Consider the following 60948-nt stretch of genomic DNA (forward strand, 5'->3'; position numbering starts at 1 on the left):
TTCTTCTTAGAGAGGTAACTAAAGGACTGATGAAACTGTATTTGAAATATTCCATAAGGCAACAAGAAAACATCATCATGGCACAGGACACATGGCCATTTTCCCTTGCATTGCTTAGGCAGAGGCTGCATGACCAGTTATCCTTGACATTAAAGATGGCTTCCAAGGTCCCTTCCCACCCTAGAATTTGGGATTCTGCTCAGAATAAAAGAAAGGAGAAAGATTAATGTGAAGAAAATAGCAACTTGCATGCCAGCATTTTCTGCTGAAGATAAGGAAGTAGAGAAAATTTTGGAAGAACTGGACAATAGTATCATGCAAGACATTTCAAGAAGGACACAGATAAATCTAAAAAATTAGAATATAATACATATAGAATTAAAAAGCATTATCCTATAACACGAGAGAAAAAGAAAATGATAAATAGCTGAAAGGGATGTGGAAAAATAGGGACACTAATGTACTGTTGGTCTTGTGAACTGGTCCAACCATTCTGGAAAATACTTTGGAACTATGCCCAAAGGGCTATAGAACTGTGCTATATCACCACCAAGTCTGTATCCCAAAGAGAAAGGAAAAGGACCTATATGTACAGAATATTTACAGCAGCTCTTTTTGTGGCGGCAAAGAATTGGAAATTGAGATGATGCCTATCAATTGCAGATTGGCTGAACAAGTTGTGATATATGATTGTGATAGAATACTATTGTGCTATAAGAAATGACAAGCAAGATGTTTTCAGAAAAAACCTGGGAAGACTAATATGAAATAATGCAAAATGAAATGAGCAGAACCAAGAGAACAGTGTACACAGTAAGAGCAATACTGTAATGATGATCAACTGTGAAAGACCCGGTCACTCTGATCAATATAATGATCTATGGAAATTCCAAGAGATCCATGATGAAAAATGCTATCCACCTATAGAGAGAGAAGTGAGTGCAATCTGAGTGCATATTGAAGCATACTTTTTCCATTTTCTTTATTTTTCTTTTTTTATTTTGCAATATGGCTAATATGGAAATATGTTTTGCATGACTTCACATGTATAATCAATATATTGCTTGCCTTCTCAATGGGTGAGGAAGGGGCAAGAGAGAGGAAGAGAATTTAGAACTTAAATTTAAAAAAAAGAATGTTAAGAATAAATTTTAATAAGTTTAAAAAGAAGTATGAGCCTAATGTCAGATCCAGACAAGCAGTGATGTAATGTGTAAGATAGAAGGTTCTGTTAAATTTGAATAATAGAAATAATAAAAATAAAGAAGTGTGTATTCTGTTCCTATAGCATAACTAATCTAACATTGTAATGCTAACTACAAATGGAGTGAATTCAGAATCAAACTGAACACGTCCAAAACTGAACTCATTATCATTTCCCCCCAAACCCACTCCTCTATAAGACTTCCTTATTTTTGTTGAAGGTATCATCATCCTTCTGGTCTTCCAGGTTCTCAACCTTCAGTGCTATCTTCACTTCCTCACTTTCCCTCACCCCTGTGTATCTAGTCAGTTGCTAAGTCTTGCTGTTTACAACTCAGAGTTGCTGCTACTGTTAAATTGTTTTCAGCCCTGTTTGAGTCACTGTGACCCCACTGGGGATTTTCTTGGCAAATACACTGGAGTGGTTTGCCATTTCCTTCTCCGGTTCATTTTACACATGAGGAAACTCAGGCCAACAGGGTTAAGTGACTTGCCCAGGGTCCCACAACTAGTGAGTGTCTGAGGCCAGATTTGAACTCACAAAGAGTAATCTTTCTGATTCCAGGCCCAGCCCTCTCTTCACTGCCCCTTTACAATTTACAACATCTCTCATTTCTGACTCCTCTCTATTCACACAGTTACCACGCTCATTTACCTGTCGCCTGAACTACAGAGATGACCTTTCTATCAGCTCCTTGCCTCAGGCCTCTCCTTATTCCAGTCCACACTCCATTCAGCTGCCAAAGTGATTTTCCTTATGCTCAAATCTGACCATGTCACTCCCCTACTTAGTGAGCTCCAAAGGTTCCATATAGCCTGTAGGGTAAAATATAAACACCTCTGTTTGACTTTTAAAGACCTTCACAACCTGGTTCCAACCTACCTTTTCAGTCTCATGTAGGACTCCCCTTCGTGTACTCCAGGATTCAGTCAAATTGCCCTTCTTCCTATTCCTCACACAGAGTACCCTATGGCTCCTGTCTATGTCTCTCGGAATCTTAGCCCTTTCAGGACTCAGCTCAAGCGCCACGTTCAACATGAAGTGTTTCCCGATACTCCTAGCTTCTAAAGCCCTCCCTCCTTCTCAAAACAACCTTGTATTTCTTTTTGTACTTATGCACCATCTTCTTACATGGGTACATGTTATCTCCTCTGATAGAATGTGTACTCTTTGAGGACAGGGATTCTTTGATTTTTGTCTTTGTATCCTGGCACAAAGTAGATACTTAATAAATATTTGTTGATTGAATATACTGCTAATAGGAAACACCAGAAAGAACAAAACATCAGAATGAAAATCCAGAACTCTATAAAAAGATTCCAAATGCACTCTTTTAAAATATATCATGTTGTGGCCAGATCTTAAATATGCATATATCTAATAGTTCAGTAGCAAAATTTATAAAGGAAAAGCTCACAGACTTACAAGAAACATATGTTTTTTAGAAAAAGGTAACATTAGATGATTTTAGTAGTCCATTATCAGTATGTTATAAATCCCCCCCAAAATAAAGAACCAATTATAGAAGATAAGCAGTGTAGTAAACTAACTAGACCCAACATGTGCATAGTGAAAACTTAATGATAAGAAGAAAAAAATTTAAGCATTTTGAGCATGCTTAGAACATACACAAAAACTGATCATCAGCAAATATAAAAAACATAAAAAGCAAAGATTCTAGACATTGCATTTACAAAGCGTAATTCAACATTATTTACAGAAAATGATATAATAAACAAAAATAAACTCTAAAAAATGAAAAATAAAAAAACCCCTTAAATAATGACTGAGCCAAGAGCAAGGCATGCCAAATTAACTGTACTCACTAAACTTAGAGATGACGGCAAGGTTACTCAGAGTTGCCTGGCAAAGCTTCTAATAAAATATCATACGCTATTTTTGTGGAGAAGATAGAGAGATATGGACTACACGATAATATAATTAGAACTGATTGGATGACCAGACTCAAAGTGTAGTCATTAAGGATTTCATGTCGGTGTGGCAGAAGGTCTCCAACAGAGGTACCCAGGGATCTCCTTGGCTGTCTGTTGTTTAATGCTTTTATCAGTAACTTGGTAATCAGTAACTTGCTGTGATTACCATGTTTCTTTGATTTTTGGTTCTTATAAAAGCTCATTTCTGTACTTAAGAGATTTGGAAGCAGAATTTTCTTTCTTTGTTTTGATTAATTAATTTATTTTTAGTTTTCAACAATCACTTCCATAAGCTTTTGAGTTTTAAGTTTTCTCTGCCTCCCTCCCCAAGACAGAGTGAAATCTGACATAGGCTATAAATATACATTCCTATTAAACACATTTTCACATTAGTCATGTTGTAAAGAAGAATTACAACCAATAGGAGGAACCATAAGAAAGAAGAAACAAAACTGGGCAGCTAGGTGGTGCAGTGGATAGAACACCAGCCCTGAAGTCAGGAGGACCTGAGTTCAAATCCGGCCTCAGACCAAACACTTGAAATTTACTAACTGTGTGACCCCGGACAAGTCACTTAACCCCAATTGCCAAAAAAACAACAACACAAAAACAAACAAAAAAACCCCACAAAAAATACAAAATTAAAAAAAAAAGAAACAAAACAAAACAGAAGGAAAAAAGAGTAAATAGTATGCTTTGATCTGCATTCAAACTTCATAGTTCTTTCTCTGGATGTGGATAGCATTTTCTTTTTCTTTTTCTTTTTAATTATTTTTTAATATAAATTTATTTATTTGTAGTTTTCAACATTCATTTCCACAAGTTTTTGAGTTCCAAATTTTCACCCCATCTCACCCTCCCCCACCCCAAGATGGCATGCATTCTGAATATCCCTTCCCCTAGTCTGTCCTCTTTTCTTCTCTCCCCCTTCTCTTATCCCCTTCCCCTTCTATTTTCCTGTAGGGCAGGATAGACTTCTGTACCCCATTTCCTGTATTTCTTATTTCCCATAGCATGCGAAAATTTTTTTTAAACATATGTTTTTAAAACTTTAGGTTTCAAATTTTCTCTCTTCCTCCCTCCCCACCCACCCTCATTGAAAAGGCAAGCAACTCAATATAGGTTGTACATGTGCAGTTATGCAAAACACTTCCATAGTAGACATGTTGTGAAAAACTAACTCTATTTCCCTTAATCCTATTCTGCCCTCCCATTTATTCTATTCTTTCTTTTGACCCTGTCCCTCCTCAGAAGTATTTACTTCTGATTACACCCTTTTCCAATCTGCCCTCCTCTCTATCATCCCCCTGCTCTCTTGTCCCCTTCTCCCCCTATTTTCTTGTAGGGTAAGACAACTTCCATACCCAATTGAATGTGTATGTTATTCCCTCCTTAAGCCAAATCCTATGAGAATAAGATTCACTCATTCCCTCTCACCTTCCCCTGCTTCCCCTCCACTGTAAGAGACTTTTCTGTTTTTTTTTGTGAGATAATTTACCCCATTCTACCTCTCCCTTTCTTCTTCTCCTAGTATAATACTCCCTCATCCCTTAATTTTATTCTCCAGATATGACCCCTTAATCTTCAACTCACCCTGTGCCTTCTATCTATCTATCTATCTATCTATCTATCTATCTATCTATCTATCTACATACATATAATTTTTTTCCTCCAACTACCCTAATACTGACAAAGGTCTCATGAGTTATAAATATCATCTTTCCATGCAGGAATGTAAACAGTTCAATCTTAATAAGTCTCTTATGATTTCTCTTTCCTGTTTACCTCTTCATGTTCCACTGGAGTCCTGTATTTGAAAGTCAAATTTTCTATTCAGCTCTGGTCTTTTCATCAGGAATGCTTGAAAGTCCTCTATTTCACTGAATGACCATTTTTTCCCCCGGAAGGATTATACTCAGTTTTGCTGGGTAGGTGATTCTTGGTTGTAATCCTATCTCCTTTTCCCTCTGGAATATTATATTCCATGCCCTGTGGTCCTTTAATGTAGAAGCTGCTAAATCTTGTGTTATCCTGATTGTGTTTCCACAGTACTTGAATTGTTTCTTTCTGGCAGCTTGTAATAATTTCTCCTTGACCTGGGAACTCTGGAATTTGTCTATTATATTCCTAGGAGTTTGCCATTGGGGATCTCTTTCAGGAGGAGATCTGTGGATTCTTTCCATTTCTATTTTTGCCCTCTGGTTCTAATATATCAGGGCAATTTTCCTTGATAATTTCTTGAAAGATGACGTCTAGGCTCTTTTTTTGATCATGGCTTTCAGATAGTCCAATAATTTTTAAACTCTCTCTCCTGGATCTACTTTCCAGGTCAGTTGTTTTTCCAATGAGATAGTTCACATTGTTTTCTAATTTTCTATTCTTTTGGATTTGTTCTACTGTGTCGTGATTTCTCATAAAGTCACTAGCTTCCAATTGCTCTATTCTAATTTTTAAGGAAGTATTTTCTTCAGTAGTCTTTTGGACTTCCTTTTCTATTTGGCCAATTTTTCTTTTTAGGGCATTTTTCTCCTCATTGTCTTTTTGGACCTCTTTTGCCATTTGGGTTAGGCTATTTTTTAAGGTGTTATTTTCTTCAGCATTTTTTTTGGTCTCCTTTAGCAAGCTGTTGACTTGTTTTTCATGATTTTCTTGCATCACTCTCATTTCTCTTTCCAGTTTTTCCTCTGCTTCCCTTACTTGCTTCTCAAAATCCCTTTTGAGCTCTTCCAAGGCCTGGGACTGATTCATATTTTTCTTGGAGGCTTTGGATGTAGGAGCTTTGACTTTGTCGTCTTCTTCTGGTTGTATATTTTGATCTTCTTTTCACCAAAGTAAGATAATATAGTCTGACTCTTTTTGCTGCTTGCTCATGATCCGGCCAATTACTTGAGTTTTAAACTCTTTGTTAAGGTAAGAGTCTGCTTCCAATGTGGAGAATGTACTGTCCCAAGCTTCAGGGGTTTGTACAGCTGTTTTCAGAGATACTTGTAGGGACCTGTAAATTTTCAGTTCTTCCAAGGTGGTATGATAAGGGGTGAGGTGTTTACTCCTTTCCTGGCCTGTGACCACAAGTATTCCTTTCTGTCCTGTAACTGTGAGGAGGGGTTTCTCTCCACAGCCACTACAAGCTCCACCATGCCAGTGTTCCTCCTCACCCCAGCACCGCCACCCAGAACTGTGACCCAGATCCAAACACAGGCAAAGCAAGAGATTCCTGCCTCAGCACTGGCAAAGAGATCCCTGCAATCCCTCTCTGATCAGCCACTGGATTCCCCCTCAGTCTGTGGGCCGGAAGCTCAGGAAGCAGCTCCCCCCCCCCTGCTCCCCAGGCCACGTTCTTGGGGAATGAAGGTGAGACCCCACCTTCCTTTCTCAGCACGGACAGAAACAGACTTTTCCCACTGACCTTCTAAGTTGTCTTTGGCATTAGTGGGTAGAGGAGTCTGGAAACCTCCACAGCTGCCCGAGATCCAGTCCTCTGAGGCCTGCTCCAGGTTTGCTGCGGCCTGCGCTCCCATGCTGCTCTGTGCTGCGCTCCCAGCCTGGCGTGATATACCTTTCTGATCAATCATCCAGGTTGTCTTGGGCTGGAAATTTGTTTCACTCTGTCTTTTTGTGGGTTCTGCTGCTTCAGAATTTGTTTAGAGCCATTTTTTATGAGTATTTGGAGGGGTTTGGGGGAGAGCTTAAGCAAGTCACTACTTTCACTCTGCCATCTTGGTTCCGCCCCAATAGCATTTTCCATCATGAGACTTTTGGAGATGTCTTAGATCCTCACATTGCTGAGAAGAGCTAAGTCTATCAAAGTTAGTCATCACACAAGTTGGCTGTTACTGTGTACAATGTTCTGGTTTTGCTCACTTCATTCAGCATCAGTCCATACAAATCTTTCCAAGTTTGTCTGAAGTCTGCCTGCTCATCATTTCTTATAGCACAGTAGCATTCCATTACATCAATATGTCACAACTTGTTTATCCATTTCCCAGTTGATGGGCAGCCCTCCAATTTCAATTTTTTGCCACCACAGAAAGGGCTGCTATAAATATTTTTGTACATGTGGGTCCTTTCCCCATTTTTTTTAGGCAATTGGAGTTAAGTGACTTGCTCAGGGTCACACAGCTAGCAAGTGTCAAGTGTTTTATCTGAGACTGGATTTGAACTCAGGTCCTCCTGACTTCCGGGCCAGTGCTCTATCCACTGCGTCACCTAACTGCCCCCTCCTTTTCTCATTTTTATGATCTCTTTGGGATACAGCCCTAGAAGTGTTATTGCTGAGTCAAAGGGTATTGCACATTTTTATAACCCTTTGAGCATAGTTCTAAATTGCTCTCCAGAATGGTTGAATCATTTCACAACTCCCCCAACAGTGCATTAGTGTTCCAATTTTCCCACATCTTCTCCAGCATTTATCATTTTCTTGTTTTGTTGTGTTGGTCAATTTCATAGGTGTGATGTGGTACCTTAGAGTTGTTTCAATTTGCGTTTCTCTAATCAATAATGATTCACAACATTTTTTCATGTGACTATAGATAGCTTTAATTTCTTCATCTGAAAACTGCTTGTTCATATCCTTTGACCCTTTATCAGTTGGGGAATGACATGTATTCTTAGTTCTCTATATATTTTAGACATGAGGCCCTTATCAGAGACACTGGTTGTAAAAATTCTTTCTGGAAGCAGAATTTTGCAACCAGCTTAAGAATCTTCTAAATTAAAAGTTTCATTTGATTTTGAACCCATATGTAAATAGGAAAAAATGCAATATCTCTTGATTATTTTGCACGCACAATGATTAAATCAGGGAAGATTGAAGATCACTAGGAAACAAAAAAACTATACATAAGTGGTGAATGGGATTAAAAAAGAATTATCCTAATTTAGCAAGCACAGCCAAAGATATGCTTCTTCTATATGGAGCTACTTATCTCTGTGAGGTATCATTTGTGGCTGTGATAGCCAGTAAAACCAAGTATAAGCATAAACTTGAACTTAGAACTAGACTTTGGAATCCCTGTATCACAAAGTATCAAACCACGATTCTAAAAATAATGAAGCATATTAAATAACTTTACTCCAACTAAATCTTGTTAGTATGATTAATCTTATCATTATTAATGAAACCATTTACAGAGAACAAAAAAGGTTTTATACAGTTAATAAATAAAATTATTTTATTTTATCTTTATCTCATCCTTTTTAATTACATGTATGCACATTTTATAATGTATGTAATAAATTGGTATTTTGCAAGTAAACATACACATATGGAATGTATGCGCAATAGCTTTTTACTGATAAAGTGGTGATCAAAAAAGTCTAGAGACCAGTAAAATAGCACACTGAGCTGAATCTAATAAGATGCAGGTTCAGTAAGTTGAAATGGAAAGTCTTACACTTGGGTACCAAGAAATCAACTTTACCAGCACAAGATGAGCAAAGCATAGCCAGAGAGCAGTTGATTTGAAAATGATCTGGGAGTTTTAGAGGACTGTTTACTCAATAAGTGAGTCAGGAATATGGTAGGGATGAAAAAAAAAGATAATGCAATCTGGGGCTGTGTGGAGGGGGCCACAACATCCAGGAATAGGGAGGTTATAGTCCCACTGTCCTCTGCCCTCATTAGATGTCATCTGGAGAATGGTGGTCAAATTTGGGTGCTACAGTTTAAGAAGGATATGATAATGTGGAGAGTGTCTGGAGGAGGGCAATCAGAATAGTAAAAGGCCATCCATGCCATTTGGGACCAATTAAAGGAATCGGGTATGTTTAGTCTGTCAAAAAGAGGACTCAGCAGGGACATGAAAGTAGGCTTCAACTATTGGAAGGGCTTTCATGTGGATGAGGGTTTAGACTTGTTCTCTTTGGCACCAGGGGGGAGAATCAGGAGCACTGGGGGGAGAAATTTCAGAGACAAAATTTAGACTTGGTGTAAAGAAAAAAAACAAACTTCTGAACAATCAGAGCTCTTCCAAAGTGTGATGGACTGCCTTTTGAGATAGTGAGTTCCATCTCCTTGGAGGCCTTCAAGCAGTAACTTGATGAAGACTTATTGGATGTTTTACAGCAGAGATTCCTTTTGCATATAGGTTTAGTCTAGAGTGCCACTTAAGTCCTTTTCAAGTCCCAAAGTCTGTGCTTATATGAGGAAAGTATAAAAAACAGTAGCTGATTACATCAAGATAATGACAATGTAGATACTATCTATTGAAACATCTTCTTTGCGGCCAAAGATGTACTTAGAGGCAAATCCATAATCCTGAATATCTATATCAATAAAGAAGAGATGGAAAATTTACAAATTGAGCCTGCACCTAAAAAAAAAAAACCTTACAAAAGAAACAAACAAAGCAACAGAAAATAGAAGAGAAATAACCAAGATTAGAGCAAAGATCAATACAACTGAAAATAAGAAAACAATTGAAATGATACAAAGACTAGCAGAATTGGTCAACAATTAGCAAGTGTAATAAAAAAAGGAAGAGAAGAAATCTAAATCATCAAAATTAGAAAAAGAGAAAGGAGAGATTACAACTAGGGCAAAAGAAGTCAATAAAATTATAAGTCATTACTGTACTTGGTTCCTATGATTATACCTGGAGATCCTAAAAGAAATGGATGATTATATACAAAAATACCAAATACTCAAATAAATGAAAAGAAAATTTCATAGGAGCATAAATTTAGGGCTTAGAGGCCATAGAGTTCAACCACCTCATTTCACAGATAAGGAAACTGACTTGCCCAGCATCACTCAGCCAAGTAGACAATCTCAGAAGGAGAAATCAGACATTCCATTAAAGAGGTGACCCACAAAAAGATGCCAGACACAGATACGTTGACAAGTAAATTCTACAGGACTTTAAAAGAACAAGTAACACAAGCAGTTATGGCTGTTTCAAAACACATAGAGAGATAATAGCTGACCCACCTCCTTCTAAGAGTCAATATAAGTATCAATTCACTGGCTGAATAAAGACAAAGATGGAAACTAAAACTATATTTCACCACCATTAATGAACATTACCAATCGAGGCTCAGCATTCTGATCGATCAGTAATCTCTTGGTTTCCTTGTTCCGTCCAACAATGAAAATCACAACCCATCCACACCTGCCCATCCTGTGTCACTCTTCTCTGTGTCCTCACATAAAAATGGCCACACACTGTCCACCCAATATAGCGGAGGCTTTGCTTTTTTTTTTTTTTAATTAACATGGTGAGGATAGAGTATGGACACAAAAATACTGAATAAAATAGCCACAAATAGAATTCAACAGTCCATCAAAAAATCCATCATCATCATCATCATCATCACCATCATCATCATCATTATGATCGTTTTAGCTAGCATTTCTATAGTACCTACTATGTGACTGGGACTGTGCTGAGTGCTTTATAAATATTATCTCATTTAATCCTCACTATAACCCTGCAAGCCAGGTGCTGTTATTATCATCATTTTACAGGTGAGGAAGCTGGAGCAAATAGAGATTAAGTGGCTTGCCCAAAGTCAGGAAGCTAGGAAGTATCTGAGGGGGGATTTGACCTCAGCTCTTCCTGACTCTAGGCTCTGGCTCTATCCACTGCGGTACCACCCAACTATCCCATCATGCCCCATTATGATCAACGAGGATTTAGAAAAGGGATGCAAGGGTTTTTTTTTATTACCCTCAAAACAATCAATATAGTAATTTTTAACAATGAAAAAATAAAAACTGTGATCATGCCTTTGATACGGTATGGCATTCTACTTGTTTTGGGACCCACAATTCTGCTTGTGATGGCAGGGGCTTTCCTGAGGCTTTTTATGTGCTCCTTACTGCCTTGAATAATCCTGTTTTGTTTAATGCCTTTGGCAGAGTGGATGATTAGAAGGGAGCTAAGAGAGAAATGTACAGAGCCTGATGTTACCTGGGGATTCCCCTTCATGAACTTTGAATTTTGGCCACAGTCAGCTACTTGGTATTATGTTTTCATGACATCCCATCTCGGGTGCCTCCATACCTTGGTACTGGCTGCCGTAGCTCCATGCCAGGGATGCTCTCCCTTCTCATTTCTGATTTCTGAAAACCTAGCTCACTTCTAGACTCACTTTGTGTCATCTCCCACATGAGAACTTTTTCTGATCCCCCCAATTGTTAGTGCTCCCCTGGAAATTATTATTATTATTATTTTTAGGTAATTGGGGTTAAGTGACTTGCCCAGGGTCACACAGCTAGTAAGTGTCAAGTGTTTGGTCTGAGGCCATATTTGAACTCGGGTTCTCCTGACTTCAGGGCTGGTGCTCTATCCACTGTGCCACTTAGCTGCCCCTGGAAATTATTTTCTACTGCATGTACTTCGCATTTATTTATCTGTGTATATGTTGTTTTACCTCAGATAGAATGTAAGTTCCTTGAAGGCAAGAACTGTTCACTTTTGTCATTATATCTCCAGCATAGGACATAGTAGGAACTTTAAAAGTCCCTGTTGAATTGCATTGGGAGAAGGCTGTGAAATAGAAATTATTCTTAGCCATCAAACCTGGTCTGTTGTGTCACTGGGCAGGATCTGACATACCAGTCATATAGAGATGAGGAATCTAATGGCTAGAGAGATTAAATGTCCTCTCCAAGGACCTGTGGTCTGTGCTTGGGCCAAGATCAGACCACAGGTGTCTTTACTCCCACTTCATTGCATTTGTTACTACATTGTACTCCCTACCCCTTGCAGCTCTCCCCTGCCTGCGAAGGCTTCTCTGGAAGGTGTTTCCCAAGTGGTAGTCATAGTTGGACTTTTTAGCAGCAAAGTCAAGAGCGTTGCCCTGAGTTTGGAATATTAGTCGGGGGGGGGGACCATGGCTGTTGTTTGGGAAGCAGGGGTTAGGCTCTAACCGTTAGGGTTAACCGTTAGGTTGCTCAGACATGTGAAGGGGAAGCTTATAGCTGTAGGACGGGAAGTGGATGGGCAGAACTCTACAGACAAATTGTGAAGGGGAAGCGTATAGCTGTAGCACAGGAAGTTGGTGGGCAGAACCTTCAGTCAGACAGGTTGTGAGGGGGAGAACTGTGGCTGGAGGACAGGAAGCAGGTGTTCAGAAATAGCTCTTTCTGCCCAAGGCTCTGCGCAAGGCCCGTCCACGTGAAGGGAAGGAGGGTCAGGTTGGCCGGGGCTCTTTCGGGTCTTGCAGGCGCTTTCCCCACGTTCTCGCCCTCCGCGCTAGGCGGAAGGTGAGGGATGGGCCTGGCAGCCTGGCTGCGCCTGGTCGGCATGCTGTGGCAGGTAGCAGCTGCCGTGGAAGGTAGGCCGGTCCTTGCCTCTGAGGCCGCAGCGCCCCGCGCCGCGCGCCAGGAGCTCTCGGGTCTCCATGGTGCTTTCTCTCTCCCTCTCTCTGTGTGTTTCTTTAGTGACGCCCTGGAGGAGAATCCGCGTCTGCGGCCGCGACGGCGGCCGCCGGCAGGGATTCACCGAGCAAAGGTCGCCTTGGCTTCCGGAGGCCAGAGGAGCCCCGGCCTTCTCCTGGGGGGCCGGCGGGGGACCTCGCCTCCAAGCGGAAGATGGCGTTTGGTTAGGTAAGTACAGCAGCCAAAGAGCCGGGCTTGGATGCCACGTTCGATAAATAGCAGGCACGTCTTCCATGAACCCTCCCCTCCCCCTCTGCAGCCACCCCTGCGGGCCATTTTCTGTTGGAACGGAGATGGGTGAACTGAGAAGTTAACACATCTTGTCAGTCAGAGTGTAGATTTGTTGTCAGGCTGACAGCCCCCCCCCCCCCCCCCAGCAGTGGTTTGGTTTTTTGTTTCTTTTGGGTGGGGGTGGGGGTGGGGGTGACACACCTGTGATGTAATTTATTTTTAACCCTCTCCCTGGGAGGGAACGCCTTCCTCTGATGAGCTCACACACCTGCAGCTTATAACTTTAGACAGTTGCCCAGGGACACTGAGGTGAAGGGGCTGGCGCAGTAGGGTGTTAGAGGTCATGGGACTGAATTCCCCCTTAGAACGGTAGCAGGAATTCGGTGAACACAGGCAGTGTGTGCAAACAGGATGGAGGGAAAGAAAGGCACAAGTTGCATTTATTTTCATAAATATGGATGGATGGACTCTGTGCCCTGAGCTGTGGTAAGCATCTTATAGATGGTAAGTATCTCCTTGGATTCTCACAGCAGTCCTGGCAGGTAGGTGCCATTAGGATCCTCATTTTAAAATGGAGGAAACCAGGGAAGGCAGAAGTTAAATGACTTGCCCAGCTAGTCAGTGTCTGAGACCAAATTGGAACTCAAGCCTTGCTGACTCCACACCCAGCACTTCATCTGCTGTTCCACCTAGCTGATTTTGGGCAAATCACTTTCCTCCTGAGGCCTCCATTTTCTCCTGAATGGGGAGTGAAGAGTTTCCCCAGTGTGCTTCTCTGGTCTCTTCCACTTCTAAATCTAGGAGCCTGTGAGTTAGTTCCCCATTGGTCTAAATGACTTTTAAAGCAACATCCAAAGGTGGCTGCTGACTTCTGTAGAAGTGATTTATGTTGTGGGATACTCAAATATCCAAATGAATCTGTTATCTCTTGCTTTGGGTTATTTCCTCTACTAATCCTGGTGGTGACCCATCCATGCCTACTTAGAGTGTGAGATTCATACCCTGGGATAAGAACTTGAAATCTAAGATCAGATTATGACACAGGATTACTTAGAAATTTACCTTATTCCCCCTTCCTGTTTTATTTCATTTTTCAAAAGATCAGCCAAGTATATTTTAAAAGAGAATTATAAACACTTTCAGAATATTTTTTTTTCAGTTTTGATTGACTGACTCTTATCCTCATGGTTGATGGAAAAAATTCTGTCTATCTTAAAGTGAACCTGAGAGCAAATATGAGGAAGGTGTTAGAGAAGGGAAAAGGCTCAGTTGTAAGAAAGAGCCTTTGGGGGGGTAATATGGCCCCTGAAACCAAGAGTAGCCATTTTCCCAGAGTCCTTTATTCTGGGAGAGCCAGAGATTACTGTTCTTACTCCCTGGTAAAGGCTTCTGAACAAGACTTAGTCACATAATGTACTTAGCAGCTCTTTCCAATTACAGTCTATTAGGGAGTTGCAAATTACAAGTACTCATCTCTCTATGGTTCTTAGAAATCTATAAGGCTTTCTGCTTTGTTTGCTAAGGAGAAAAATGAATAGGATAGAGTTAGCAATATGAGGAATATTTTCTGAAGAAAGAAGAACTTTTTTAAAAGTTGGAGAACAAAATCTTCAATCTAAGTACCACTGATCCTTTTGATCTAAGGTGGAGATTGTTCTTTTATATGTTGGCTCCTATAATTAATTCATACTCACTGCTATGGTTGTGTGAATAGAAAAGCCAGGCTTTAGTTCACTTATTGAACATGTGACAGCTTCATTGTCGTTAGATTTTGGGAGTGGGAGGACATACTTGTGATATTCCAAACCCACTAGCAGAGTACTTAATAATAAAACTTTGCTTTAGAGAACCATCCATATATCATCCTCTCTCTAATTCTACCTCCTTCCCTCCCTGCAAGGGGAAAAAAAAAAAAGGAAAGATTTTTATCATAACCTGTGACTGAGAGCTCTCATCAGTATCTGCCACCCGGGTAGCGCATTATGTCTTCAGACACAATAGAGCACTGAATGGAGAAATCTAACAAATATAGCATGCATGATTCTCCTTAAAGATTCCCTTGGTCTTGTCTACTTTAGCTAAAGCAGTTGCTTTCCTTAAGCAATTAAAGAAAAAGAGCTGTGGTTCAACTTGTATATTCAGTGACATATGAATTACTTGGCATAAGCTCTAATTTTAATATTATTTCATTGGGTGGTAACAGCAGTCATTATGTATGTGCTTCTCTTGCTACTAAGGTGGCCTGGCATTCCAGACCTTGACCAGATGGGCTGTTCTCCTTACTGCTGAATTTTATACCATACACTTGTGTTTCCTTGATTTCTTCTGTCGTGTTTTTAATTTTGTTATTTTTAAGAACAGATATTGGGGCAGTTAGGTGGTGCAGTGAATAGAGCACTGGCCCTGGAGTCAGGAGGACCTGAGTTCAAATCTGGTCTCAGACACTTGACACTAGCAGTGTGACCCTGGACAAGTAACTTAACCTGGACAAGTCATTGCCTAGGGCCCCCTTCCCCCCAAAAAAATAACATGTTACTTCTTGGAAAATTGCTAAAAGTATAGCTCTTAAAGCATGCTTTAGTTACTATTAGAGATGGTGCAGAAGATGTTCATGTAGGGAAGTTAAGTGTGTCAAGGATCCTTAAAGCTGATGATAAAACAGGATCAGTTAAAAAGCCTTCAGAAGTACCTGGAAGCCTGGGGGCTTGTTACTGATTCCTCAGTTGTAGGCTTCTTGAATTTGGAAGAGCAGAAAGAAGACCAGTAAAGAAATAAATATTTGTATTGTGCTGCCTATGACAAGCATTTTAACTTCACAACAGCAATAGGATTGGGGGGAAAAAAGTAACCTTTTTACTGTAGAAACTCACTTTTTCATTCAAAGTATTACCAAAACTGCTAGCAGAAGTCCAAATGAGCCTGTAAGACCTGGCTTACAGATATCTGCATCAGACTATAAAACATTTACACTCCAAAAAACTGGAAGGGAGGGGCTTTTTAATGCTTCTATTGGGCTTCTGAAATCATACTTCCATTGAGGAAATGATGGACTCTAGTAAATATACAATTATGTGAGAAGAAGAATTATTGCAGAAATTCCAAAAAGGAAATAGAAATTGAATACCTTGACGAGACTTTGCATTGTGGCCCACATCACAAGGGGTTAAGACATTAAAGTGATGGAGATAAACATGCTTTAATGGTCTGGACACTGACCTACTTTAAGCCCCATTGAAAACCTATGGATGGTAGTAAAGACTGAAACAGGAAAATGGAACTGCTTGTCAAAGGTCTGCATACTCTCTCCACTGTGATGTGTGATTGCATAATGAACTAAAAATATGTAGCCAAAACTTGTGAACTCAGTGCCAAATGATGCAAGATACGAGGACATATGAGAGATTAAAACCGTTTTGAAGATGTACGAAGTTGTACATTTTATTGTGTAAACCAATACATTTAATTATTTTACTTTGTCTCAGTTAATTGCACCCTGTTGTGTTTACAGGAAGAGGAATGTATACAGTAGCTCCATTTTTTCCTTTTTTAATGGAAATGTCTCCATTTAATTTTATATAGGTCGTTGTACCCTATGGATGTAATGTACTCCTCCTTCACCTCTCTGCCTCTTGGAATCCCTTGCTTTCTTTTAAGACTTGGCCCATGTGCCACCTCCTTTGTTAACTCTTTCCTAATCCCCTTAGTTGTTAGGGCTCTCGTTCTTGCTCAATCCTTTCAGTTGTATCTGACTATTTGTGAACCTCATTTGGGGTTTTCCTGGCAAAGAGACTGGAATGGTTTGCTATTTTCTTCTCTAGCTCATTTTACAGATGAGGACCCCGAGGGTTAAGATAAGACCTTGTACCCATAAGTGTCTGAGGCTGGATTTAAACTCGGGTCTTCCTGACTCCAGGCACTTCACTCTGTCCACTGTGCCACCTTGCTGCCTGTGGGCCTTAACGTTCCTCACCTTATGTTCTTAGGCATTGATATGTTTCATTCCTTCCATGGAAACTAAGCTTCAGCAATGAAACCTTGTGTCCTTAACACCCCGAACAGTCCATTGCATATAGTCGGGCTCTTGATAAATGCCTTTGGGGTTGGATCTGATTGGATTGAATTGGATTTGAAGAGTCAAATTGTTCTCTGATTGATTGTTATTCATTTGCCGTCTGGCTTGGGGGGGGGTGTTTTCAAACTAGTTAACAGGAAAATCTAACCCATGTCTTTTCTGTTTCCATACTAACAACTACTGCGAGGGTTATCTGACACTTTGCTGCTTCAGTAAAAATGAATTACTTACTGTATATTGCACAGTGTTGTTTTCCTTGAATGCCCATGATGCTGTTTGGATGATTTGGGGGGATTGTTGGGTATTTGCATAATATGGACTCTGCAAAAACATCCCCGTGATAATATTTCTTTTGCGTGTGTCAGTGATTTCTGTGGCTGCAGTTTCCCCAAAAGAACTCTTTTCTGGTCTCCTGGGTCGCTTTCCTCTTGCTGTGCTTACTGTGCAGGAGCCTCTACCTTCTTGGGGCCTGTGTGTAAGCTAATTTTGAAGTATGGTACCTTACTTCAAGGCAGTTGGGGGAAAATTGTCATGTAAATTTTTCCCTTTAAAAGGGAGTGGGTTCTTCAGTATTTTAAGAAAAAATAAAAGATTTTAATTATCCCTGAGAAATAATAAGGATTACCTTTTCTTCCATTGAATATTCTTTGCTCTCTGCTACCAGTGATACAGGAGAACCTGCTAGGTTATAGTAGCAGGTTAGAGCATTACAAAGCCAAACCAATGTTGTCTTCCATTAAAAAGTCTTCCCTAAAAATACTATTTTAAGGCAAAAAGGTGGAATTTCCTTGTGTCTCATTTGCAGTGCATGGTTTTTAGAGAGTTGCCTCAGGCTTATAGAGATTAAGTGACTCAGCCATGGCCATAGAGCTAATAAGGTAGAGGTAAGACTTGATCTCAGGTTATTCTTACTCCCACTCCAGTGTTCTGGCCACTGTGCCAAGCTGCCATTTTGGATGCTTTAATAAAGATTCAGAATAAGACTCTTAGCCCTGGTACTCTGTATTGATATTGACAAAAAGGAAGTGAAGTCAGTTGAGAAAGCAAATTAGCACAGTGACTTAATGAGACTATTCTGCTCGCCATTATTTGCAGGAGAAGTCTCATTTTGTGCCAGTTAGACCTGATCTTCAGTGGTCCTTTGAACTGCTACCCAAGAAGTCTCGGGCACACATGAAATAACTAGAAACTTTTTGAGTATGGGGACCTTTTTTGCCAAAGAAAAATTTTGGAATTTCTCCCATTCCCTCCCTCCCCCTTCTTGTGGTTATGTTACGAATGTCTATTGATTGAGAAAATATACTACAAAAAAACCCTAGTATGAATTCAGTAATGTTTTCTAAATGAATTTGAATTATATTAATCATAACAGCATCTACATGTTAGGAAAGAAGTAATATACATGTGTGAGACATTCTTTAGTTTACAGAAGGCATAGCTACTTATTATTTATCATACTGAGTCTCACTGCATATTTTGTTGGAGCTAATAAGAGATCTAAGTGCCAATGTTTGCTGCACGAATGGATTCATGGACCCTTTGCAGTAACACACTGTTCTCTCTACCCCCAAGGTCAGGAACCATTGGGCCCCTCCCTTCCATGGACATCCTGCAAGTGTTGTGAATTCATTTGGCTTTCTGCTCAGGCTGCCTAGAAGAAGAACTGAATCAGGATCCCAAGTAATGTAACTGAGGACTGCTTGGCAAGCATCCCAAGAGGTGAATGTCACACCGGGTTCATGTAACTATAGCTCTTTCATAATTGTCCTATCATTTCAAAGGAGATTAGCACATCCTCCTGGAGCTGATGTCGCATTGTGCTTAGCTCACCAATATGCTGAAAGGACCACATTCTTGTTGGGATTGGGCCACCAGAACAAAAGAATTCTTCACCTCAGTGTACATTCCCACTTGTCTTGCACTTAAGGATTGACGAAGGACTTTACCACAATCAGCCCTCCCAGGTGCTAGTGCTTTCCTCTTCAAGATTATCTTCTATTTACACTTTTTATATTTGTATATCTTGCATGTACCTAATTATTTCCCCATGAGGATATGAGTTCCTTGGGGGCAGGGACTGGAGCATTTACCTTTTTTTGTGTCCCTTGTGCTTAGCATGGTGCATGCCAAGTAGTATATGCTTAATCAGTGCTTCTTGACTTGAGGTAGATGAGGTAAGTGGTATTGTATCTACTGTACAGATGAAGAAACTGAGGCTTAGAAGAGCTAAATAACTTTTTCAATGTCACCCAATTCCAGGACTTCCCCCCCCTCCCCCTGCAGGTAAAGCTGTTTAGGCTGGAATGGTTGAAAGACAAGTTAGCATTTTTGGATTTTAACAAATAAAGCTGTTATCTATAGTCTATTTTAGAGATACTGAAGAGAAATTGCTAGTGAGTTGACTGGTGGTAGAGGGAGGGAGAGAGAAGGGGGTGATGATCTTACTAATGAGTACAGGGACTCCCTCCAGTAGGTACTGACTGTGCAGTGGGGTACGATGGAAAAAAAAATACGAGTCCATAAGCTAGCCAGGTTGATTCAGCAAGCATTGATCAAGCATCCTTCTGCGAGGTGCTGAGGAGAGAAAGGCAAGAGAACTATTCCCTGACTTCACTGAGCTTAGATTCTGGGAGCAACAGGTACACAAATAATTAAATGTAAACAGAGAAGCAGAGGCAGCAAAGGGGCCCCACAATGAGTAAAGCAGAGGGCCTGGGGTCAGGAAGATCTGAGTGTGCCCCAGCCACTTTTACTCTCTGTATGACCTGGACAAGTCACTTAACCTCTACTGCCTTAGTTTCCTCATCTGTAAGATGGTCATAATAGCACCTGCCTCCCAGGGTTGTTGTGAGGATCAAATGAAATAATGTTTGTAAAAGATTTAGCCCCATGCCTTGCACATAGTAAGTGTTATATAAATGCTAGGGATGATGATGATGATGATAATAATGATGATAATATTGTTGCATGGGGTAAGCGGTTTAATTGGATTCCATCCCATAAAACATGGTTGGGGAAAGGAGGGGGAGGATGAATTTTTTTCCTGACCACCTCTAGAGAGACATGGCTCCTATGCAGTGCAGGTTTTCCCCTCTTCCCCTTTGTAAAGTAATTGTTGTAATTGCCAGAACACATACTGCATGCTAGTCCAGCTGTTGCCTAGTTTTATGTTTCATGCAGACGTGCTTTGTATATACAGTGAAATGAAGAGGTCTGCTACTGACAGGCAGATATTATTATTTTTATTTTTGGCATTTTCAAAACTGTTAGGAGGACTTGATTTTAGTCAGGTCAGCTTGCACTGGAGGAGAGATTCCTAAAGACTGCATTGTGAGGTAACCTAGAAAAATGTTAGTTGGGTGCAAACTATTTCAAAGACTGAAAATGAGACATTATATACTGTATATTAAGTTCTTTATGCCATTTCTTGTGGAAATTTTGTAATAAGTACATGTTAAATATCTTTGTGTAAAAATTATGGACAGCGGATCATGGGGAACTACATTTAATTCCAATAATGCCTCAAAATTGCCAGAAATGAAACTTAACAATTCCTTTCATAAGGATGCCATATGCAGCCAGAAATGCTAGGTCAGTACTCTGATAGCCCGAGAATATGCTTTGTATCATTCATCTCAATTAAATAACAGATGAATGGGTCAAAATGGAGGTCTTTTGAATGCAGGCTGCATACACGTGCACGTGCACGCGCACGCACGCTCGCACACACACACTCACGTGCACGTATGTACATTTGTGTGTATGTATATATTATATATATATTCAGTGAAAAGTTATATGGAACTCTATATGCTTGTTATACTTGAAGATAAAAGATACCGTGTAAATAAGGAACATCATCATCCATTCCAGACCTTTGGTAATTTACTTTCATCATACGATCTTCTCTAGGCCTTCATCACATAAACATAGCCTTGCCCACAAAAACTTTAACATAGAAATTCAGTTCATAACTGGTAAAAATTGTACTTCCCTTTTAAGTCCTTTTATTTAAAAAAAATCCAATTGTGAAGAAAGTTAGGAATTACAGTTTCTTCTGGAATGAAGTTGCCTAGTATCTTTGCCATATATGGAAAATTGTAGCTTTGTGATGTTGGAAAGGTACCGTAACCTTTCTGGGTTTCAGTGTCCTCTGTGGTCCCTTCCACGTCTAGACCTAAGAGCCTGTGTGCGACTGTGGACTAGGCACTTCATCTCTCTGGGTCTCAGTTTCCTCCTCTGCAAAATGAGGAGCAGGACTAGATTACTTCTAAATCTCTTCCAACTTTAGATCTAGTATCCTGTGAACTAGGGATTGTGCCTAGGACAAATTAGGCCAAGTGAATCATTGTGGCAGAGCACTGAATAATGCTGGAGCCTGTGCCCTTTAGGATTCAACCACAGAGTGGGGGCCCACCAGCAAGACCCTGAGAGGGATGGAGGATCGTGGGGGTTGTGGCGGTGATGTATCGGCCCTTCCCTCTGCACAGCGGTTGAGAGCTAGGTCCCACTCTACTTATGTCGCTGTTGTTCAGTGATTTCAGTTGTGTTCAACTCTTCATGACCCTATTTGGTGCTTTCTTAGCAGAGATACAGGAGTGCTTTGCCATTTCCTTTTCCAACTCATTTTACAGATGAGGAGACTGAGGCAAACAGGGTGAAGTGACTTGCCCAGCGTCACACAACTAGTGAGTGTCTGAGACCAGATTTGAATTCAGGAAGATGAGTCTTCCTGACTCCAGGCCCAGCACTCTGTGCTCTGCAGCACTTTGTAGCTGCACTTCACTCTAGTTAAATCTAGGATTAGAGACCTGTTAAAAGGGGATATCATGTGACCATATCCGACCTCCCAACCCCATTTCCACCTCTGCAACTCTGTCAAAGAAATTCAGTTTTTTTCCCGACTCTCCTAGTGAAGTGTCACAATTGCAGCACCTTTGTAGCACTGATACCTTTGAAGTTGACACCTGATTGGGACTAATGTCCCATGAGTTAGTTCCTGCTTGTATCTCTGTTTGCCCACCCACAGTTTATTTATGTCCAGAATGGTCAGAGACCAGAAGCAAATTTTTGCTTTTCCCCTCTCCTGGGTATATTCCTCTGCCCTTCCCAGCCCACTCCAGATCCTGTGTTTTACAAAGCCAGGGCAGGCACCCTTCCAAATTAAGAGATTCTGAGAGCTAGACAAGGCAGCAGAGGTCATTCACATCCATATGTTAGGGCTCTCTAGTATTAGCCTTTGGAAATCTTTAGCTCCAATTGTGACTTTTATAGAACTCTGCTTACCTTGTCTCTTTTCAAATTCTTACAGACTTCCTAAAGTAGGTATTGCAAAAATGATTATCTTTATTTTACAAGCGAACATACCGGGCTCAAACAGATTCTGTGACTTTCCTATAGCCACACAACTATTCAATGTTAGACATATTTTAATCCAAGTCTTTCTGACTCTAACACTTCACTACTTCAGAAATGGTTTTTTTTTAATTAAAAGAATGTTTTATGATATATAGATATTTTTAAGGGCAAGAATATCTTCTCTTTAACACTTTGGGTAAACCTACTTTTAGAAAGTGCCTAAGTGATCTGGATGAGAGACAGCAGTAGGGTGTATCAGCAGTGACCTCTTCCCTTCCTCAGCCTAACCCTAAGCCCACATCTTACATCCCTCTGCCCAAAGGCTGACGTGCAAGCAGTGACTCACCTGCCATTTTCCCACTGTCCTTAAAGCTGGGCCTAGCTCTTGCCCCAATGCTTGTTTTTTTGTTTGTTTTTTATTTTTTTCAAACTGGGTGGTCTTTTTTGGGAAAAGGCCGAGGAGGAGCTAGGGACGGGAAATAAATATGTGTGTATGTATCAGTGTGCATCCAAACAGAATGCTGCTGGCATGTATTTTAAAATTACTTTTTTTTGTGCCACAGGGGTACTCTCTTTTGGCTGTGTTATTTTGTGAGGATTATTCTTTAATTCCTTATACCCACTTTATTTTTTTTCTTTTTTTTTAAATTTATTTTTATTTTTCAACATTCACTTCCACAAGATTTTTGAGTTCCAAATTTTCTCCCCATCTCATCCCTTCCCTTACCCAGTGCTTGTTTTTAGTATTACTTTGAAAACTGCTCTCTTGAATTTGATATATGTAAAGAGGCAGTTCGGCATGGTGGAGAGAGTATGTATAACTCCTTCACTTCTGACTCCTGTTTCTTCAGGCCACTGTTTTGAGAAATGTTTGTCTACTGGTAGAAAAGGACATCTGGCTGGTCAAGTGGTAGCTCTAGGACTTGAACTCAGGAGTTATATGCTTAGAGATCATCAGAGCATTTGCTCCGTTTTACAGAGGAGGAAACCAAGGCTCAGAGAGATCGAGTGATTTGCCCAAGGACACACAGTTTGGTTAAGTAGCAGGACTAGGACTTGAACTCAGATCACTACTCTCATCTCCTTCCCCTCTCCCAGCTTACCTGCCTTCTCTTATTTGCTTGGGCTCCACCTTCTCCCACTCACCTATGTAGAATCCTGGGCTTTGGGCCTCATTCTTCTGTGTTTATGTTAGAAATAGTCATTTTCTTTATAATATTAAAAAAGCCTTGGTAAAATGGGGATAATAATGCACACGCTTGCCTGCCTCTGAGGTCTACACGGGAGGATAACTTCTCGGGAGAATTTTCTTTAAAAAAATCTCGGAGGACAAAAGTAGGAAATGAATTCTTAGGAGCTCATATATTATGTCTGTTTTTATATTCATATTTGTCTCTTCTCCCTCTACCTTGTTTTATGTACCATGGGCAAGCAAAGGAACACTGTGTTGCTCACCCTTTTCATTTCTTTTTTGACATGGTATCACCAAGGAGATTTTTCCATATAAACAGCTATTATATTTCTTTCCTGGACCCACTCACTTACCTGGACCTTTGATTATATTACAGCATATGTACAGTATTGTCCTTCATCTCCCTTTCCTTTTGTATTATCTGCTTTACAAAACAAAATACAAAATCCCTTACATACACACACACAAAGATGAAAAGCAGAGAAAAATATATGCACAGCTGTGCTAAACTGACTTGAAAGCGTTTGGAGTTCTGACCATAGATTTTCCCCAGTAGTTTAAGCATGTGTGTGTGTGTATGTGTATATATGTATGTATGTATATAAGGTTTTTAAATGCTTTAAATTGTATTGAGTGGCCTCAGGTATAGCTGAAATGTTAGGTGGTGACGCAAGAATTAAAACATTAGCTGGTTTCTGAACATTGTGAAGATGGTGATAGAAACAAAGGAAGTCTGCCTAATTTCTGTTGCTGTCCCATGCTCCAGATCTAATCAAGGTTTTTTGCATGCTATAAAAATAGTACTTGTAAATCTCTTGCATGTGGAAATAAAGCACTGCTATATGTCTGGTGTTCAAAACGTGAGCTAGAGCTTTTATTTTATTTTTATTCAGAACTTTAAAAAGAGTATTCCCATATATACAGCAAAACTCATAAAGACTGTCTATCAAACTGTGAGCTTTATTTCCTATCATTTGTTTTTTTAGAAAGAAGTACATAATGAAATCCAAACATTACTTTCAAAACTGCCCTTTTTACCTGTGCTTCCTTCTGAACTTCCTTCTGTTCTTGGGTATGTGTGTGTGTATATATTTATATTGTCCCTTTATTTTAAAGAATCTGTTATAGTCTCCCTCTCTCACCTCTGCCTCCTCACCCCCCAAAAAAAGGAAGAGAAAGAAAAAATAAACTATGGTAATAAAGAAGCTTAGACAGATGCCACCCCTAACTGTTTTCGTGTGAGGTAGTTGTCCTGACTTGGTCTCACCCAGGGGCCTCTGGGTTCTCCCAGACTCATTCCTCCTTGGATATTTGAGGGTCAGAGTGCTGGATCTTTAGGGCCGTCTGGGGCATGTCAGGACAGTGTTAGGGAACTCGGGACCCCAGGGCAGCACTGCAATGTCCACCTTGGTCCCTGTTTTTCTCCTGGGCTTCTGAGATTCCCACACTGGGGCCTTCTCAGGTGAGTCTCTCCTCTGGTTGCCTTTGGAGAAAGACACTGAAGGCTGCACATGTCCTTGAATAGGCTGTTTATTTTCACTGTCACTGGCCTGGCACTAGTTTTGCTGCTGGTCTTTTTCCTAAGCTTGTGGGCTTTTGGCTGATTTTATGTGCAATTTGGGGGTGGGGGAGAAATCAATTACTCTAGTTTCTCATTGGATTTCCATCTAGTGAAGATCTCAGCTTTTTGCTGGTAGAAGTGTGTGAGAAATGTCTGTTCTGGCAGCCATCTTGGCTGCACATCCAGGCTAGAGTCTTTTTAAAAGAGTTGGACACAACTGAAATGACTGAACAGCACCAAAAAGACTTCTGGCGTGTTTACGTGGAACACCAGGTACTCGTGATGTGAACAACTGGAAGAAATATTGTAAAGGAGGAGTTGGGGCAGAGGGTATGTCTGGAAACTAGAGAACCAACTTGTTTGATTAAGAAGCATTTACTTTGATAGATCTGTGATGTCATCACTGTGGATAATCCCTTCAGCAATGCAGAGCATGCCTAGCTCTCACCTTTTCATCCACGTTCGTGATCCCCAGTAAATCCTACACAGGCCCCACTCAATGGACTGAGGGCCTTCTTTTAGATCTCATGACATTGTATAAATGCCAGTAGAGCCTGTGGGCTGACCATCCTCCATGACGTTGGCAAACATCCTTGATGACACACATCTCACTATTTCATGCCTTGCCTAATATTAATAGTATAAAATTGTCTGAGTTAACTCTGGGGTTACATTTTTATGGGATCTTGATTGATGTCAACATTTACATGGAATAAACCTGATTGGAGGAGCCTTTGGGGCAGTATTTTACTTCACTGAATCAAAAGGTCTTTCCTAGTCAACGAACAAAAGACAGTGTGATGTTGTATTTTCTGTACTTTTCAATCAACAGTTTGTTGTAAAAATGGAGTCTTCCCATTATGAAAGCTTGCTGCTGCTTCTGTTCTCCAGCATTTATTAAAGAATTTGTGGTGATGGGAAAATTTGTCATGTAATGTTAATGTTAATCCACCCCCCTTTTTGTTTTTTGGTAATGATAAAGTCTGTACTTTTCTCCCAAGCTTCTCGCTTTCCTCTGTCACATATCTTGAGAATTAGTTCTTTGGTACCCTCAACATTGTGTTACCCCTGGTACAGACCTCCTGTGTATATACTTCTGCTAATCCAGTGCAATTGTTTGTCCCATCTTTGTTTTCTTTAGTGCTACTTCCACTTCCTCGTGTAGCAGTCGAGGGACTCCATTATCCTTGAGAGTGAAAGTTTTAAAAGGATAGAAATCTTTGTACTTTCCCATTTTTCATCTGTAAAGTACTCTTCCAGTTTTATCCTTAAATGTCTGGATTTTTGTGAATTTGTTCATCCCTTCACCAGTTCTTTCTGTTTTATGAGATAATGTTACTCACAATCTGCCACCATCCTCTCCTCTGAGATTTTCCAAATGAATATATATTCTCACCTGACGTTTCCATGGTTTTTACATCTCCCCATTTGGTAAGCCAAACAAGTGTTTGTTGACTGACGCAATATTTAGTTTCTTCTGGTCTACTCATTTTGGCAATAGTGTTTACATTGGTTAAATTTTCTTAGGAAATGATGGTAATCTGTGCCAACCTCTATTCTTTTATCCATTTTTGTGTATCAACACTGAAGTAGCCTTAGTTGCATGCCAGATCTTCTGATTTTATTATTTCTTCTGATTGTATTAATTTTAGTCTTCACTATAATGAATTAGTTGTCTGTGCACAGGCAGCTGATATGAAAATTGTTTCCATACCAGTAACCCATTATTTCCTGTCTGTTAAAATATACTCAATTTATTCTTTTGTATAGGTGTGATATATCTACTCTTTGTCATGTTTATTCTTTCCCATTTCTTCCCTTAAATAAAGTGTTCATGATATATAAGTGTGAGACTTCTCTATAATCTACAAACCTTTGTCCTTGAAAAACCACTGGAAATATAACTGGCATTTGGCGGTATGTTAACATTGGAATCTAGCTGCTTCTGCTTGTCATGCATCCGAGATTCACTGATGTCAGATGAAAGGGCAGTGATGGTAGAGGCAGGACAGCATGTGATACTTAACATGGAAGAGTAAAGAGGATACAACCCTATTAACAAAGCCCAGCATCCTCCCTCTCTGGCCACTTGGGCAGGAATACCACACCTAGACAGTTTACACCTTGGGAGGAAAGGGGAGGCTGGGTGGGCCTGGTCCACTTTGGTTGTAAAGAGCAGAGTTTGTGCTGTCTGTCAAGCGCTGACTCCACCCATCATGTGCATCACCCACCACCAGTCTTCTCTTTTTTCTTTCCCTTTGTAGGTGATGGACCACATTCTCATTCTCATCTACTTTTTGGCATGTGGATTATTCAGTCACATTGGCAGCTTGAAGCACTCATGTTATTGAAATTCTCCCCTTTGCTCTCCACTATTCTTTCCTTAGAATTGTATACAGGCCTATTTATATACAGTTCGTGTAATGAGACTATTAGAAATAAATAAAAAATAATCATTAATATACCCAGGAGAAACTTTTCCCATTCCCTGTGAGCCTTCTCAAACTAGACTTCGAACCCTCAGTGGCCAGAAAGTTCTGTCTTCCCAGGGCATACTTGTCTAAGACATTTTGCCCAGAATAGCACTTCAGTGATAAAACAATGTTCACTAGTTGGTTTGCTGGAGGAGCTTGGAGCACTTCGATTAGTCTTCTGGTATTTTGAATGTGGTGATGCTTTCATGTCTAGGAAGGAACCTCTACTGTCCAGTGAATATTTTGAGTACACTTCTATAATTTGTATCTTTGCCTGTCCCTCGGCTCCATGGTAAGTGTGCATGTGGGAGGGGGTTTCCCTTTCACAAGGCATGAACTGCCTGGGTATGGGTAGTCTTACACAGGTGATTGGAGAGAGAGGGGACGACTTACTACTAACGTTGCCCTCTTCGTTTTTCTTCTTCACTTTTGAAGTCCCCATGTTGTCCCACATCATTACCCTTCCATCTTCCAGTCCTTCAAGTGCAATGAATTTTGGAGTGAAAACTGGACAGATGAAGCAACAAGTACAGGTATGTCTATGTGCTACCCACCAGGAGCGTATTTCATTGTTCTTTCTAGCAGCTTAACAGAGAGAGCCTCTCTTCAAGGAGACATTTTGGTTTTGTGGAAACTTGTATTTTGAGGCACAAATATTTTTGAGTTCAGGTGCCCATCACAGTGCAACAAAGACGTGTTAGCCGCTTGGGGCAGCACTTGCTCATGCAGCTTGCAAAGACAAATACGTGCACTTGTAACTCAAACCTAGATGATCTTGAAATTGTTTAAATAAGGAAATTCAACTGAACTTGAAGCATTTATTAAATACTTGCTATATGTCAGTCATTGAAGATACAGATAAAACTTAACATTAAACATGGGGAGATATCTCTGTGTGCGTATCTACATATATAAACTATATTTTTCTGTCTAGTAATGGAAGAGGGACGTTCAGGATAGGCCTCTTGTTGGGTGTGGCACTTGGGCATGACTTTGCAGGAGGAGGATTCTCTGAGGAAAGTGAGGAGGGAGAGCCTTCCAGGCCTAGGGGAACAATGAGAAATACTCAATACTTCTCAGAGATATGATACAGAAGAATGATTGAAGTAAGTTAACTTAGCCCCTTCACTAGCCCCAGCATCGCCTTTCTGTCTGGCGTGAACCCTATGGGAAGCTGTGGCCATTCAGTTGTTCCAGTTGTGTTTGAGTCTCTGTGACTCCATCTAGGGTTTTCTTGGCAAAGATGCTGGATTGGTTTGCCATTTCCTTCTCCAGCTAATTTCACAGATGAGGAAATTGAGGCAAAGAGATTTAAGTGACTTGCCCAGGATCATACAGCTAGTAGTGTCTGAGGGTGGATTTGAAGTCGGAGATGTCTTCCTGCTTCCAAGCTCAGTGCTGTGTCCACTGCCCCACCTTGCTTCCCCGCGATGGGCATAGGCAAATGAAATCAGATTGCATTTCTGCTCTTTCCAGAAAACCAAACAAATGTGTTTATACAATCTTCCATTAGCCGATGTAATTAGTTGCTTAAGTAGCTAAATATATGACAGTATTTTTAAGGCATCTCCATTTATTTAGCACTTATACTATTAAGCTTTCCCCTACAGCTTTTAGCGCAGAGGCCTTTTTACACATTAGTTGTTCAATAAATATTTAACATATCTGAAAGTTTATGGAAATTATTTTCAATTTCATATACCTTGTATTCTCATCAACTCTTACGGCTGATATAAGTTTTGTTGTTCAGTCCTTTCAGTCGTGTTTGACTCTTTGTGACCCCATTTGGGGTTTTCTTGGATGGCAAAGATGCTAGAGTGGTTTGCCATTGCCTTCTCCAGCTCATTGTGCGGATTAAGAAACTGAGCCAAACGGTAAAGTGACTTGCCCAGGGTCACACAGCAAATAAATGTCTGAGGCCAGATTTGACCTCAGGTCTTCCTGCCTCCAGGCTAGGCGCTTTATCCACTGTGCCACCAGCTGCCTCAACTTAAACTTAGAGACTGTCTAGTTTAGCCTGCAGATTTTACAGATAAGGAAACTGAGGCCCAGAGAGCAGATAAGACTTCTGGAAAGTGAAATGGGTGCCTTAGGAGCTAACAAGGTTCTCTTTCACTGCAAGCCTTCGTACACTTCTCAGGGTGGTTTATAGGAGGAGTTCTTGTTCAGGTACAGATTGGACTAGATGGTTTCTAATGTTATTTCCAACTGTGATTCCATGGCTTTCATCTTCTCTTCTCACTGAACAACTATAGGTTAATCCTAATTTGTTTTTGTTCTGTCTGTTCTTCATGCTTACTCTGTTTGGTTATTAGAAATTGGCAAGATTCTCAAATCTGGCATAGAAAACAGATTATTTGTAAAGAAATCATTTAGGGGCAGCTAGGTGGTACAGTGGATAGAGCATTGGCCCTGAAGTCAGGAGGACCTGAGTTCAAATCCAGCCTCAGACCAAACACTTAACACTAGCTGTGTGACCTTGGGCAAGTCACTTAACCCCAATTGCCTTTAAAAAAAAAAAAAAGGAAATCATTCAACAAACATCTCAATTTTTGCTGTACGGCACATTCATACATCCTTTCTGAATTGAACCTTGTCTTTGTGTTAGGCACTGGAGTTGATTAAAAAGTTTAATAACACAATGTTACTTTCAATGAGTTTTCAGTATCATGGTGTAGGAGAAGACACAAATAACTTTACAACACAATATTTCATGATTAATATGTTAAACATTTGTGAAAGAAAAAACAAGGGAGAAGATACCTATTGACCAGTGAAATGGAATCAGGAAACTGTTCCTGGAATTTTCAACTCTAACTCTAAAAGATGGGTAAGGATTTAGCAAGCAAAAGAGAGGAGTGCATTCTTAGCATAGGAAAAAATATGTGCAAAAAGCTAGGGTTGGATAACATGGATGTGGATAGGATGTGTTGGGGGGAAAGACAGTTAATTGCGCTTTCCCTAGAAAATAGAAAGAATGGACAAGAACTATATGAAATAAGGCAGGAAAGTGGAGGGATGGGCAAACACAAGGAGCAGTTGAGAATGGTTGAGGGCCAGCATGACTGGAGGATTCCAGTGAAGTACCCAGGGATCTGTACTTGGCCTTGTGCTCTATAACACACACACACACACACACACGTATGTTTATATCTACATATGTATATATGTGTATGTGTGTGTGTATATACATATATACATATATATATATATATATATATATATATTTAAAATCAGTGACTTAGCTGAAGGCATAGAAGGTATTATCCTACAATTTTTGGATGACACAAAACTGGATGACAGAACCAGTCTGAGCAGGGCTTTGTCACCCTTTTCTGTGTCTTGGACCCCTTTGGCAACATTGTAATGAAGACTAGGCATAGACCCCTTTTCAGAATCATGTTTTCTATACATAAAATACAAAGGAAATCAATTATATTAAAATATAATTCTTAAAATATTTTTTAAAAAATTCATGGACCCCAGGATAAGAACCTCTAACCTAGGATGTCTGGCTGATTCCAGTTAGGTCGGTTTTGATAGGGATAAATGTAGAGCCTTATACTAAGGTACAAAAAATCAACTAAATGAATATAAGATGGAGAAAGCATGAGTAGACAGCAATTCTAAAAAGCATTTGGAAGTTTTAATGCCCTGCAAACTCAGTATGAGTTATTAGTGTGATATGGCAATGATAAAAACTATTGTGACGTTGGGTTGCATTAGAGGGAGCAGGGCTTCCAGGAATAGGGAGGTGAGAATCCCACTGCAATATGCCCTTGTCAGAACTCATTTAAAGGACTGCATTCAGTCCTGGGCAACACAATTTAGGAAGAATGTTGATAAGCTGGAGAGTGTCCAGAGGAGGACAACTGGCATGGTAAAGGGCTTTGAGTTCATGACACATGAGGACCAGTTGAAGGAACTGGGCATGTTTATCATGGAGGGGAAAAAAAAAAAGGTAAGACTCAGATGTGTATGTGGGGGTATAATAGTTATGTTCAAGTAAAATATTGAGGGATTGTCTGCTGGAGGAGGAATGATACAAGTTTCAGTTGGCCCCAGAAGTTAGAAACAAGTGCACAGAAGTTACAAAGACAGCGATTTTGGCTTGACCTCAGAAAAAAACTCTGCAATAATTCACAGTGTCCTAAAGTGAAGTGGCTTTCTTTGAGTGATGGTGGATTCTCCTTCATAGAGGTCTTCAAGCAGAAGCTAGACAACTATTTGTCAGGTATGTTACAGTGAAGGGATTCCTTCATGTGTAGATTGCACTAGGTATTTGCTGAGGTCCCTTACAACTTTCCAATTCTGTGGTCTGTTAAAGATCAAATGCTTTAAAATTGTGGTAGGCCCCAGATGGCAAGCAGAGGACTGTTAGAGCTTCACTTGAGATGATAAGGAACCACTGAGGCATTTTGAGGTCAAACGTGATGTAACTAGATTCATACATAAGAATAAATGGCAGAAGTATAAAGGACAGATTAGGAGAGAGAGAGATCAGGGGTAGGAAAGCCTCTGAGGGTCTGTACCTAGGTGGTGTGGCAGTGGAACAAAGGTAACATGGAAGCTGTATTTGACAGGTGAATTAAAGGGAATAATCCAAAGTCACCTCAAGGTAACAAAAATCATACGTGGTGAACAAACAAATAGTAAAGTCAGGCAGTGGAGGAAAAATTGTCTTGGTTTTAGATATGTTTAGTTTGGTGTACCCGTCAGTTGTCTTGGTGGAAAAATATGGAGGCAGTTGGAGATGCTATTATTATCTTGGTTTTTATTGCTCAGGAAACTGAGACTGAGATAAGGTAAGTGACTTACCTAGGATCACATAGCTAATAAGTATCAAAGGCAAGATTTGAACTCAGGTCTTCTTGACTTCAAGTCTAGAGCCCTATTTACTATACCTGTTTAATTGCCTCTCTTTTGATTAAGAGAGTTTTGGTCAATGAAATGCTTGTGTCCCATATAATGAGGGCTTCCTTGTCTTTTCTCACTTCATTGATTCTTGCCAAAGGGGAATTCCCCAGTCCCTTTTTCACCACGATTCTCAAAAAGAAAGATAGTCTCTGTGTCAGCTCTAAGATCTCACTCATTTTCTGTCCAGTCAGTTACAAGAGAAAAAAAGTCTGTCTAAGTGAATCAATATAAACACAGGACATTTAGGTAAGGTCTTTTGGAATCACACTGACAGCACTATGGGGGTACCCACTTGGCAGAGAAAGTTGCTCTTCAAATGAGTCTGTTAATGTTGTTTTACCTTCTAGATATAGTCACATTCATTATGAGGGGCAGACTGGCATAGTGGAAACTGCCCAGTCTTGGAGTCCAAAGACCTAAGTTGAGGTATCAGTTTTGGGAACCTACTAGCTATGTGATGGCTTAGCTAATTGACCTTGGACAAGTCATTTACCTTAAGCTTCAATTTCTTTACCTGTGAAAGGGGTCTGATCATATTTATCTGACCACCTTAGAATTATTGGGAGGAAAATGCTTTGTAAACCTCAAAACACATTTAAATTTTGTGCTATCGTTTATTCTTTGTTATGAATATTAGACACTGACAGCACCAATCAGCACTTTTTGGTGTTTTGGGTTTTTACACAGAAAAGAATCTTTTATTTTGTGTGAATAGTAGTCCGCTGTCTTCAGCTACCTAATCATCTGTTTTTTCCTAAAATTAAAATATTTCTTCTTGAAAAGATTTTCGATTATAAACTCTAAAGATAAACAACATTTTACTACTTGGCTAGATAGAACAGACAATATTTTCTCTACTGGTTAGGTTCACTATCCTCTGAGGTTTTGTGATCCAGAAAAGTAGACAAACCCAGCCGACTTAGAAAATAGAATTACCAACAAGCATTTATTGCAAACACGTACAACTGTGATTCTGAAAATGATTGTAATAGAAGGGCAGCTCACAACATGAAGAGGTGATTAAACTTCATGAAACAATTTGAAAGAAAAAGAAAATGAATTATGGAAAGGGCTTAAGCAAATTGCTAAAACAGCAATGACTAAGCCACACATGAGACCTTTCCTGATTTCTCTGCCCCCTAAGTTTTTTATTGTTGCCCTTTCAAATTATATTTAATTTTTATATTTTTACATTCATTTCAATTTCTCTGTTGTCTCTCTAATGGAATGTAAGCCCCTTGAGGTCAGGACCTATACGTTTTTGTATCTCTAGCACAAATTAGATACTTAGTCAATGCTTGTTGAATTGAATTCAATTGATTATTTTGGTAAACTTGTGTTTAGGAAGCAATAAGGATTTTAGCATTCAGTTATTGAGCCCTAATTCACTGCCTGCAGTACTCCACTGATACCTGAGGTAGTCTGGGGATTGGATCTAGTCAACCCCTAAATTCTAGAAATGGCTAGATGTGGACTTCCAGGGATTTGGTGTTCATTTTCTTCCACATACTTGCAACTTCCCTGGTAAACTCTGACTGTACTGTAAATATCATAAGCCAAATACTAGTAGTCTTCATTCTATAGAGGCTCAGCCCTTATATAGACTATGAAGGTATGTACTTCAAGTCTTCTACATAAAGTGAATAGAAGTTAGTTGTCATGTGGAATCTAGTGTTCAGAATAGTACATATTTAGTCCAAACAATTGCTGCTATATATAATCTTTTTAGTTCCATTAGAAAAGACCTAGGAAAGGTTGGTGGAGTAGAGATTAAGTTCTTCAGGGCCCAGGGAAGCTCCTGGCTCTGGTCTTGTTTCTGTTTTCCACTGTCAGTCTGATGGACTTTTAGGGGAATAAGTAATAAGCATTTATATAGCTCCTACTGCATACCAGGAAATGTATTAAGTGCTTTCCAATAGTATCTCATTTCATCCTAATGAAAACCTTGTGAGGTGGTACTATTATTATCTCCATTTTACAGATGGGTAAACTGAGACAGAGATTAAGTGACATGCTTGGTTGGCATCATACAGCTAGTATGTGTAGTTGGGTTTGAACTCAGATCTTACTGACTGCAGGCCAAGGAAGGCCTTTTTAATTTCTGGAAAACCAATGCCTGGTTTGCTTCTTAAGTATACCTAGAATGAATATGCCCATTTTGTTCCGCGTTGTAGCAAAATGTCACCCACCTTCTTTGGGTACACACTTTCAGTATAGTTCCAGGAGAGAATGACTTTGACTTTGGAAGCTGACTCTCTGGTAAATATGTCTCTGAACAATAGCATGTGAGACAGCAGACCTGGCTCAAGCTTCTTCAGTAAGGTTGGTCTGTTCTTAACCATCTTCTCCTTTGGGCAGGTTGTCAGGGGCTGCTTTTTGTATCCTCAACCTACTCTCTCTGTCTGTAATTTCCCCTTCTAGGCCCCTGATCAACCAGCTCATTTCTAAGTAACTGGGATGTGATTTCTGTTGCTTAGCCAACCTCTGGGACACTAATAACATGTACAGTCTCTTGATTACTTGGAAGAGCCTAATGTGGTCCATGTGCTACACCGCTATCCTTATTGTATCTTTCTGTATCAAAGTCTTCAGCATTAGCACAAATGTTGAGGCCTCCTCTATTGCTCGTGGGGAAGTATATTTGAACTTCATAGCAATAACTTTGGCTCTTTCTGCCACCAAATTGACATGTGGGAGTGCTGTGTCTTCATTGTGCATATAACATCAAGAACAGGGCCCCTGAGGCTTTCTTGCACTCATTTTTATTTATTAGTCTTCTGAGACTCTTGTATTATTATATATGTGGTACATTCTGGTTAGGGGTTTTGTATTTTGTGCTTGTGGGGCCTCTCTCAGATTCTGGTTCCCCTCATGACAGATTCTCAGTTGTAAATACCTTTTTTTTGGTTCAGTCTTAGAGGCAGCAGCAATGGTACCAGGAGCACTCAGTGCCCAGAGATGGTAAGGGGACTGAATACCTGCCCATTACCCATCCCAGGGTAGAGAGGATTTGTGTTCACAAGGGAGCAGGGACCTTACCTGGGTAAGGATGAGAGCAAAGACCAGGAGCAATGACCACACCTCCCCAGATTTCACCACCTTGGAAGCACTGAAAACTTACAGGGCCCCTGAACTACCAGTGAAAAAAAGCAAGACATAGAAGCCTAAAGCTCAGAATAGCCTCCCTGCTCCCCTCTCCCCCCACCCAAGGTAAGTAGAGTCCAACTGTAACATAAAGTCCAAAATAAGAAATAGGCTTGAAAAAAAATTAGTAAAAAACAAAGAAGAACCTGACCATAAAAATCTACTATGGTGAGAGGGATGTTCAAAACATAGATTCAGAAGTAGAAGTGACTTGAAAACATCTACAAGCAAAGCCTCAGAAAATGCCGATTGGACACAAGTCCAACAAGACTCCTAGGAGAGCTAAAGGAAGAGATAAAAAAGAGCAAAACACGATTTAAAAATCAAATAAGAGCTATAGAAGAAAAAGTATGAAAAGAAAGGAGAGCAGTGCAAGAAAATTATGAAAAGAGAATTAGCAACTTGATAATAAGAGTAAACTCTTAGTGAAAGAGAAACTCCTTGAAAATAAAAATTAGCCAAATGGTAAAAATGAGGTACTAGAACTTGCTGAAGAAAATAACTCCTTAGATATAAGAATTGGCCAAGTGGTAAAAGAGTTACAAAACCTCACTAGAGGAAAATAATTCCTTAAAAATTAGATTTAGTCAAGTGGAAGCTGATGACTCCAGGAGACAATAAATAAATAATTTTTTTTTCCAGGAGAAACAATAAAACAAAGTCAAAAGAATGAAAAAAAATAAAATGGGAAATATTATGTAGGAAAAACAATGGATCTCAAAAATAGATGGAAAGATAATTTAAGAATTATTGGACTACAAGCCATGGTCAAAAAAAGATGCTAGACATTATATTTTTTAAAACTATAAAGGAAAATAGTCCAGAAATCTTAGAAACAGAGGGCAAAACAGAAATTGGAAGAATCCACTGATAACCCCCTAAAAGAGATCCCAAAATGAAAACTCCCCGAAATATTATAGCCAAATTCCAGAGTTTCTAAGTAAGGAGGAACTACTTAAAGCAGACAGAAGGAAACCATTCAAATACAGTGGAGCCACAGTCAGGATTGCACAAAGCTTAGCAGTTACTATTTAAAGAAAGAGAAGCTTAGAATATGATGTTCCAAAAGGCAGAGGAGTTAAGATTACAACCAAGAATAATTTACCCAGCCAGATGGTATGATCCTAAAGGGGGAAAATGGATATTTAATGAAATAGGGGATTGCCAAGCATTCCTGATGAAAAGACTAGAACTGAATAGAAAATTTGACAAGACTTGAGAGAAGCCTAAAAAGGTAAGCATGAGTGATAAATTATAAGTTTAAACTGTTTATATTCTCAGACGGAAGATGATACATGTATAATCCCTAAGAACTTTATCATCATCTGGGGACTTAGAAGGAGTCTGCTTAAACAGAGGGCATAGATGTTGGCCTGTGGCCTCCAGGCTGCAGGTTCCCCACCCCTGTATTGACATGATCTAGAAGAATGGAAGGCTAAGAAAGAGCAGTGTACTGGGAAGAGGGGGGAGGGAGAGGAAGAACTGGAAAAATTATTTCATATAAAACAGGCACGCAAGAAAGAGATTTTATAATGGCGGGTAAGTGACTGGGGGTGGGGTAGGGGGTGGGACAGGGACTGGGCAAAGATTGGACCTCACTCTCATCTGAATTTGTTCAAAAAAGGGAAGAACACATACACATGAACAATCAGCTGGGTATAGAAATTCATCTTACCTAACTAGTGATACCTGCTATCCCTGCCAAGAAAACTCTATGTGAGCTCAAGAAGAGTTGGACATGACTGAACAATCTTTTTTTAAAACAATTTCAGTGTCATTTATTAGTTGTATTTCTTCCTCTTGGCTTCTCCTTAGACTAAATGAAGAAATTAAACTACAGTTTTAGTCATTGACTCTTAGAGCTCTCCAAGAATGGTCTAAGAGCAGGGGGTAGGGGCAATAAAAGGGAGGGCAGATTAAAAGAAGCAGTGGTCAGAAACAAGTAGAATTTTGAGGGGGAAATGGTTTAAAAAAAAAAGAGAGAGAGAAGTATATATAGAGAGAATAAGATAGAGGGAAATACTCAGCAATTGTAACTGAATATTGATGAGATGAACTCACCCATAAAATAGAAGTGGATAACAGAATGGATTAAAAACCAAGATACCCTTGAAACAGAAAGACATATACAAGTTAACGTAAGGTTGGAGCAGAATCTATTCTACTTTGGCTGAAGTTAAAAAAAAAAAAGAAAAAGGCAGGGGTAAAATCGTGCATACCCCCTGACCCAGCAATACCACTACTAGATCTGTATCCCAAAGAGATCAAGGAAAAAGGAAAGGGACCTGTATGTACAAAAATAATTATAGCAGCTTTTTTTTTCTTTCAAAGAATTGAAAATTGAGGGGATGCCCATCAATTGGGGAATGAATAAAATTATGGTATATGATTGTGATGGAATACTATTGTGCTATAAGAAAAGATGAGGGGGACGGTTTCAGAAAAACCTGGGCAGACTTATAGGAACTGATGCAAAGTGAAGTGAGTAGAACAAGGAGAACATTGTGTAGGATGTATAGCACTATTGTAATGATGATCATCTGTGAAAGGTTTAGCAATTCTGATCGATACAGCGATCCACAACAATTCTAAGGGACTCAGGATGACAAATGCAATTTACCCCCAGAGGCAGAAATGATACACTCTGAATGCAGATTGAAACATTTTTTTTTTCACTTTTCTTATTTTTTTAGCTTTTTTTTGTCAATGTGTCTGTTGTGGAAATATGTTTTTGCATAACTTCATATGTGTAATGCAAGTCATTTCCCAATTGATAAATGGTCAAAGGATATGAACAGGCTTATTTTAAGATGAAGAAATCAAAGCTATCTATAATCACATGAAAAAATGCTCTAAATTACAATGAGGGGGAAGGGAAGAGAGGAAAGGAAAGAATTTGGAACTCAAAATTTAAAAAAATGTTAAAAATTTTTACATGTAATTGGAAAAAAATTTTTAAATGACTTTGCATACATAATTCTTGATTTCTCAATGGGTGAAGGACGAGATGCAAGGAGTCTGAGTTAAGGGTTTGGAACTGAAAATAAAAATAATTTTTAAATAATAAAAATAGTTATTAGATTTGTAAGACTATACATTCTTTTTTTTAAAAAAAGAATTATTAACTTATTTATTTTTAGTTTTCAACATTCACTTCCACAAGATTTTGAGTTCCGAATTTTCTCTCCATCTCTTCTCTCCCCCCACCCCAAGACGGTGTGCATTCTAAATACCCCTTCCCCAAATCTGCCCTCCCTTTTATCACCCCCGCCTTCTCTTAGCCCCTTCCCCTTCTGTTTTCCTGTAGGGCAGGATAGATTTCTATACCCCTTTGTCTGTATATCTTATTTCCCAGTTGCATGTGAAAACAATTTTTAACATTGGTTTTAAAAACTTTGAGTTCCAAATTCTCTCCTTTCCTCCCTCCCCACCCACCCTCATTGAGAAGGCAAAGCAATTCGATATAGGTTATAAATATGTAAAGACTACATATTCTTACCAGTTCTTATTAGGTGGACGCCAAGTCTGGCCAGAGATGTATGATTCATGTACTTTAAGCCACAGCCAAGAAATCCAAATTCCATCCTCACGTGCTGTTTTTCTAACCAACTGTTTAATGCCTAAAATCTGCCCCAGTCTTTTGAAGCTTTTGCCTTTATTGGGTTGATAGCAGTCAGGGAGAACCTATACCCCTAAAGTCTTCAGTGTTTATAATCTTACCAGTAGCATTCTTCTGACCATTATTATTTGTGCTTATATGAATCACCAAAATTGAATAGTAGTCAACATCATCTAGTTTTAAAATTTTCTGGAGTTTATCTGGGCCCTGGGAGTATGGCAGACCTTTCTTTTATTATTGCTTGACAGGTTGCTTCCTCAGTAACTCTCAGGAAGGAGTTATCAGCCACCACCACTTTTCTCCTCTTGCACTCCTTCTTGGGAGCTTGAGGTTCCACATCATCATTCCTTAGAGGACAAGTAGCTACTTCCTCCTCAGAGAATCAAGCTTCTTCCTCTTAGGGAAGAGCCTCACCTCCATCACTTTGCTTCAAGTCTTTTGTGGTCCTTCCTTCTTCCCTTCCTACTCTGTCAGATTTTTCCACCTTCCAACATCCTGACACAGATCAGAAATTCCCTCTGCTTCTTCAGGTCCATTTTCTTCATGCATTAAACCTTGTCTTCATTTAAAATAAGAGAAATATACCATTTCCCCTGATTACCTGGAAACTATAGAGACATTCCTCGACCTCCCTTGCCTTCTGTCTAGTAGTGAGAAGAGTCTGCATTTACAATGTAGAGAATAGATACATGCTGCCATGGCAGTCACATAAACATTGCACGTTTTATAGAGGTAACTGCCAAGTTCTCCCTGCTCCTGCTTCTTGCTGGAAAGGAGCTCTTCAGGCTTTTGTTTTTCTTGCTAGGAGCTTCCCCAGAGAAGACCATAATTCAAATGTAATAATTGCAAATTTCAAGGATTGTTTTATAAATGGCCAGATAGTGGCTCTGTGAGTTGCCTAATATGCCTTCCACCTCCCACCACATGCTAGATCTCGGTCATTTTCTTTCTTTACCCACCTTATGCAGTCTGTACTCCAGCCCAACCTGCATTCTTTTTTGTCCTGACTTTCATTTCTTTGCCATGATGTGACTCCACTGTGTAGCCCAGTATCCTCCTTGCTGCTTTGAATATCTGACTACAGATATTTAGTGAGAGCTTGGGGGTCACTGACTGTCCCTCGCCCTTGCCTTATTAACAGGAGTTATTTATAAAGTTTCCTTTATAATAACAACTAATCTTGGCTGGTGTATTCATAATGAACATTGTGCCCTGTAAGAATGTCTACATATCCTTGATTCTAACAGAAGATAATTCAGAAATATCGGTGTCATCTCTGCAAGTGAACCTCCCTAAGGGGTTACTACTTTTTAGTCTATTTTTACTCATTGTAAAATATACCAGGAATGACCAAGGTTCTCACAAAGTTATCTTAAAAAGTGCCCATGCTGCAGCCCAATTAAGGCAATATTTTGGTTAGAAATTATCATAAATGATAGCTGCTCATAGAAACTCAGTTGCTAGTTTTGTGTTACTGGCAATCATAGTAGTACTCTGGGCAAAGTAACGAAAGGGCCACTGCCGTTCCTGGCTCTAACAGACCAGAATTTCCATTCTATTAAATGACTTTTTTCTCCCAACAAGTAAAATATCTTGGATCAGAATCAGTGTATTATGTAGGTGCTTCACTATTCTTGCCCCTGATCTATAGCTTAAGTGGCAAATTAGTATTTGCCATTGGAAAGTATGAATATTGCATGAAGATCCTATAGGTTCTAATTTTTCTTCAGCCGTATACCTTACTGACTTGTGTGCCTGGCATGCATCACTGTCACTTTTACAATAGTGTTGCTACCATGAGCATTTATGCTAATTTAGTATGTGTGCCAAAGTGATTACAGTTAGCTTCTGAACTGAGAATTAAATCTCATAAAGTCAGCTAACTGTGTAGAATATTTCACTATATCACTTTCTATGAATTTTAAAGACCAAGGCCCCCTTAGTGTTTTGATTATCTTAAGGAACAAGGAGCTATTTTCATTCACATAATAGTTAAGATAAAAATGTGCTTTATATGGGGCACCTATGGTGCTTTGGAGCTCCTCAATCAAAACACACTCAACTTTTTCTAGGCAGTGGTCACCATGTCCCATTGTTGTAATTTATTAGACTCTTCTGGTGTACATTAGATGTTTAGAAAGATTTTCTGCTCTTTTAAGCTACCTAAGAAACCCTTAAAGTGCCAGATGTAGATTTCTTTTCAAGAAACCAAAGATAGTAAAAGACCAGGTGTCATAGGTACTTTCTCACGTCAGAGGACCTGGGTTTGAGTTCTGCCACTTATTACATCAGTGAACTTGTGTAAGCTATTTACTTCCAGTCCTTTTTCTTCAGTTGTTAAATGAAGTGGTGGGGGAGGGGGGAATGGATCAGATAGCTGCTAAGGCCCCTTCCAGCCATAGATCTATAATGTGGAACTATTTTCTGTTCCAGTGGTGTTTTAACTGTATGCATCATATGTTAATTTAATAAGGAGTTATCATCTTGGTCAGGGGTGTCAAACACATGACTCAGAGGCCACATGTAGCCCACAACACTCCTGAGTGTAAGCCCAAACCACATTAAAACATAATTGGGAAATATTTAACAAAAATAAATCAAAATATAGTAAAACATAGATAACATTACATTTTAAAACTAAATCAATATGGAGCCTCCAGGGATCATTACATACAGATCAGTGGTTGCCATTTCTAGTTAAGTGTGAGTACAACGCTGTAGTTGTTACAGAAATGTAAGTTCCTTGGTTCATGGGATCATAGGATTTAAAGCTGGAAGGGACTATAGAGTGCCTACTAGTCCTATACCCTAATTTAACAAATGAGGAAAGGGAGACCCGGGGATTGCAAATTGCACAACACCACAGAAGTAGTAAGTGTCAGCTTTGGGATGTGAGCCAAGTTCTCTAGATTCTAAAGCTAGCACTTTTTGTACTGTTTCACACTATTTCAAGGGGTACAGCTAGATTCTGAGGAGTGTGAATAATGGGTTCCCTGAAATGGTCACATGTATTCAAATTGTCACTATTTGAGGTTACACTTACGTAAAACATGGTAATCAGCTCCAGTCCAGTGGAAATATATAGTGCAAATTCAAGTAATATGGCTACTAAAAGGGAGTCATTATTCTCAGTAATTGGGACCTAGATGTACTTGATGTCCCTTTTGTGAGGTTTCCCAAGATTCCATTTTAATCGAAAAGTACACAAGATGTGCTTTACCCTAAATCTCTTTTGAATATTTCTAAGAAGAAATGTGAGAGCCCTAAATAGCCCATATGTCATGTGTAAAGGATGTAAAGAAGCAGCTATACTTCATATTTGTCTGATGGTTTTTTGTTACTGAGGAAATCTACCTTTTTGATGGTTTCCATTATAGAGGAAAAGTCAACTTGAAAATAGCCGTAACATTTGGGGCCATCGATTAACCTTAGGCACCATCAATGCCATTGTTTTGCTTTTGTCTCATTTCTTTCATCTTTTGAGAATTCCTTTGAGGCGTTGGTAGAAGGGACCTAATTAAAATTATGAAAAAAATATTAAGAGGACTGCAGAGAATGAGGTAGGTTTTCAGTTTCATTTACTTTATAACCACTCCTTCAGTATCCAGGCAGCAAAAGGAGCTTGTGGTTTCCAAAACATTCCCTGCCATGTCAGCCCTATGAATTGTAGCCTACAGGTGCCTGGCCCCAAATGAGGATTACTTAGCAATAAGATGTTTTTGTCTATGGGGTCTGTGGTGCAAGATGAAAATATGTATGTTTAGTGTTCATCTTTATAACCTATAAGAAAAAATGGTGTGTCAGAATGGCTGCAAGAAGTGTTCTTTTAATCACATTAGTGTCTGTTTAAAATAGGGATCAATAAAAAAAAAAGGAAAGCAGTCAACACTGAGGGTAACTTTGCTGAAAGTATATCCTCCTCTCTTGAATTTGAAGAAACAGAACCCAGCAGTTAGGAAAATGGGTTTCCTCAAGAACTTAGAGCATTGATAAGCTTTTAAATAGATAGTTTCGTTATGACTTGTACCAGTTGAATTCTCTTTCAATTGTCTATTTTAAATGCTTGCAAAAACAATAGCTTTTATCCAAATTATAACAACATTTGAAAAGGGCCAATCAAAATGCTGGCACCATGGTACAAGTGCCACTAAAGGAGTATCAGATTGGAGACTGAAGATCTGGGTTCAAATCCCAGTTTACTAGTTGGGTGACCTTGGGCAAGTCACTCAACTTTTCTGGGGCCTCAGTTTCCTTCTTTGTAAGATGACAGAGTTGGATTAGGTTACTTCTGTGGTTCTTTATAGCTCCAAGATTCTGTATTTTCCAAACATATGATAGACTCCCATCATCATAGATCTGGAGTGGAAAGGATTTTAGAGTTCCTATAGACCAACCGGTCTCATCTTAAATATATAGAAGCTGAAGTCCAGAGGAGTTAAATGCTTTTCCAAAGGTTACAAAAGTAGTATGAGTGACACCACCTGAAAGGTCAAGGCCAGAGCTAAATCCCCAAGGATTATGAGATTAGGTAATCTGAGGGTAGAAAGAAGGGTCATATCCCACCCTCCCTATGATAGCCAGTCATGGGGCTTGTCTCCAGTACAACTACATTTACTATTATCCCCATGCCCTTCATACTCTCCTCCCTCCCTCTGATGTGCAGGCTTCAAATCTCCTCCCTTCTGAACCAGCAGCTGATAGCTGGAGTACTTATAAACTAACTACTTACTAGGGACCCAAAGCAGTATCTGTACAGGAATTAGTAAAATAATCCACCCCTGTCCTTCTTCTCCTGTTATCCAGGACAATAACTTGTGAGTAAGGGTCTTGTCCTTGCTCCTTTTTGTTTTGGAGGGTCTATATGAGTTTTGTCAGATGAACCAACGTGGATGAGTTATGATCTATATCATAGATGTCATTACATTATCTTTCTCTCCCTCCCACCCCCGAACCTACCCCTTTTCCAGATTTCCCCATCATTTGGGAAAGTACTGTCATCCTTGTAGTCACACGCATTCACATGCTTGGTGTCATCTTCAATTCCTGGTTTTCTATGCCCTATTCCTCCCACCCCCATTGAGTCAATTGTCAAATCTTGTCATTTCCACCTCCACAAACTCTCATAGTCACTAGGCTAGTTCAGGCCCTCATCACCTCTCACCCTGACTACTGTAATAGCCTCCTTATTGTTCTCTCTATCTCAGAGTTAGGCTCCCCACTCTAGCCTTCCACAGAGCTGCCAAAGTAGATGTCCTAAAAACACATGTGACCACATATTTTTCCTGTTCAGTATATTCCAGTGATTTCCTGTTGACTCTGGGATCAGATATTATTTCGTCTTTATTTCAACCTTTTTACATTTCCATTCTTTGTCTAAGTTTTATAAAGTAAATAATTGTTAGTACAACTATATATATGTAATCAACAAATAAGTAAATATGTGCATGTTGGGAGTATTGTGCCCCAAAATGTTTTACTGGTGTGGTCCATGGTCAGAAATATTTAGAGGCCACTGCTATAGACTTCTATTTTTTTTTTTGGGGGGGGGAATTCTTTAGTTTGTTATTATTTTTTTTCAGTTTTTTTTAAAAACATTTTTATTTAAGGTTTTGAGTTCCAAATTCTATCTCATCCTTCTCCTTGAGATGTTAAGCAATTAAATATAGTTTATACATGTACAATTATGTAAAACATTTCCATATTAGTCATTTGGTATAAGAAGACTTGAATAAATGACAAAAAAAAGAAAGAAAGTGAAAAGTAGCATGCTTCAGTCTATGTCCAATCAATATCAGTTCTTTCTCTGGAGGCAGATAGTATGCTTCATCATTAGTCCTTTGGGATTATCTTGGATCATTGTATTGCTGAGAATAGCTAACTCATTCACAGTTGATTATTGTACATTATCACTTCACTCAGCATCAGTTCATGTAAGTCTTTCCAGGTTTTTCTGAAATCATCCTGCTTGTCATTTCTTATAGCACAATAATATTCCATTACAATCATATACCGCAGCTTGTTTAGCCATTCCCCAGTTGATGGACATCTCTTTATAGACTTCCAATCCAGCTTGCTTTCCACCATACAATACTGCCTTCAATAGCTACCCTCTGTCTTTTTGTTAAGGAGGAAAGACCATAGGTAAACCATTTCAAGTTTTTTTTTTTTTTTTAAATAGAACATCTGATGATAATATTTATAAGATGCCACAAACAATTCAAATGCTCACAATTCATCCTGGCATTTAAAGCTCTCTATTATTTAGCTCTGTGCTACCTTTCTAGTTTTAATTTATATTAGTCCCCTTCACACCCTTACCTTTCCATTTAAACTAACCTGCTAACTCTTCCCTGAACATACCATTCTATTGCATGTCTCCATGCCGTTGCACAAGTGGTCCTCTATGCCCAGACTGCGGTTTTTCCTCACCTCTAGCTTAGAATCCCGAGCTTCTTTCCAAGCCCAGCTCAGGTATGACTTCTAATGTAAGGCTTTTCCTGATTTGCTTCCAGTTTTCAGCACTCTTTCCTCTTTAAATGATATAATCTCCTTGAGGGCACAACTGCTTCCTTGTTATATTTTTATCCTCAGTCCCTTGTGCCCACTTGAATGGGTAGCCTTGAGAGCTTGCCCATCAGTGTGTGTATTTGGGACATTTAGTACAGGTGGACTATGAGCTAGGCCAGGGGTGAGGAACCTATGGCCTCTAGGCCCCATGTGGCCCTCTAGGTCCTTGGGTGTGGCCTTTTGACTGAGTCCAAGTTTTACAGAACAAATCCTTTTATTAGGGGGATTTGTTCTGTGAAGTTGAGATTCAGTCAAAGGGCCATACTTGAAGACCTAGAGGGCCACATGTGAACTCAAGGCCACAAGTTCCCCACCCCTGATAGGCTCAGCATTGAACAGAAAGAAGAGAACAAATTGGATTTCCTTCAGGAAGTTGCCCATCTCTTTTAATGACTCCAAACTTCCCTGGATCAGAAGTTCTTAATCTTTGGTCAGTGAACTTAAAAAAAATGTTGATAACTATTTCAGTATAATTGGTTTCCTCTGTAATCCTATGTATTTTTATGCTTTTAAAATCATTGTTCTGAAAAGGAGTCCCTAGGCTTTATGAGACTGCCAAAGGGGGTTCCATGAAATAATTAAGTTAAGAACCCTTGTCCTAGAAACAAAGCCTCACCTTTTTTATTCCTATTTTACCAGTATATGACTGCAACATTTGAAACACAACGATCTAAGAATTACTGGAAAATAAACAGTACACAAAGGACAGTGGTCGCATGATTGATGTGAATAGGCTGCAACATAGAACAAATGAGAAACTCCATAGAAGACCAGGAGCAACAGATAGCATCAGAGAAATGAGTGGTAGGAAAAAAAAAAACAGATGGTCTGGTCATGTGGTCAGGGCAAGGAAGTGCTCAACTATTCTACTACTGTCTTTGTGATGTCAAGAAAAGGAAAAAGGAGTCTCCAGCTTTTCGAGAGGACATGAACAAGAATCTCATAGGATGGTCAAGTATGTTTGGGATGTGATCTGCATTACTGAGAGAAACATCCTCATTGATGAGGTCAAAGGTCCATTTGAGTTAAATTCAAGAATCATTCCTGCCTGGCATTTAGTAAGCACAAATGTTGCTTGAATTGAGTTGAGTTGAATTGAATTACTCATTAGCCTTCTAGGCAAATTCTTGAAGTATAAGACAAACAGTTGCCTTATTATTCATTTATGGTGCTTCATTCTTGGGTATGTCAGTTTGTAAATATATTTTGTGGTGCACCACTAAAATGCTGCAGTTTTCAAGTATGATTCCTAAAGAAACTTTTAAACAAAATACTCAATGCAATAGCAGTTGGATACTGAAAGATAAGATAGGTATAAAGTGGAATATTTTATCTATGTGTTTTCTACCTTGGGAAAAAAGACAAAACAAAACAACACTAGTATGGAACTTGAATCAACTCTTCCTAAAAATAATACGTAGAATATATTCCATCTTTATTGTTTGTAAACATTTTAGCAGCTGTCAAACTGTTATTTCCACAGTGCATAATGGAATAACTTATTTATAGAACTGATTCCCAGAGAAATCTTAAAAGTCAGCATTATTCCATAATGGCCACTTAGAGCAAATCATACCTAGGTCTTCATGCTCTTTCTTCCCCAACATCACCATACACATTTTGGTTTTCAAATCACTTTATAGATTTTATCTCATTTCAATCAATCAATCAATAAATATTTATTAAGTACCTACTATGTGCCAGACACTAAGGGCTGGGAATACAAAAGACAGCTCCTATACTAAAGGAGCTTACATTCTAATTGGGGAGACAACAAGCAAACACATATATGCAAAGTAAGCTATATACAAGATAAATAGTAAGTAGTGAACGAAGGGAAGGTAGTATAGTTAAGAAAATTTGGAAAAGAGTTCCAGTGAAAGAAGGGGCATAAAGGAGCTAGAGAGGTCAGTAAGCAGAATGGAAGAAGGAGAGTGTTACAGGTACCCCATACACGTTTTGACAGTGATTATTTTCAATCACAAAGTAAATCATATCATTTATTGTTGTTGTTTGGTCATTTCAGTCATGTCTTACTCTTTGTGACCCCATTTTGGGGTTTTCTTGGCAAAGATAGTGGAATGGTTTGCCATTTTCTTGTTCAGCTCATTTTTACAGATGAGGAACTGAAGCAAACAGGATTAAGTGACTTGCCTAGGGTCACACATCTAGTAAATGTCTGAGGCTAGATTTGAACTCATGAGGATGAGTCTCCCTGATTTCAAGCCCAGTGCTGTATCCACTGTACCATGTAATGCCCAAAATCACATTGGGCATATACCACATGGCATGAGCCTACCATTAGAGGTCACTCTTCCCTCTAAGTAGGAGAAGATATCTCATTGTGAATAAGACCACATAATTTAGTTTCAAGACAAAATTTCAATCAAATCAAGTTTGCTTTTATAATCTCAAGTAGTAATATTTAGAACCTCACTCAAATCAAGTTTGGTTTTACAGTCTCGAATAATAATATTTAGAACTTCACTTTTCTCAAGGGCCATTTACTTCTAGCACTTCAAATTATAGGGCCAGATGCTTTCAGTTAGTCTATGGCCAAATACTTAGAGTGATAGTCTTATATTATCACCTGGTCTCTTTTAGTATCTATGAAGATTTTCAGAAACTAAAATTTGCAAACATAACCTCTGTTATGTAGCAATGACATTAAGAATGTATGTCTCTTACATAAGAACTAAAATATAACCTTCTAATTGGTTCTTCAAGGACAGAATTTTGGTATGCTCTCCCCAAATAATTCAGTGCTGCAAATATATTTCTATATTTTCCATATCATGAAGAATAACAAAGTTTCTCATATCCTTCTTATCTGAATGAGATCAAAACCATTCCTCAAACCTCTCTTTCAAAAAAAAATTCTTTCATATTCTGACCTGACACTTTTACTTTCTTGTATTTGCTTAATTCCTCTAGTCTTTATTTCCCAATCTCATCCCAGACTATCTATAGAACTAATCTTCACTCCACTTAATTGTTCCTTTACAATTTCATAGTAGTCTTTATTACATTATACCAAATAATTAAAATACTGTTGCCTTTGGGGTTCTTAAAAGCTTATAAACACATGGTCTATTACAATACCTTTTGGTGACTTTGCTTCTAATTTACCTAAATAATTAAGTTCTGTCATATCATTCAAGAAAAAGATGTAGAGATAACACAAAATATTCTTCCAAATTCAATTTTACTTACTTTTAAGTTGCTTCCTGATTTAAACAAGCTTCTCTCTTTTCACTGTCAAGAAAAAAAGTTAATAGGTAGTTCTTACAATTTAAACTGAAAACTGCAACCCATTTTTTAAACTTTGAAAACTTCAGTGATACTGCTTTTGAACTGACTTCAGTCCCCCTTCCCCTTTTCCGCCAGTCAGTGAAATCACTTCTTCTCTTGCACTAAACAATAAATTGTCACTCTCCAGGGAAAGAGTCATAAAAGGTCTAAGTGCTATTTCCATGTAGTTTTCACAAAGTTTTATTCTTATTTTTCCTTAAAACAAATTCTACAGAGTGGTATGCCAAAATTCACTAAACATTTCAGAATTTATAAAAACATTCAAAGCACGATTTGGAAATTCACAGAGAAATTCTTTTTCAGTCACAAATTTAGTCTCTAATTAGTTTACAATACCACAAATTCCTGCAGACTGGGGAAAAGAATTCCCTTCCCTCTTATCTGTGTTGTCTCCCAACTTCATTAGAGTTAGAAAGGGAGAGAAGAGAAGAGAGGAGAGAGAGGAGAGGGAGGGGGAGGGAGGGAGAGAGAGAGAGAGAGAGAGAGAGAGAGAGAGAGACACACACAGAGAGAGAGAGAGAGAGAGAGAGAGAGAGAGAGAGAGAGAGAGAGAGAGAGAGAGGTTTTTTGAAGGCTTTGAAAGTTCTACAGAAAGGTTTTCACTCTTTACACCCTTTATCCTTTGACTGGTTAGCCACAGGAAAAGGTTAGTTTAATTTCCCAAGACACAAAACACTGACAATAGAACAAGACACACATGTAGAAGGACTAGTTTTACTCCTTACCTCCCCTTAATCCGTTATCCTCAGTCTCTTCCCTTAAAGGGATTCTAGTCTTAGTTTTATTGATAATGAGGGCAGTTTGAGTTTCAAAAGGCCCTCTCAATTGCACTAAAATCCCTGCTTAAGTCTTGTTTTAGAATATACATCTAGCTGACTATAATCCTCAAGATCCCATACTTATTTATTCCCCCTCTTTTTCTCACTTTCTCAGTCTCTACAGAGTAGTGAAGCTCAGTAGATAAAACCCAGCAGGGTTTCCTTTTTCCCAAGCTTAAGTGGTTTGTCTACCTGGGAGTCAGGAGGTGTCTGGCCCCTCCAGATCCCTATATGAATCTGAATACAAATATTCCCTTGCAAATGGGGACACTCATGTGCCTTCCCTGCAAGCATCTCACTTAACCCTTCTTTTCCACTTGTATGCTCCCTTCAGTTTCTGGTCTTCATGCACAAATGAGAGGGGGGAAAAAACCTCAAAATGTTGATTCTGAGAACTCTTCCCTTTATCCTACCTATTTGGGGAGTTACATTCTTTGATCATTGTACTGTTGACTGACTACTGGGGTATTCTGTTCCTGGAAGCCATGGGACAAAAAGCCCAGTTTGCCCTTTGCAGTTCTGCCTAGGATTCCCCAGGTAAAATATCTTTCTGGCTGTGCTAGTCAAAATTGTTAAAAGAAAATCTTTGTTCAAGTCTTTCTTGATAAAAGAAGCAAAACTCAGAGAAAATTAAAAAGAGTTTATTAAAAAACACCAAGGTTGAAATGCATTGGTGGGATGGCCAAGAGGGACCAACTTGGGCCTCAAAACTCAAACTGCCAGCCACTTTTAAAGAACTTTTCATATCAAGAGCAAGACAATCCTGATAGGTTGTTGTTGTTTATTCATTTCAGTCATGTCTGATTCTTTGTTGCTAGGAGCGCCTGCGTCCCCGGCTGTGGTCTGATGCCGGCGGAGTGTGAAGAGAGAAAGAATCATGGGCCAGGTGAGAGCAGTGAAGAACAAACTCTGTTTATTGATCTGAGGGCTCAGGCTTATAAGTACTGGATCAAGCAGCAGTAACGTTATTATTCATGAAAAGTACAAATCTAATTAGGTGATTTCCTTACTTCCTTGTACCTTGTCTGTTACATTCTTTCCTGCGTCCTGTCCTGTACCCCATCCGTTTCCTCCCTTCCTGCATCCTGTTCTCAAGAGACGGAACAGGGGGGTGGTGAGCCGACATCCTGAGTTTCACAGCTGTCAGGCTTAGTACAATCTACAGGTAAGACCCGGGCTGGCCTAAGCCCTCCAACTCCCCAAAGCCGGCCCTCTACATCTCCCCCTTTCTTCTGTTCTAGCTTGAGAACGTGGGATGCACATCAGGAGAAAACTCAAGAGTAACAAGAATACTATCAGGGTACGAAATGCAACAGCAAACTTGAAATATTCTGGAAAGTGTTAAGTTGCTTGATATAGTACAATAGCTTATAAACAATATCTTGAGGATCAATACCATCCATGTTATATTTTTGGAATGCCAAGCACCCTGAAGCCTATTCAATATTTGATCAGGAGTTACATTGGTAGTATTAGAAAGCAAATAGGGAGTTACACAAACAAAAGTATAGTGGTCAAGTTACAGGTTTAACCCAAGGTGGGGTAAGGCATATAAGTCCAATGTAATCATGACTCCATCATGGAGCCATCTGCGACAGTCATCATTGCAAAAAGGACAGTCAACATCTTATTATTGGCTCTTCATCTTCTCAGTCTCGCCTTCCTCCTCCGCTTGTCTCTCCGACCAGTTTTTCCCTTGATGCTCAGGGTCTCTGTCCCTCTGGTCAGTATGCTGACAGGTGCAGATGTTCGTCTGGGAACCCAGACTGGTTCTCCTGCATGTTCTGGAAAAACACAAGCATAACCTCGACCCCAGGTTAGTAATTTTACTGGACCATCCCAATTACCCGTCTTTGGATCTTTCCACATTACTGTGACATCTGGTTGCTCATCTAACAACCTGTTCTTTTGCCCTGCAAAATGTTTTTGTGCAGTAGTACGTCCCTGATCATCTAGTGTTAAAAATTTTATGGTATATATTACCTGGTCCAATCTCCTTTTTAAATTTATGGTATATATTACCTGATCCAATCTCCTTCTTACCCTATTTTCTATTCCCTCTTTTTTCTGTTTATCAAGGAGGATTTTAATGTCCTTGTTGCACCTTTCAACAATGGCTTGTCCAGTAAGATTGTATGGGATGCCAGTAGAGTGATATTATAGGTGAGACAAAATTGTGCAAAATTCCTGCTAGTATAGGCAGGACCATTGTCAGTCTTGAGGTGTCTTGGATTGCCAAGAATATGAAAGCAAAACAAGAAATGATATTGCTTATGTCCTTCTTAAAATATGTAACTAATCCAAAGTATCTGCTTGTCTTCATATGATATTCATCTTTCCCCCACTTTTTTTTGCGCATACTCTGACACATACATTGTAATTACACTTAAAAAACATGAATCACACATTGATATGAAATAAAGGAATTTTAGAATAAGACTCTCCCTAACATTGTGTAATTGTTCAGTAGAAAAATAGCCAACTAAATATGATTAAGTAATGTTTAGAACAGCATAAGTTTAAGTAGCTAAGAAATCAGGTATGTATAGAAATGTGTTTAAGGCTATGCTTCTTGGCAGAAAACACAGAAATAACTAAGTTTCCTATCTGTAGTTAAAAAAAAAGATTCCCTAATGGTTTAATTAATAAAAATTATTTTCAACTCTGAAATGTTGTTTTAACTACTGACCAGGCTATGACAAATTTATGCTGGATTTTCTAATACAAGAGGGGAGTTAGGCAATAGAACTCTGCAGCAAAGCAAAAGACTTTCTTTAGTTATCTACTGAATTCAAGAGGGTTTGTTGGGCAAGGGTAAAAATCTATTTCTAAATATTCAAAGACAAATAAATGTCCCCTTTCCCACTTGCTTGTTTAATTTGCTTGCAAATCCTCCAAAGAACCACCAGGACAAATGAAAGCCTAAAAATATTGCTATTAATATTCTAACAAAGTCAGAATGAATAATTTTTTAAATCAAAAAGTTCTATCAAAGATATGTTAAAAAGGACTTATGAAGTTATAGCCTTTTATATACTGTAAAATATATTAAGATTTTAGCTATATTATAACTAGTACTAAGGAGCTGATTCAGAAAATTTACAAGCTACATCTTACTGGAAATTTTAGTATACATACAGTGCATTAGACTGTGTTTAACATACAAACTGCTCATGTCAAATTTCTAAAGCAGAGAGTTTATTTACTCCTACCCTTGAAGTTTCCTCCCCACCTGATTAAGAAAACAAGTTGATTTGTTTTCTAATTATTGATATAACTTAGCTTCTTAAGTAATTTTCCTCTTTTTTTTCCAATGTAATTTTTAAGTTACCTAAATGGTGGTTGTAGATAAAATGATACAAGCTTTATTTTTCTAGAATTACCATAAGATAGAACTTACAAACTGATCTGAAATGAATTGGAAAGGACATGTATCTACAAAAGCTGTAAAATTAATGCTATTTTAGCTCTAACTTCAATAAAACTTTTTTTATATGTATAAGGCAAATGTCCCATTTTCTTTGATTATGAAAAAGGATCTAAAATGAAATCCCCTTAACCACTGATTTTGGTTAGTCTGCTCATCTGCCATATCACATTTACCTTTGTTTTTTTAAAAATACTGTTTGGAAATGTGATGGCTGACAAAAAAATGTTAATATACAATTTTCTTTGAGACTCTTGAAAATCACAAAAATTTCCAATATCATAACGACTACAAATTCTAACATTTAATGTAAAGTCATCATAACTCTTCGCATGCCACAACGTCACACACCTAAGGCCAACTTTTTCAGAATGTACTATAACTTGAATAAAATCAAATAGGGAGACATATATAAAATGGGAAATACAATGTAGCTTCACATCACAGCTCCTGCTTGTCCATAAGGCATTATGGAGGGAGTAATAACTTCACTTACACACTGACTTTGTAAATGTGATCAGCTGCCAATGTCCTGAATATTTATGACATGGGTCTTTTTAACAAGAACAGGACAGCAGCATGGTAACCACTTTTCTAAGTATATTTTCTATACAAAATAATTCCAAGATATAATCATTAAGTTCTCATACAGTACTATTATTTTAAACAATAATCAATAAAATAGCAAATATGTGAAAATTGCAACACCACAAAGACTGAGCACTGCCACTTCCTAGTGTAATCAACGTTGCTATTAGTACAGTCTTGGCGAGCAAAATAGTCAGCAGACTGAATCTTGGTGATACACTGGCCTGATTTCAGCTATGACTTGCAATGCAATGGTTGGACAGTACAGGTGTCTTATGCAGAGATTTCAGTAGCAGAATGGCACTTGGTTTGTTCTCAATAGAAATGACAAAGATGCAGTTGACAATTTAAAGAAAGACAGTGTTCTTATTTGTATGCTAAAATTCTAGTTGTGTCCCCTGTATTTGAACACTTTCAAATAATATTGTCTGTCTCTCTGTTCTGCCCACGAGCTCTGCCCCATATTAGCTAACTATCTTATAGGACACTACTTAGCCGGTGTGGCTTACTTTCCCTTTAAATCAGAGAAGCCGAAAAGCGGCAGTCTCGTTCTGAAGTTTACTTTCGCTTTTGGAGACGCTGAAAAGCTGCAGTCTCGTTTGTTCGCCTGTGCAGTTTGCTTTACTGCCCGTGCGGTTTGCTTTCCCGCCTGTGCAGTTTGCTTTCACTTTAAATCTGAGACCCCGAAAAGTGGCAGTCTCGTTCTGATGTTCACTTTCACTTTAAGAGACCCGATAAGCGGCAGTCTCGTTCTGATGTTCACTTTCACTTTAAGAGACCCGATAAGCGGCAGTCTCGTTCTGATGTTCACTTTCATTTTAAGAGACCCCGATAAGCGGCAGTCTAGTTCTGATGTTCACTTTCACTTTAAGAGACCCGATAAGCGGCAGTCTCGTTCTGATGTTCACTTTAAGAGACCCGATAAGCGGCAGTCTCATTCTGATGTTCACTTTCGCTTTAAGAGACCCCAATAAGCGGCAGTCTGGTTTCTTTTTAATCCCCGCTTAAACTGGTGAAAATAAAAAACTGTACAGGAAAATTATTGCCCTACCTTGTTAGCGTCTTCTCTTGACGACTGGAGCTCCTTTTCTAGGGCTATTGGCCAAACAGCCCACCTCGTCCAGGGCCACTTTGCCGGGGGAAGCCTTCCTTTCAGGTCCGTGTTCGGGCGCCAAACGCCGGGAGCGCCTGCGTCCCCGGCTGTGGTCTGATGCCGGCGGAGTGTGAAGAGAGAAAGAATAACAGGCCAGGTGAGAGCAGTGAAGAACAAACTGTTTATTGATCTGAGGGCTCAGGCTTATATAGTACTGGATCAAGCAGCAGTAACATTATTATTCATGAAAAGTACAAATCTAATTAGGTGATTTCCTGACTTCCTTGTACCTTGTCTGTTACATTCTTTCCTGCGTCCTGTCCTGTACCCCATCCGTTTCCTCCCTTCCTGCATCCTGTTCTCAAGAGACGGAACAGGGGGGTGGTGAGCCAACATCCTGAGTTTCACAGCTGTCAGGCTTAGTACAATCTGCAGGTAAGACCCGGGCTGGCCTAAGTCCTCCAACTCCCCAAACTGGCCCTCTACACTTTGTGACCCCATTCGGGATTTTCTTAGCAAAGATACTAGAGTGCTTTGCCATTTCCTTCTTCAGCTTATTTTTAGAGATAAGGAAACTGAGGCAAATAGGGTTAAGTGACTTGCTCATGCAGCTACTAAGTGTCTGAGGCTGGATTTGAACTCAGGTCTTCCTGACTCCAAGCCTGGCATTCTATCTACTGCTCTACCTACCTACCTGATAGGTAATTTTCTTTTCAAAGGTGATGGGCTAGCTTATCATAGAGGAGAGTTTAGAATCCAGGTAGATGTAGATTTTTAAAAAGGTCATTGGGTCTCAGCTCCTCTCCCACTGCTGCTTCATAGGGAAATTAATTTAACTAGGTGGCTTAGTGGATAGAATGCTGGGCCTGGAGTCAGGAAAACCTGAATTCAAATCCTGCCTCAGACACTTACTAGCTATGTGATCCTAGGCAAGTCACTTAACCCTTATTTGTTTCAATTCCTCATCTGTAATATGAGGACACGCTGGAGAAGGAAATGGCAAACCACTGTAGTATCGTTGCCAAGAAAGCTCCAAATGGCATCATGAAAAATTGGACATGACTGAACAACAAAGGGATGGGATGAAAGCCCATGTTGCTAAGTACGGGCTCTCAGGTAAAGGATGGGGTCAAAGTTCATGCTAGCACACAGGCTGACATGTCTCCCAACAGATTGATTAACACTATGTGCTGATTAGTAGGTAGGTACATAGAATTCAAGCCATACTGGAAACAATGAAGTCACTTAGGGCACAGATGTCAATATCTGCACTTCTTTCTTGAGATCATTTTTTGGTTTTTTTGGACTCTCAATACCTTCCAATTTGCAATTTCACTAATAGCAAATGACATTCACGGGACTATCTTCAGAAAACTATATTGAGTTGAGTAATTCCAAAAAGTTTCACCATATGGTATTAATGTGGCATGTTCAAGAAGGGTACTAAGTGAGACAGCTCAGATTTTACATGCTAATCCATTTCCCTTCACAGCCTCACAGCTAGCAGCTGGAATTATTCATGGCCATAACAACTCTCAGCAAGTTTGGTTTTCTCAAATATGACCTTTTTCTACTGAAATGAGTTTAATTTTGTAAAACAGAATGATGGATTATTATAAAAATGGAATGTGTACAGATTCATGAATGGCTTTGACAAATAATGTTTTCTTGTTGCTTAACAACTTGAAAAGGAAGCCAGCTGAGGTGAGGGAGACACAAAATAAGGCACAGGAGAAGTAAGCTCAGTGTGCTTGGCATGTGTGAATGTAGGTGTTTTAGACTCTGAACTGTGATTTTTTCAAAGGTTGTTGCATGACTCTACTGTTTAGTATTAATGTTGACTCTATCACTGAGCCACTGGTACATGTGTTTGCCTTTTCATTAGTATTTGATCTTGGGCAGCGTGCTATACTCTTTGATCTTCTAATTAATACACTTTTCTCACCTTGTGATTATCTCATTTTTGCTTAATTGCATTACAGTAATAAAGTTCATCTTGAGATCTTTCCCCATAAGGATGCAGTTGAGGTGAGAGAAAGAGAGAGGGAGGAGAGGGAGAGGGACAGAGGAGGGGAGAGGAGAGAGAGGAGAGAGAGAGAGAGAGAGAGAGAGAGAGAGAGAGAGAGAGAGAGAGAGAGAGAGAGAGAGAGAAGACAGAGAGAGACACGAGAGAGAGAGAGAGAGAGAGAGAGAGAGACAGAGAGAGAGAGAGAGAGACAGAGAGAGACACGAGAGAGAGAGAGAGAGAAAGAGAGGGAGGGAGAGAGATATTGGGAGAAGAGTAGGCCTTGTCTAACCAAAAATGATAGAGTATCAGCCTGTTGTTTTTTTCTGAGACTAGAAGTTTCACATTTCCACTTAAAGATGAGAAGGCCATTAGAAGCCTCCAATGTTCAATTGTTCATCACTTCCTCAGATTATTATAAGAGTGTGTGTGTGTGTGTGTGTGTGTGTGTGTGTGTGTACTTATGTTAGCTCTAGCATCCATTTCTTTAAGGGCAGGAAAATTATGTTAAAAATAGGATATACTCTTTCATTACTCTACTATTAAACCAATTCCTCTTTTTAAATATTGAGACAAGACCAGTTTTTTCATGTTCACTGATTCAACACTTTCTCTTACATTATTTTCCTTTCTTCAAGGATTTTGATTTTACCTCTGTAGGTACTTTCTCCACTGATGCAGATTGCAACCCTCAACAACTCTTTATGAGTTGCTGTGTCTAAAAACCAAATCTCTGGGTAGCTCCCATTATGTAGCGGATAGAAAGCTGGCCTTGAAACTAGGAAGATCTGGGTTCAAGTTTTATCTTTGACAACTATTGACTGTGCAACCCTGAATAAGTTACTATATAACTCTTCTTGCTCTAGGAAACATTATAAGAGAAACCCTGCAATTTATATGCACTGACCTACATTAGCAGAGGGAGTTTCTTTACCCGGGAGTTCCAATGAACTAGTAGGTCCAGTCCCTCCCCCTCCTGGTGACTATCTCACTGCCTCTTCAAACTTAGTTAAGCCAGTCATCAGACAACTTACAGCTCTTCAGTGGTTCTATAATCAAGGTCTCTACAGCTTGACAGAATCCACCATAACTTTAGTTTCTATATTATTATTATAGAAAACAATCTTTTTGGATGGTGCCTTTGAAAAAATATATTTTTTCCAATTAAAAATTTATTTTCTTTCCATCTTATCTCTACCCCCTGTATCCTCATTGGGGAAAAATATGAAAAGCAAAATCTTTCTCACATACATAATGGTCAAATAAAACAAATGCCCATGTTGTCCCCAGTCCGAAAATGTGTGTGTCATTCTGTGCGCTGAAATCTTAATGTTGCCTGTCTTCTGGCCAGTATTTTTCCACAGAAACAAAGGCTCCACTTACTATAGCATTATGACTTTTTAAATTCAGGTTTTGATTTTGGCAACCTTAGTGCCCATGGTATATCCTCTGAAAACCCAGAATCATCTGAGTGAGAGTGAGTAGCTTATTTTTTTCCACTCCCGAATAGGCTAGTAAATGCTGCACCATCCAGCCTCAGACGTGGAGAAGGAAATGTACTTGAGTCTCTAGTACACTGATAGGTCCCCAAAGCAAAGTTATTGTCTTTGCTTCTGTTCTTTTGGTGAGTGATGAGCCTGGCTCATGGACCAGACAGTGCTTGAAACTTTTGGGGAGGACAAAAGTGTCCTATCTGAAGGCTGAAGCCACAAAACTGTGTGACCAGCAGTGCTCTCTTTCACTCCCTTGACTCTCAGTTTCCTATCTGCTCTTTGCTTCCAAGTATAACCTTGCTTCTATTAATTCTAGTGCTTTGTATCATCTTTTCTTTAAAATCCCTTCTACCTTGAAATCTGTGAGCCTTAGAACCCTGCCAGGCCATCCCTCCACTTACAGCCTATGCTAAGGGCTCTGTCACAGTTGACTATTTTGTTTAGGTTGGGGAGCATCCTTGCTAAAAGAGTCTTTGGGGTAACATTTTCCAGAATCTTTGGAGGTATATCCAAAGCAAATATACTGCCTGGTGGACAGTGTGAAGCTTTGTAAGGACTGATGAATGTGGAGTAAGAAGACCTAGCACTGAATTCTAGTTCTGCCACTTATTCATTACCTGTGACCTTGGGCTTATCTCTTAACCTGGCTGGACCTCAGTTTCCTCAGCTATTACATGAAGTGGTTGGACTGAAGATTCCTCGTGAGGTGTTTGGACTTCAAAGTTCTCTTCCAAATCAGTCTGTAATCCTGTGATCCCTACATCAATGATAATACAAATTCACTCTTAAAATCAAATTTAAGAGGAGTTGAGAAGGAAGAAAAAGGAGAGCAGCATTAAGCACCTAACATGTGCCAGGCACTGTGCTAACTGCTTTTCAAATATCTCTTTTGAGCCTCACAACAATCCTGGGAGGTAGTTACTACGCATACAGAGGTTAAGTGACTTGCTCTGACTGTATTTGTTTGTTTGTTTGTTTGTTTTTAGGCAATTGGGGTTAAGTGACTTGCCCAGGGTCACACAGCTAGTAAGTATGTCAAGTGTTTGGTCTGAGGCTGGATTTGAACTCAGGTGTACTCCTGACTTCAGGGCTGGTGTTCTATCCACTGTGCCACCTAGCTGCCCCCCTCTGACTGTATTTGAATTCAGGTCTTCCTGACTACAGGTCTAGCACTCTATCTACTGTGTTACCAAGTATCTTAGAGGTCATTAACTCCATCCCACCTATTATTTTACCAAGACTGAAGAAACTGCATCCCCAGAGAGGTTAAAGGTTAAAGTAACAAATAACGTATGAAGCCTAGACCTGTGATTCAAGTAACAGTCTTCCCATTATACTACACCATTAAAAATGGATCATTATAGGTTTGTAGCAGAGGGTGTTGTGTTGGATGGAGGACAGGGTGGAATTTGGAACCTAAACATTAAACTTTTGCAGCGAAATGGATTTATATACCTCTGTGTTAATATTTGAACTACTCATAATAACTAAAATAAGATTGGTGTGCTATCAAAAGATAAAGAGCAGTAATACTTAGTAAAGATACTTCATTAAAGTACTTATCTGTAGGGGCTCTGCTCAATTCTAATATCAGAATGCTCAGGAAGAGATATAAATCATTCTCTTTTTTAAAAATTTAATTAATTAATTGTTTTTGTTTTTTGTTTTTTTTTTGGCTAGGCAATGGGGTTAAGTGACTTGCCCAGGGTCACACAGCTAGTAAGTGTTATGTGTCTGAGGCTACATTTGAACTCAGGTCCTCCTGACTCCAAGGCCAGGGCTCTATCCACTGAAGAAAGGCATTTTCTTTACTCATAGTGCTCAGTTGTCAGTGCCCCCAAATCGTCTCCTTACTGTCACCAGTCACTCATGCACATGAGATCGTCTCTTTGTGTGCATTGTGAATCAAATACTGGTTTACCTGGATTAGGAGGTGATGCCATAAAGGGAGTTACTAGTCTTATAGGGAAGCAACTAACTGTTAAATACTGTGGAGGCAAACATTTAAGACTTATAATGCTTTGTTTCTCAGCTTAAGAGCTTTCCATTATATGTTTCATGGAATTTAGAGGAAACTTTCCCTTTATTATCCTATCCTCCCCTCCCCCCAAGAAGATTCTCTTGTAATAACTTGTGACTGATGCAGCTAAGGGGTACAGAGAACAGAGCCCTGGAGTCAGTAAGACTTGAGTTTAAAATATGACTTCAGGGGGGCAGCTAGGTGGTGTAGTGGATTTTGTTTTGTTTGCATGAGTTGCTTCATCAGTAAAATGGGGGTGATAATAGCACCTACTTTGTCAGGGTTGTGAGGATCAAATGAGATAATATTTGTACAGACATACCTTCCACATCACAACTTCCCCCATCATGGTTTCCATATATCATGGGTTGGCGTAAGAAATTAAATAGGAATTTCAGGGCAGTTTTGTGGAAGCTTGCAAACACAGAAAGGCCAGCAGACAGCAGGGAAAAAGTTTAGAACTCCAGAAATGCATAAAATATATGTATAGTATTGTATAATATCAACATATTTTATCTTTTAATACCATAATAATTC

General features: G+C 39.3%; 1 protein-coding gene and 1 long non-coding RNA gene across 7 annotated transcripts; one reads left to right on the forward strand and one right to left on the reverse strand.

The window, feature by feature from the left end:
• Positions 1 to 12133: 12133 nt before the first annotated feature.
• LOC110198653 (uncharacterized) lies at positions 12134 to 51096 on the forward strand. Of its 6 annotated transcripts, XR_013483687.1 has the most exons (5): positions 12134 to 12417; positions 12524 to 12688; positions 18396 to 18542; positions 50604 to 50671; positions 51027 to 51096. XR_013483687.1 is itself a non-coding variant. In XM_078147966.1 (3 exons), the coding sequence occupies exons 1-3, from the start codon at positions 12354 to 12356 to the stop codon at positions 18476 to 18478; spliced, it is 312 nt and encodes a 103-aa protein (XP_078004092.1). In that variant the 5' UTR covers positions 12134 to 12353; the 3' UTR covers positions 18479 to 26779. The 6 variants fall into 6 exon arrangements, 2 of the variants coding, with proteins under 2 accessions (XP_078004092.1, XP_078004091.1); XR_013483685.1 differs by having other exon boundaries at positions 12134 to 12688; XR_002321776.2 differs by lacking the exons at positions 50604 to 50671; positions 51027 to 51096 and adding an exon at positions 27199 to 27376.
• A 16-nt stretch (positions 51097 to 51112) lies between these two features.
• On the reverse strand, positions 51113 to 55350 carry LOC144455041 (uncharacterized). The gene is made up of 3 exons (XR_013483688.1): positions 55184 to 55350; positions 54852 to 55007; positions 51113 to 51569 (listed from the first exon to the last, which is right to left on the reverse strand). It is a non-coding gene; the product is annotated as an uncharacterized LOC144455041 (long non-coding RNA).
• Between the last annotated feature and the right edge of the window lie 5598 nt (positions 55351 to 60948).

Source organism: Phascolarctos cinereus, unplaced genomic scaffold, assembly GCF_003287225.1.
Source record: "Phascolarctos cinereus isolate Bilbo 61053 unplaced genomic scaffold, phaCin_HiC Scaffold_8;HRSCAF=390, whole genome shotgun sequence".
NCBI classification, from domain to species: domain Eukaryota; kingdom Metazoa; phylum Chordata; class Mammalia; order Diprotodontia; family Phascolarctidae; genus Phascolarctos; species Phascolarctos cinereus.

Coding starts and splice junctions, on each gene's coding strand:
- LOC110198653 (XM_078147965.1), top strand. CDS start 12,354: ATGGGCCTGGCAGCCTGGCTGCGCCTGGTCGGCATGCTGTGGCAGGTA. Junction 12,689..18,395: donor GGAAGATGGCGTTTGGTTAG/GTAAGTACAGCA, acceptor TCTACCCCCAAG/GTCAGGAACCATTGGGCCCC.